Source organism: Bos mutus, chromosome 11 (genome assembly GCF_027580195.1).
Source record: "Bos mutus isolate GX-2022 chromosome 11, NWIPB_WYAK_1.1, whole genome shotgun sequence".
Lineage (NCBI taxonomy): Eukaryota > Metazoa > Chordata > Mammalia > Artiodactyla > Bovidae > Bos > Bos mutus.
Window position 1 is genome coordinate 13,361,376 of NC_091627.1, and position 72,089 is coordinate 13,433,464.

General features: G+C 40.9%; 3 protein-coding genes and 1 pseudogene across 3 annotated transcripts; all 4 read right to left on the minus strand.

Annotated features, from left to right (window-relative positions):
* Positions 1 to 12,637: 12,637 nt before the first annotated feature.
* LOC106701200 (olfactory receptor 1J4) lies at positions 12,638 to 13,579 on the minus strand. Its single transcript, XM_014480571.2, has one exon. The coding sequence runs from the start codon at positions 13,577 to 13,579 to the stop codon at positions 12,638 to 12,640; it is 942 nt and encodes a 313-aa protein (XP_014336057.2).
* A 9,052-nt stretch (positions 13,580 to 22,631) lies between these two features.
* LOC102267892 (olfactory receptor 1J4-like) lies at positions 22,632 to 23,570 on the minus strand. The gene has a single exon (XM_070380112.1). It carries the CDS (start codon positions 23,568 to 23,570, stop codon positions 22,632 to 22,634), a length of 939 nt encoding a protein of 312 aa, XP_070236213.1.
* A 22,782-nt stretch (positions 23,571 to 46,352) lies between these two features.
* Positions 46,353 to 47,291, minus strand: LOC102268173 (olfactory receptor 1J4). Its single transcript, XM_014480572.2, has one exon. The coding sequence runs from the start codon at positions 47,289 to 47,291 to the stop codon at positions 46,353 to 46,355; it is 939 nt and encodes a 312-aa protein (XP_014336058.2).
* Positions 47,292 to 55,651: 8,360 nt separating this feature from the next.
* LOC106701201 (olfactory receptor 1J4-like) lies at positions 55,652 to 56,588 on the minus strand (annotated as a pseudogene).
* Between the last annotated feature and the right edge of the window lie 15,501 nt (positions 56,589 to 72,089).

Consider the following 72,089-nt stretch of genomic DNA (forward strand, 5'->3'; position numbering starts at 1 on the left):
CTGTATTGCTACGAACTTTCCCCTTAGGACTGCTTTTACAGTGTCCCACAGGTTTTTGGGTTGTTGTGTTTTCATTTTCATTCATTTCTATGCAAATTTTGATTTCTTTTTTGATTTCTTCTGTGATTTGTTGGTTATTCTGCAGCGTGTTGTTCAGCCTCCATATGTTGGAATTTTTAATAGTTTTTCTCCTGTAATTGAGATCTAATCTTACTGCCTTGTGGTCAGAAAAGATGCTTGGAATGATTTTTATTTTTTTGAATTTGTGAAGGCTAGATTTATGGCCCAGGATGTGATCTATCCTGGAGAAGGTTCCATGTGCACTTGAGAAAAAGGTGAAATTCATTGTTTTGGGATGAAACGTCCTATAGATATCAATTAGGTCTAACTGGTCTATTGTATCATTTAAAGTTTGTGTTTCCTTGTTAATTTTCTGTTTAGTTGATCTATCCATAGGTGTGAGTGGGGTATTAAAGTCTCCCACTATTATTGTGTTATTGTTAATTTCTCCTTTCATACTTGTTAGCATTTGTCTTACATATTGTGGTGCTCCTATGTTGGGTGCATATATATTTATAATTGTTATATCTTCTTCTTGGATTGATCCTTTGATCATTATGTCGTGTCCTTCTTTGTCTCTTTTCACAGCCTTTGTTTTAAAGTCTATTTTATCTGATATGAGTATTGCTACTCCTGCTTTCTTTTGGTCCCTCTTTGCATGGAAAATCTTTTTCCAGCCCTTCACTTTCAGTCTGTATGTGTCCCCTGTTTTGAGGTGGGTCTCTTGTAGACAACATATGTAGGGGTCTTGTTTTTGTATCCATTCAGCCAGTCTTTGTCTTTTGGTTGGGGCATTCAACCCATTTATGTTTAAGGTAATTATTGATAAGCATGATCCCGTTGCCATTTACTTTATTGTTTTGGGTTCGAATTTATACATCCTTTTTGTGTTTCCTGTCTAGAGAATATCCTTTAGTATTTGTTGGAGAGCTGGTTTGGTGGTGCTGAATTCTCTCAGCTTTTGCTTGTCTGAAAAGCTTTTGATTTGTCCTTCATATTTGAATGAGATCCTTGCTGGGTACAATAATCTGGGCTGTAGGTTATTTTCTTTCATCACTTTAAGTATGTCTTGCCATTCCCTCCTGGCTTGGAGAGTTTTTATTGAAAGATCAGCTGTTATCCTTATGGGAATTCTCTTGTGTGTTATTTGTTGTTTTTCCCTTGCTGCTTTTAATATTTGTTCTTTGTGTTTGATCTTTGTTAATTTGATTAATATGTGTCTTGGGGTGTTTTGCCTTGCGTTTATCCTGTTTGAGACTCTCTGGGTTTCTTGGACTTGAGTGATTATTTCCTTCCCCATTTTAGGGAAGTTTTCAACTATTATTTCCTCAAGTATTTTCTCATGGTCTTTCTTTTTGTCTTCTTCTTCTGGGACCCCTATGATTCGAATGTTGTAGCATTTAATATTGTCCTGGAGGTCTCTGAGATTGTCCTCATTTCTTTTAATTTGTTTTTCTTTTTTCCTCTGCCTCTGTTATTCTACTATTTGTTGCCTCCAGTGTTTTTCATCTCATTTATTGCATTATTCATTATATATTGACTCTTTTTTATTTCTTCTAGGTCCTTGTTAAACCTTTCTTGCATTTTCTCAATCCTTGTCTCCAGGCTATTTATCTGTGGTTCCATTTTGATTTCAAGATTTTGGATCAATTTCACTATCGTTATTTGGAATTCTTTATCAGGTAGATTCCCTGTCTCTTCCTCTTTTGTTTGGTTTGGTGGGCATTTATCCTATTCCTTTATCTGCTGTGTATTCCTCTGTCTCTTCATCTTGTTTATATTGCTGAGTTTGGGGTGTCCTTTCTGTATTCTGGCAGTTTGTGGAGTTCTCTTTATTGTGGTGTTTCCTCACTGTGTGTGGGTTTGTACAGGTGGCTTGTCAAGGTTTCTTGGTTAGGGAAGCTCGTGTTGGTGTTCTGGTGGGTGGAGCTGGATTTCTTCTCTCTGGAGTGCAATGAAGTGTCCAGTAATGAGTTATGAGATGTCTATGGTTTGGGGGTGACTTTGGGCAGCCTGTATATTGGAGCTCAGGGCTGTGTTCCTGTGTTGCTGGAGAATTTGCTTGGTATGTCTTGCCCTGGAACTTGTTGGCCCTTGGGTGGTGCTTGGTTTCAGTGTAGGTATGGAGGCATTTGATGAGCTCCTGTCAATTAATGTTCCCCGGAGTCAGGGTTTGGACTTAAGCCTCCTGTTTCCAGTTACCAGTCTTATTTTTACAGTAGTCTCAAAACTTCTCCTTCTATACAACACCATTGATAAAACATCTAGATTAAAGATGAAAAGTTTCTCCACCGTGAGGGTCACCCAGAGAGGTTCACAGCGTTACATGGAGAAGAGAAGAGGGAGGAGGGAGTTAGAGGTGACCCGAATGAGATGAGGTGGAATCAATAGAGAAGAGAGCGGGCTAACCAGTAATCACTTCCTTATGTGCACTCCACAACTGAACTGCTCAGAGATGTTCACGGAGTTATACAGAGAAGAGAAGAGGGAGGAAGGAGACAGAGGCGACCAGGAGGATAAAAGGAGGGAATGAAAAGGAGAGAGACAAATCCAGCCAATAATCAGTTCCCCAAGTGTTCTCCACCGTCTGGAACACACAGAAATTCACAGAGTTAGGGAGAGTAGAGAAGGGTTAGGGATGAGACACAGGCGACCTGGTGGAAAAAAAGGAGAGTCTGAATGGGGAGAGAGCAGTCAAGCCAGTAATCTCGCTGCCTAGTAAAAAATGGGTACTGAAGATTGGGTTCTTAAAGGTACAAAATTGGTAACAAATACCTAAAAGCAAAAATTAAAAATCTAGAGTAGAGTTTGGAATTTCAAAAATACAATGTTAAAGAAAAGAAGAAGGAAAATAAAGAGAGAAAAAGAAAAAAAAAGTCACAAAAATTATAAAGAAAATATAGGTACAAAGTTGATAACAAATACTAAAAAGCAAAAGTTAAAAAATCTAGAGTAGAGTTTGGAATTTCAAAAATACAATGTTAAAGAAAAGAAGAGAAAAAGAAAGAGAAAAAACAAAAACAAACAAAGTCACAAAATTATAAAGAAGATATAGGTACAAAATAGATAACAAATATCAAAAAGCATAAATTAACAATCTAGAGTAGAGTTTGGAATTTCAGGAATACAATGTTAAATAAAAGATGAAGAGAAAGAAAAAAAAAAAAAAAGTCACAAAAGTTATAAAAAAAATATAGGTACAACATTGATAACAAATACCAAAAAGCTAAAATCAAAAATCTAGAGCAGAGTTTGTAATTTCAAAAATACAACGTTAAAAAAAAAGAAGAAAAAAAAAAAAAAAAAACAAAGTCACAAAAGTTATAAAAAATATATATATGAAGCTTGCTTTTTTTAAAAAAAAGGGTCTTTTTTTTTTTGCAAAGTAATAGTAGGTTATAAAAGTGAAAATTAAAGGAGTAATTGAGGACTTAAAAATTTTTTTAATTTAAAAAAAAAGAAAGAAAGAATGATCATAAAAATATATATAGGACTTTCTCTGATATTGTTGTGGGCATTGTGGGTTCAGTTCATTTTTGGCTAGTTCCTTGTTCCGGCTTATATTTCTCAAGATCTATAGGCCACTTCCTATGTAGTCGGTACTAACCACGGGGTTTTAATTTATTGCCTGTTGCTTCCAAGGCGGTTCCCTCTGTTATAGCTTCTTCTGTTTGCTGGTCTCTTCAGTGTCTGATTTCCGCCCTGATATAAAGGGGGCGGTGGCGGACTTTTTTTTTTTTTTTTTTTTTTTTTAAGGCTCACTTTTTCAGTCGTGCTGTGGGGAGGGAGGGATGCTGCAAATAAATAAGACTGGCGTGTGCTTGCAGTGCCTCAGCCACACTGGGCCTGCCCCCGCTCACAGTGCGTGTAGCCTCCCTGCCCACACTGCTCAGGCTCTAGATTGCTCCACCGGGAACCATCCGTGGCCAGCCCTGGGCTGCTTGCACCTCCCAGGTCTAAGCTGCTCAGGTTCAGACACTCGGGTAGTCCTCAGAGGCACAGACTCGATTGGGCCTGCATTTTGTGCCCTTCCCAGGTCCGAGCAGCTCAGACAAGAAAGACAAGACATATACTTGTCTTTCAGTGATGAGGTGTTTGGCGAGCGCGGTTGCTGCGACTTATCGCCTCCCTGCCACTCAGTTATCTGGGTGTACAACCGGCGCACCTTCTCAGGCGGATGTTGACTGTCCAGACCCCCAAGAAGTTTTAGTTAGCAAAGAAGCCTGCTTACAGTTTTGTAGATAATGTCTCTCTGGGGCTGTGATTGCCCCCTTCCAGCTCTGGCTGCCTGTCACCGGAGGGGGACGGTCTGCAGCCGGCTATCTCTGTACAGTCCTTTGTTCCGTGCGCGGGCCTGGCCGTGTGTTAGGTTAGGGCTGGCTTTTCGCGTGGTAGATATCCCACAGTCTGGTTTGCTAGCCCAAATTATTTCACTCGGGTAGTGCTCGGGGTATTCAGGCCAGGTCCTCACTCTAAGCGATGCAGCCCGCGCTGCCCAGCCCCCGCTTGCTAATGGTGGATGCAGGTGTCTGCGCTGCTTCTCCGCTGGGGGAATTACCATAGGGCTCGTAATCTGTGGGTTTTAATTGTTTATTTATTTTTCCTCCCTGTTATGTTGCCCTCTGTGCTTCCAAGGCTTGGCACAGACTCAGCAGTGAGAATATTTCCTGGTGTTTGGAAACTTCTCTATTTTTAAGACTCCCTTCCCGGAATGGAGCTCTGTCCCTCCCTCTTTTGTCTCTTTTTTGTTTGTTTGTTTTTTATATTTTTTCCTACCTCCTTTCGAAGACAATGGGTTGCTTTTCTGGGTTCCTGATGTCCTCTGCTGGCATTCAGAAGTTGTTTTGTGGAATTTACTTGGAGTTTAAATGTTCTTTTGATGAATTTGTGAGGGAGAAAGTGTTCTCCCCGTCCTATTCCTCTGCCATCTTAGCTCCTCCCTCCCATGAAGGTATTTTTGGATGAGATTAACATTGCAATCCGGAGAAGGCAATGGCACCCCACTCCAGTACTCTTGCCTGGAAAATCCCATGGATGGAGGAGCCTGGTGGGCTACAGTCCATGGGGTCGCTGAGAGTTGGACACGACTGAGCGACTTCACTTTCACTTTTCACTCTTATGCACTGGAGAAGGAAATGGCAACCCACTCCAGTGTTCTTGCCTAGAGAATCCCAGGGACGGGGGAGCCTGGTGGGCTGCCGTCTATGGGGTCGCACAGAGTTGGACACGACTGAAGCGACTTAGCAACAGCAGCAGCAGCAACATTGCAATCTGGACTCTGATTAAAGCAGATTGTCCCCCATAATGTAGGTGGGCCTTATTCAATCAGTTGAAGGAAGTGTTAGTCACTCAGTCGTGTCCGATTCTGTGTGATCCTATGGACTGTAGCCCATCAAGCTCCTCTGCCCATGGAATTCTCTAGGCAAGAATGCTTGAGTGGGTTGCCATTCCCTTCTCCAGGGGATCTTCCCGATCGAGGAATTGAACCCAAATCTCCCACACTGCAGGCAGACTCTTTACTGACTGAGCCACCAGAAGAAGAATGATTCCCCTAAAGAAGGGGCACTTTTGTCCCCATACTACTTTCAGACTCAAACTGCAAATTGTCCATGGGTTCCAGGCTGCCAACCCACGCTGCCAAATTTGGACTTGCTAGTATCTACAATTACACAAGCCAATTCCAGTGAATCTCTCTCTCTCTCTTTCACACACACACACACACACACACACACACACTATTCGTTATATTTCTCTAGAGAACCTTGACTAATACACCTGCTATGACCTTAAGTACCCTACAGATCTGGTTCTCTGATATCTCTAAACTTACCACCTGCCGTCCCTTCCCTACTCGTCCCTGTCCAGCTATAGAGGACCCTCAGTGTCCCTGGAACAGGCCAGGCACCATCTCACCTCAGAGAAGTTCTAGGTACTAATTTCCATGCTTCAAATACTTTTGCCCAAATACCTCCATGGTTCACTTACCTGTCCTCACTAACAACTTTGGATGTTATCTTTTCAATAAACTCTACCTGGACCACGTGGAATCAAATTATGAATCTCACCCCTAGCACTCTTGAATCCCCTTTTTGTGAAAGTTGGGCTTCCCTGGTGGCTTAGATTCTACAACATCTGCCTGCAATGTGGGAGACCTGGGTTTGATCCCTGGGCTGGGGAGATTGTCTGGAGAAGAGATCAGCTACCCACTCTAGTATTCTGGCCTGGAGAATTCCATAGGCAGAGGATCCTGGAAGGCTATGGTCCACGTGGCTGCAAAGAGTCAGACCTCATCCCTGGCACTCTTGATCCCCCTTTTTCAGTTCAGTTCAGTTCAGTCACTCAGTCGTGTCCGACTCTTTGTGACCCCATGAATCGCAGCACGCCAGGCCTCCCTGTCCATCACCAACTCCCGGAGTTCACTCAAACTCACGTCCATCTAGTCAGTGATGCCATCCAGCCATCTCATCCTCTGTCGTCCCTTTCTCCTCCTGCCCCCAATCCCTCCCAGCATCAGAGTCTTTTTCTGAGTCAACTCTTTGCATGAGGTGGCCAAAGTACTGGGGTTTCAGCTTTAGCATCATTCCTTCCAAAGAAATCCCAGGGCTGATCTCCTTCAGAATGGACTGGTTGGATCTCCTTGCAGTCCAAGGGACTCTCAAGAGTCTTCTCCAACACCACAGTTCAAAAGCATCAATTCGTCTGTGCTCAGCTTTCTTCACAGTCCAACTCTCACATCCATACATGACTACAGGAAAAACCATAGCCTTGACTAGACGAACCTTTGTTGGCAAAGTAATGTCTCTGCTTTTGAATATGCTATCTAGGTTGGTCATAACTTTCCTTCCAAGGAGTAAGCGTCTTTTAATTTCATGGCTGCAGTCACCATCCGCAGTGATTTTGGAGCCCCCCAAAATAAAGTCTGACACTGTTTCCACTGTTTCCCCATCTATTTCCCATGAAGTGATGGGACCAGATGCCATGATCTTCATTTTCTGAATGTTGAGCTTTAAGCCAACTTTTTCACTCTCCTCTTTAACTTTCATTAAGAGGCTTCTGAGTTCTTCACTTTCTGCCATAAGGGTGGTGTCATCTGCATATCTGAGGTTATTGATATTTCTCCCAGCAATCTTGATTCCAGCTTGTGCTTCTTCCAGCCCAGCGTTTCTCATGATGTACTCTGCATATAAGTTAAATAAACAGGGTAACAATATGCAGCCTTGACGTATTCCTTTTCCTATTTGGAACCAGTCTGTTGTTCCATGTCCAGTTCTAACTGTTGCTTCCTGACCCGCATATGGGTTTCTCAAAAGGCAGGTCAGGTGGTCTGGTATTCCCATCTCTTTCAGAATTTTCCACGGTTTATTGTGATCCACACAGCCAAAGGCTTTGGCATAGTCATTCATAGAAGTTTTTACCTACCAACAAATCTAGAATGTATCTATATCAGACAAAAACCCATCTTCTGTAGAGCTTACTTTCCAGTAAAGTAACAATGACAAAAAATAAGTAAAAAGCTTATGGTGTGTTGGAAGGTTCAAAACTACTATCGAAAAAAAAGGAGCATAGTGAGCAGGATCAGGCATGCTGGAATGTAAACTCTACAAGGGGATCAAAAAATTTTTTTAACTTGTGTTCCTAGAATGTAGAAAATTGCCTGACACATAGTAGTCACGCAGTAAATACTTTTGTGTGCATTAACTGTAAGTTCATGCATTTAGTTTTTTCCTATTAAAAGTGTGATATCTGGGTAAAAGACAACCCTTATTTTCCCATACTAAAATTAATCAGACAGCAGAAGGCTGTTCTCAACACAAAAATCCAATTTATATGGAAAAATTTTAGTTTTCCTAGAATGGAGAAATTTGGTAATCAGATTGACTACTCTGTGGTCCGCTACTGTCACAGGTACAATCAAATTAGAGTCTATTTCAGTTTTAGCAAACCATCAAAAGTACTTTATTAGCTAGATTCTGCAGTGAGAAGCTAGCATTCTGGACTTCATTAAAAGTAAAAATTAGAAACTTAACTGAATATTTGTGTCTGGAAAACACTAGACAAGAAAGAAGAAATAAAAGACTTATTTCTAAAGGTTTATATCTAGTTTATTTCAGCAGATAGAAACTCTAAGTTATAATGAAAAGTTATATCACCTATTACTAAGGAGAGTTCTTTAACTTAACAAAAGGATATTCCATAAAACTTAATTTGACTCTACTTGAGATTCCAAAATGCTCATTTCATTATAGAAAGTGAAGTGCTGAAACACATTGGAGAATTCTGACCATCTACCACCTGAGTGGTAGATGGTCAGAAACACCTGGAGTAACAGGCAAATTTAGCCTTGGAATACACAGTGAAGCAGGGCAAAGACTAATAGAGTTTTGCCAAGAAAATGCAGTGGTCATAAAAAACACCCTCTTCCAACAACACAAGAGAAGACTCTATACATGGACATCACCAGATGGTCAACACCAAAATCAGATTGATTATGTTCTTTGCAGCCAAAGGTGGAGAAGCTCTATACAGTCAGCAAAAACAAGACCAGGAGCTGACTGTGGCTCAGATCATGAACTCCTTATTGCCAAATTCAGACTTAAATTAAAGAAAGTAGGGAAAACCACTAGACCATTCAGGTATGACCTAAATCAAATCCCTTATGATTATACAGTGGAAGTGAGAAATAGATTTAAGGGAGTAGATCTGATAGAGTGCCTGATAAACTATGGACTAAGGTTTGTGACATTGTACAGGAGACAGGGATCAAGACCATTCCCATGGAAAAGAAATGCAAAAAAGCAAAATGGCTGTCTGGGGAGGCCTTACAAATAGCTGTGAAAAGAAGAGAAGTGAAAAGCAAGGAGAAAAGGAAAGATACAAGCATCTGAATGCAAAGTTCCAAAGAACAGCAAGAAGAGATAAGAAAGTCTTCTTCAGCAATCAATGCAAAGAAATAGAGGAAAACAACAGAATGGGAAAGACTAGAGATCTCTTCAAGAAAATTAGAGATACGAAGGGAGCATTTCATGCAAAGATGGGCTCGATAAAGGACAGAAATGGTATGGACCTAACAGAAACAGAAGATATTAAGAAGAGGTAGCAAGAATACACAGAAGAACTGTACAAAAAAGATCTTCACGACCCAGATAATCATGATGGTGTGATCACTGACCTAGAGCCAGACATCCTGGAATGTGACAGTCAAGTGGGCCTTAGAAAGCATCACTACGAACAAAGCTAGTGGAGGTGATAGAATTCCAGTTGAGCTATTCCAAATCCTGAAAGATGATGCTGTGAAAGTGCTGCACTCAATATGCCAGCAAACTTGGAAAACTCAGCAGTGGCCACAGGACTGGAAAAAGGGCAGTTTTCATTCCAATCCCAAAGAAAAGCAATGCCAAAGAATGCTCAAACTACTGCACAATTGCACTGATCTCACACACTAGTAAAGTAATGCTCAAAAGTCTCCAAGCCAGGCTTCAGCAATATGTGAACTGTGAACTTCCTGATGTTCAAGCTGGTTTTAGAAAAGGCAGAGGAACCAGAGATCAAATTGCCAACATCCACTGGATCGTGGAAAAAGCAAGAGAGTTCCAGAAAAACGTCTATTTCTGCTTTATTGACTATGCCTTTGATTGTGTGGATCACAAGAAACTGTGGAAAATTCTGAAAGAGATGGGAATACCAGACCACCTGATCTGCCTCTTGAGAAATTTGTATGCAGGTCAGCAAGCAACAGTTAGAACTGGACATGGAACAACAGACTGGTTCCAAATAGGAAAAGGAGTACGTCAAGGCTGTATATTGTCACCCTGTTTATTTAACTTGTATGCAGAGTACATCATGAGAAACGCTGGACTGCAAGAAACACAAGCTGGAATCAAGATTGCCGGGAGAAATATCAATAACCTCAGATATGCAGATGACACCACCCTTATGGCAGAAATTGAAGAGGAACTCAAAAGCCTCTTGATGAAAGTGAAAGTGGAGAGTGAAAAAGTTGGCTTAAAGCTCAACATTCAGAAAACGAAGATTATGGCATCTGGTCCCATCACTTCATGGGAAATAGATGGGGAAACAGTGGAAACAGTGTCAGACTTTATTTTTTGGGGCTCCAAAAACACTGCAGATGGTGACTGCAGCCATGAAATTAAAAGATGCTAACTGCTTGGAAGGAAATTATGACCAACCTAGATAGCATATTCAAAAGCAGAGACATTACTTTGCCAACAAAACTTCGTCTAGTCAAGGCTATGCGTTTTCCTGTGGTCATGTATGGATGTGAAAGTTGGACTGTGAAGAAGGATGAGCACCGAAGAGTTGATGCTTTTGAACTGTGGTGTTGGAGAAGACTCTTGAGAGTCCCTTGGACTGCAAGGAGATCCAACCAGTCCATTCTGAAGGAGATCAACCCTGGGATTTCTTTGGAAGGAATGATGCTAAAGCTGAAACTCCAGTTCTTTGGCCACCTCATGCGAAGAGTTGATTCATTGGAAAAGACTCTGATACTGGGAGGGATTGGGGGAAGGAGGAGAAGGGGATGACAGAGGATGAGATGGCTGGATGGCATCAGTGACTCAATGGACGTGATTCTCAGTAAACTCCGGGAGTTGGTGATGGACAGGGAGGCCTGGCGTGCTGTGACACATGGGGTTGCAAAGAGTCGTACACAACTGAGTGACTGATCTGATCTGACCACCTGAGTATCAGAAACCCAGGATATGAGAAGGTACATGCATGCATGCTGCTAAGTGGTTTCAGTCCGACTGTTTGTGACCCCATGGACTGTAGCCTGCCAGGCTCCTCTGTCCATGGAATTCTCCAGGCAAGAATACTGGAGTGGGTTGCCATGTTCTACTCCAGAGTATTTTCCTGACCCAGGGATCTAACCCTTATCTCCTGCATTGGCAGGCAGTTTCTTTACCACGAGGGAAGCCCATGAAGGTACAGCTTGTTCCAACATACAACCATATTTCACACCTCTAATCTTAGCCTAAATTTAAAGCAAGCCTGGCTTCATCATTAAAAGGGAAGCAAAAATGCCACTGTCATGTTTTCCTTTGAAGAGAGGTGGTTGATGTGTGTTTGTGTCTTAGCAAGTCTTTCTCTCTTCAGGAAGTTAAAACAATAGGGCAACATATTCATGAAACCTTCCTGGTGTTCCAGGGGTTAAGAATTTTCCTTGCAAGCAGGGGCCACAGGTTTGACCTCCAGTTGGGAAACTAAGATCCTACATGCCACGGAGCAGCTAAGCCTGCGTGCGGCAATTTCTGAGCCCCTGGTCCACAACCAGAGAGTCCATGTGCTGCAAATAAAGATCCCACATGATGCGACAAAGATCCTGTGTACTGCAGCTAAAACACACTCAAATAAATAAATACTAAAAAAAAAAAATAGCACAATGTATTTAGAATGATCAATCACATATCTCACTAAAATGGAGTTTGGTGCTTTGAAGACCACAAGTTGCATGTGTGTTGTGGGGCAATGGAAGAATGAATGGAAAACAGATATGACTAAAATGAAAGGAATTGGCCCAGTAACATAGTGACCATTTAAGTCTACAAGCAATAAATGCTGGAGAGGGTGTGGAGAAAAGGGAACGCTCTTACACTGTTAGTGGGAATGCAAACTAGTACAGCTACTATGGAGTACAGTGTGGAGATTCCTTAAAAAACTGGAAATAGAACTGTCTTATGACCCAGCAATCCCACTGCTGGGCATACACACTGAGGAAACCAGACTTGAAAGAGACACGTGTACCCCAGTGTTCATCACAGCACTGTTTATAACAGTCAGGACATGGAAGCAACCTAGATGTCCATCAGCAGATGAATGGATAAGATAGCTGTGGTACATATACACAATGGAGTATTACTCAGCCATTAAAAAGAATACATTTGAATCAATTCTAATGAGGTGGATGAAACTGGAGCCTATTATACAGAGTGAAGTAAGCCAGAAAGAAAAACATCAATACAGTATACTAACGCATATATATGGAATTTAGAAAGATGGTAATGATAACCCTGTATGGGAGACAGCAAAAGAGACAAAGATGTATAGAACAGTCTTTTGGACTCTGTGGGAGAGGGAGAGGGTGGGATGAATTTGGGGGAATGGCATTGAAACATGTATAATATCATATAAGAAACGAATCACCAGACCAGGTTTGATACAGGATGCTTGGGGCTGGTGCACTGGGATGACCCAGAGGTATGGCACAGGGAGGGAGGTGGGAGGGGGGTTCAGGATGGGGAACACGTGTACACCCGTGGTGGATTCATGTTGATGTGTGGCAGAACCAATACAATATTATACAGTAATTAGCCTCCAATTAAAATAAATAAATTTAAATAAACAGTTAAAAAATAGTAACCAATAATATATAATTCTCAGTAACAAAATTATTCATCTAATCAAGCTTCATAATGTTCTAAATAAATAAACAAATATAAAGTTAAAAAACTAAAGAATAACTGGGATGATGCTAGAGACATGGATGGTCAACATGCAACTTTTTAAGAGAGCGTTTCTGACAAAGTCAGTGGGTTTAAATAAGAACATAGTTAGGTGATTCTCACTTGACGAGAAGATTATTGCTTTTGAAAAGAAATCCCAGAGCCAATTTCATGTCTCTGTTCCTTAGGCTGTAGATGAAGGGGTTCAGCATGGGGGTCACCAGTGTGTACCTCAGTGAGGCAATCATGTCTTTGTCTTTGGACTTGCCTGATGAGGTGGAAAAGTACAGTGCCATAATGGTTCCATAGAATAAGGACACCACAGAGAGGTGGGAGCCACAGGTGGACAGGGCTTTGCAGATCCCCTTCGTAGAAGGGACCCTCAGGATGGAGGCCCCAATGAGACCATAAGAGACCAGGATGCCACTCAGTGAAAGAATGACAACTGCAGCTCCTGCAGTGAATATGACCAGCTCATTGACAGAGGTGTCTGAGCAGGAGAGCTTGAGCAGGGCAGCAAGGTCACAGAAGAAATGTGGGATGATGTTGTCTGCACAGAAGGACAGCTGAACTAGGAGGATGGTGTGGGACAGGGCAATGACACAAGAGAGGAACCAGGATCCAGCCAGCAGAAACATACACAGCTCCTCCCTCATGATGGTGGTGTAGTGGAGAGGGTGACAGATGGCCATGTACCTGTCATAAGCCATCACTACAAGAAGAAGGTTATCAATGCAGCCAAAAAGTAGGAAAAAATACATCTGTGCTATGCACTCTGCATAGGGGATGGATTGATCCTGGGTTTGCATGTTTATCAGCATCTTAGGGACAGTGACAGATGAGAAGGAGACATCAGTGAGGGCCAAGTGGCTGAGGAAGAAGTACATGGGGGTGTGGAGGCGAGCGCCCAGCCTGATGAGCAGGAGGATGAGCAGGTTGCCCAGCACTGTGGTCAGGTACACGCCCAGGAACAGGGTGAAAAACATGCTCTGCTGCCCTGGCTGGATGGGGAGTCCTAGGAGGAGGAACTCAGACATGTGGCTCTGATTCTCAGGCCTCATGCTCTTCTTATCTCTTCTGGGGATGAACGGAAATGGGAAATGTCAGGAACTTAGACATATTGAACATAGCAATTACCATATGGTTACATACTTTCTCCCAGTGGCTGTGTCATTGTACAGACAAATATCACTGAATTTCACTCACACATTGATGCCTCATCCAGTGTGGTGAGAACAATGAAAATGTGATCTGTCTGAACACTGACACAGTCACTTGGAGACACCAATAACACATTAATGAATGAACATCAGTCAAACTCTTCAATGGAAATCAGGAAGACCTCATTCTTTTTTAAACATAGTGGAGACACTACAATAGAAAAAATCACTGCAGATGGTGATTACAGCCATGAAATTAAAAGATGCTTACTCCTTGGAAGGAAAGTTATGACCAACCTAGATAGCATATTCAAAAGTAGAGACATTACTTTGCCAACAAAGGTCTGTCTAGTCAAGGCTATTGTTTTTCCAGTGGTCATGTATGGATGTGAAAGTTGGACTGTGAAGAAAGCTGAGCATCAAAGAATTGGTGCTTTTGAACTGTGGTGTTGGAGAAGACTCTTGAGAGTCCCTTGGACTGCAAGGAGATCCAACCAGTCCATTCTGAAGGAGATCAGCCCTGGCTGTTCATTGGAAGGACTTATGCTAAAGCTGAAACTCCAATACTTTGGCCACCTCATGCAAAGAGTTGACTCACTGGAAAAGACCCTGATGCTGGGAGGGATTGGGGGCAGGAGAAGGGGACGGCAGAGGATGAGATGGCTGGATGGCATCACCAACTCAACGGACATGAGTTTGAGTGAACTCCGAGAGTTGGTGATGGACAGGGAGGCCTGGCGTGCTGTGATTCATGGGGTCACAAAGAGTTGGACATGACTGAGCAACTGAACTGAACTGAACTGAACTGAATAAATAAGATACAGTCCCTTTCATGGCTTTACAACCAGGCTGCTTATGTGCTTGTGTCTGTCTTGCGCGCTCACAGACACAAACACACACACACAGAGATACCACTTAAGGCGTTATTGTAAAAGTAATACACCATGTACAAAATAAGCACTCAACCCATAAACTCACCTCTTATCATTAGAATGACATAGAAAGGAAAGAATGGAGGGAGGGAGAGAGGAAGGGAGAAAGGAAGTAAGGAAACATTATGTCATTTCCTCAAAAAATTAAGCATAGAATTACCATATGATTCAGAAATTTCAGGACTTCCCTGGTGGCTCAGCGGTTAAGTATCTGCCTGCAATGCAGGACACTCAGGTTCAATCCCTGGGTTGGGAAGATTGCCTGGAGAAGGGAAAGGCAACCCACTCTAGTATTCTTGTCTGTAGAATTCCATGGACAGTGGAGCCTGGTGGGCTATAGTCCATGGAGTCACAAAAGAGTAGGACATAACTAAGTGACTAACACCTCAGAATTTCACTTCTGATAATATATCCCAAAGAACTGAAAGCAAGGGCTTAAAAGATTTGCATAACCATGTTTGAAGTGAAGTGAAGTAAAAGTTGCTCAGTCGTGTCCAACTGTTTGCGACCCCGTGGGCTATACAGTTCATGGAATTCTCTAGACCAGAGTACTAGAGTGGGTAGACTTTCCCTTCTCCAGGGGATCTTCCCAACCCAGGGATTGAACCCAGCTCTCCCACACTGCAGGTGGATTCTTTACACCAGCTGAGCCACAAGAGAATAGCCATGTTTAAAGCAGCATCATTCACGATAGCCAAAAGATGAAAAGAATCTGTATCCATAGACAAATGAATGGATAAACAAAATGTCTCTACATGCAATGGAATATTACTCATCCTTAAAAAGAAAAGAAATCCTGACACATGCTACAACATCGATAAACCTTGAGGGCATTATGTTAAGTAAAATCAGCTAGTCACAAATATGTAAATACTGCATGACTCCACTTACATGAGATTCCTAGAATGGTCAAATTCATAGAGACAAAAAATAGAATGGTGGTTGCTGGGCCTTGCATGGGGGAGGAAATTGAGAAGTTATTATTCAGTGGATGCAGCGTTTCAGTTTGGGAAGATAAAAATGTTCTGGAGTGGATGGTGGTGATGGCTGTACAACAATATGAATGTACTTAATGCCACAGAACTGTACACTTAAATATCATTGAAATGGTAACATTTATGTTATATGTATTTTAGCACAATAAAAATTTGTTAATTTAGAAATATGTCACAAGGGTTAATAAGCATTGACTAAAAAGAAGCAGTCAAAAGGAGAGTGACCCAAAAACTAAATAAATCAATTCATTATTTAGGCAGAGTGAGTGACCAAAATTCCAGATCAGAAACTAAATATAACAAAGATATGAGGTGACCATCAAGCAAGATCAAGAAGCTTCCTGAAAATGTGTGTTGACTTCTGGGGTCTCCCCTCACATCCAGGACCCAGACTATGGTCCCTAAAGATGAGCACATCCATAGCCCTTGACTCACTGAACTTTTAATAAATTTGGAATAAATATTAGTAATTGCCTTCATAAATCTGCCTGACAATATAGGTGATGTAGGAGATGCCAGTTCCATTCCTGGCTCATGAAGATTCCCTGGAGGAGGAAAGGGCAACCCACTCCAGTGGGTTCTTGTCAGGAGAATCCCATGGACATAGGAGCCTGGCGGGCTACAGTCCATAGAGTTATAAAGCTCGGACATGACTGAGTGACTGACCATGACACATGTAATTGCCTTCTTGTATGCCACTGCCTCTCTCTTCCTTTCCATCTCTAGTGTTTTAAAATGGCTGAGTGAGTTCTGAGCATACTCGCAAAATGAGTGACATGAGAATTTACCCAATGATGTGTGTGGTCAGAGAGCCAGGACATTACAGATGCTGTAGGACCAAAAAATTGTATCAGAATTAACAGTCATTGGATTAACTAGACAAGGTTCACCAGAATTGACTCCACCATGTCCCCCAAAGTGTGGAAATAATTAAATGTTGATAAAAAAAAGTCCTAGAGAACTTCAGTAACCTTCAAGCCACCAGAACAAATTGCCACCAACTTGGCATATAGAGGACTTTGTTTAGAGCTTCCTTTTATGTCTAGAGCTGAGACAAGAGAAGAGTCAGGCTGCGAGGCTGTCTCCCCAGGTCAAATGCATACACATGTTTCTAAGTCACTCACTTAGCCCACTCTGCTCTACACCCATTCAAAGAGAGAATTAGATTGTGAGGGTGTTGTACACAAAAACAGACACAGAGAGTAACAAAGTGCTTCTTTTAGCTTTTTATGGATTCAGACCAACTTACACACACCTTTAAAATGAAGTACTTTGTCATTACACAACTTAAAAATCATGCAAACAAAAACCCTTCTATACTGTTGATGTGGATGTAAATGGTGCAGCTGCTGTGAAAAGCAGTATGGAGTTTCCCCAAAACATTCAAAACAGAACTACCATCTGATCTGGCAATCCCATTTCTGGGTATATATCAGAAAGAATAGAAATCAGGATCTCAAAGATATATCTACTCTCACGTGTATTGCAGTACTATTCACAATAGCTAAGTTATGGAAACAACTAAAATGTCCATTGTCAGATGAATGGATAAAGAAAATATGGCATAGATATACAGTGGAATATCATTTTGCCTTTAAAAAAAGGAAATTCTGACATATGTGACATGGGGATGAACCTGGAGGATATTATGCTAAGTGAAATAAACCAGTCTTTTAAGGAAAAATACTTTTTTTATTTCAGTTTTCAGTTTAAGAAATTCATAAAAGCAGAGAATAAATGAAGATTATCAAGGGCTGGAGAGAAGAAGGGGGGAAAATATAGTGTTATTCAATCAATATAAAGTTTCAGTTATGCAAAATGAATGAATTCTAGAGTCCTGCTATACAGCATATTGCCTAGAGTCAAAAATTCTATATTGTGCATTTAAAATCTCCTTAAAAGAGTGAAGTCCTTGTTAAGTTTCCTACCACAATAAAGGGACACAAGGAAATTTTTAGAAGAGATAGGCATGTCGATGACTTGATTGCGGTGATGGCTTCACATGTGTGTGTCCAAACTCCTCAAACTGTATACATTAGATATGTAAAGTCTTTTATAATAATCACACTGCAAAAGCAAATTTAAAAAAATATGCCAACACCACATCCATTCACCAAGACGGTTCACAAATGGTACACACACATAGAGAAACTCCACTACACACACTGAATCACACATAGTCAAACCCAACACATAAATAACTAACATACACTCACATAAGCACACATCCATGCAGTGCATGAGAATTCCAGCCCTCCATGGTCTGTTATCACCCCATTATAGGACTGTCTACAAAGGTGGATATATTCTACATCTGCTTTGTCCAATACAGTAGCACTAACCTCATGTGACTACTAAAGATTTGAAATATAGCTAGTGCAAACAAGAAACCAAATTTTTAACTTTAGTTAATTTTAACTCATTTTAACTTTATGGCCACTTGTGTGGCTGGTAGCACCACTGAGTCAGTGTGTGCACCAGTGAACACATAGTTGTACAAGTAACATAAACACACCTTTTCTCTCTCTTTCTCCTAGTTAGTGCACACATCCAGGAAAAGAGAGGGTCTCCCACCTTGCTCAGATCATTGTTGATTCTTGCTGGTCCAGGCTGCTCCCTAAACACCCATCTCTTGGATCTCTATGACCTAAGAATCTTTAGCACCTTCCATGTCTGACTACAAGAACTAGAACAATGAGCAAAAAGATTCATTTTTACCAATAGGACTAAGGCCCCAGGGAACTCAGCCCCAAGCCCTGATTAGAAAAGAAACCAACTGAGCTAATTGGCCAATTTCTTGCATTCCTCTTGAGATGGATCCTTGCAGAGGCCAAAGGGCTGAACCACAGGAGTCCCGGGAGAAGGTGTCCCTAATGTCACTAACATGTTAGCCACCCCTCTGCCTCCTCATGAGGAGGAGGAGAGGTGAATGCCCTTGATCTTTGAAGAATTCAGCAATGAACTCAGCAATGCTTCCTCATATATTGCAGTAAGGTCCAGACAGGCCAGTATTAACCTTTGAGAGTCCCACACCACTGATCTCAAATTGTATTAGAGCACACATTCCACTGTTACCATTTATTCCATCCATACAGAACCACAAAAGACCCACAAAATCCAGAACAACCTTGATAAAAATGAACTAGGATCAATAAACTAAAGGAATGGTTACCCATAGGAGATAGGTCAGGAGTGGGACAGAAAGAATGTGGGATGGGAACCAATATTCATATGGATTATAAAATTTCAGCCTGTTTAGATGTATTAAAACTCATGAGCTCAAGTTGATGTATATCCAGTTCTAGCTTGACACCAAAGAGTTCTTTCCAGCCTCTCCTTTTCCATGTACATGGCATCTTTTCCCAACTGATGAATTACTCCCTTTTCCAGAATAAGTTTATTTATTTGCTAAAGCTTTGAATATAAGTAATTTCAGAATCTTGAACTCAAACCACTGTTAATGACAAACTAACTTCCCCTCAAACACTTACTTAGTGTTTATATACAAAATTCTGTGTTTGATAATTACTTATTTTATTTTCCAATTTAGTCTGATTATGGTATTAATTTGAAATATAGTTAAGCTCATTTTTTGGTTTATTCTACTTTGCTTTATTCTCCATTATCTTCTATTTATTTTTAAGTTGGTAAAAGATAACATAGTCAAATTATACAAATGAATATACTCATCTCCCCATATTTTTCTATTCCATTCCCACCCACATCCTGTAGGTAAACAGTCTCATTAGTTTCTGATTTATTCTTTGTGTGCTTCTTGCTCAGTGAGAAGTTACATGTATATATTGGGTTGGCCAAGAAATTCATTTGGTTTTTCCATACCATCTAATGGAAAAACACAAACAAATATTTTGGCCAGCCCAATATTAGCTTCCCTTCATTTTCACATGAGAAGTAGCATTCTATAGATGCTCTTTCACATTTCTTTTTTCCATTTAATAGTATAGCTTGGAAATCCCTCCACATTGATTCATAGGTATCTTTGTCATTAAATTTTTATAGCTGCAAAGTATTCAATTGCATTGATGTTCCACAGAGTTTTCTTTTGAAGCCCTAGAATAGGTTAGCAGTGATAAATGTACCAAATACCATCTAACTGCATACTTCAAATGGTTAAAATGGTACATTTCATGTCGTGTTATTATACTACAATGGGATTTCCAGGTGGTTCAGTGGTAAAGAATCCGCCTGCAAATAAATGCAGGACTCAGGGGCAGCAGGTTCAATCTGTGGCTCGCGAAGATCCCCTTGAGAAGGAAATGGCAACCCATTCCAGTATTCTTGCCTAGGAAATCCCGTGGACAGAGGAGTCTGGAAAGCTACAGTCCATAGGGTTGAAAAGAGTTGGATACAACTGAGTGACTGAGCACACACACACAGTATACTACAATGAAAAAAATTTTAAGGGAAAAGTAAGACATAATTTCTATATAATGTAAAGCACAGAAAAAGAATTGTAAAATAATAATAATATATGATTAATTGTTCAATAGAGGAGGGAATGAAATAAAATATATGTTTAATTAATCAAAAGGGAGTAAGAGAAGATACAATAAATAGGAAATCAGATGTCTTAATTAGAAAGCTTGTAGAAATACAGAGACTTCCTTGGCAGTCCAGTGGTTAGGACTCTGCTCCCAATGTGGGGGACATGGGTTTGATCCTTGTTTGGGGAAATAGGATCCTACTTTGCCACATGATGCAGCAAAAAAAAAAAAAAAAAAACACCCAAAACAAACAAAAAAGAAAAAAAAGAAAAACATATAGAAATAACAGACAATATAAATTCAAATACATTCTATCATTTATTATTAGATGTTAAGAGATAAATTTTTTCAGTAGTCATGTATGGATGTGAGAGTCGAACTGTAAAGAAAGCTGAGCACTAAAGAATTGATATTTTGAACTGTGGTGTTGGAGAAGACTCTTGAGAGTCCTTTGGACTGCAAGGAGATCCAACCAGTCCATCTGAAAGGAGATCAATCCTGAGTGTTCATTGGAAGGACTGATGTTGAAGCTGAAACTCCAATACTGTGGCCACCTGATGCGAAGAGCTGACTCATTTGAAAAGACCCTGATGCTGGGAAAGATTGAAGGTGGGAGGAGAAGGGGATGACAGAAGATGAGATGGTTGGATGGCATCACCTACTCAGTAGACATGAGTTTGGGTAGACTCTGGGAGTTGGCGATGGACAGGGAGGCCTGGTGTGCTGCAGTCCATGGGGTCACAAAGAGTCAGACACGACAAGCAACTGAACTGAAGAGATAAATTCTCCAGAAATACAATGATTGTCAATCCACGTAAAAAAAGCAAAACTCAACTTTACACTACTAGCAACTAACACTTTACAGATAAAGACATAAAAAAAGAGGCAAAAGAACTAAACAGACATTTCTCCAAAGAAGACATACAGATGGCTAACAAACACATGAAAAAATGCTCAACATCATTCATTATCAGAGAAATGCAAATCAAAACCACAACAAGGTACCATCTCACGTCGGTCAGAATGGCTGCTATCAAGAAGTCTACAAACAATAAATGCTGAAGAGGGTGCAGAGAAATGAGAACCCTCTTACACTGTTGGTGGGAATGCAAACTAGTACAGCCACTATGGAGAACAGTGTGGAGATTCCTTTAAAAACTGGAAATAGAACTGTCATATGACCCAGCAATCCCACTGCTGGGCATACACACCAAGGAAACCAGAATTGAAAGAGATACGTGTACCCCAATGTTCATTGCAACACTGTTTACGATAGCTAGGACATGGAAGCAAACTAGATGTCCATCGGCAGATGAATGGATAAGAAAGCTGTGGTACCTATACATGGTGGAATATTACTCAGCTATTAAAAAGAATGCATTTGATTCAGTTCTAATGAGGTGGAGGAAACTGGAGCCTATTATACAGAGTGAAGTAAGTCAGAAAGAAAAACACCAATATAGTACAAGATGGTAATGATGACCCTATATGTGAGACAGCAAGAGACACAGATACAAAGAACAGACTTTTGGACTCTGGGAGAAGGTGAGGGTGGGATGATTTGAGAGAATACCATTGAAACATGTATATTACCATATGTGAATTAGATCACCAGTCCAGGTTTGATGCATGAGACAGGGCACTCAGGGCTGGTGCACTGGGATGACCCTGAGGAATGGGATGGAAAGGGAGGTGGGAGGGGGGTTCAGGATGGGGTCACATGTACACTCATGGCTGATTCATGTGAATGTATGGCAAAAACCACTACAATATTGTAAAGTAATTAGCCTCCATTTAAAATAAATAAACTAATTTTTTTTTTTTAAGTTTCAAGCAAAGTGATGGAAAAAAATACCATGTAAACACTAACCAAAAGAAATCTGGGAGTGGTTTAGTCATTAAGTCGTATCTGACTCTTGCAACACCATGAACTGTAGCCAGCCAGGGTCCTCTGTCCATGGGATTCTCTAGGCAAGAGTAGTGGAGTGGGGTAGTTTTTCCAGTAGTCATGTATGGATGTGAGAGTTGGACTGTAAAGAATGAGTGCTGAAGAACTGATATTTTTGAACTGTGGTGTTAAAGAAGACTCTTGAGAGTCCCTTGGACAGCAAGGAGATCAAACCAGTCAATCCTAAAGGAAATCAACCCTAAATATTCACTGGAATCACTGATGCTGAAGCTCCAATAATTTGGCCACCTGATGCAAAGATCCAACTCATTGGAAAAGACTCCGATGCTAGGAAAGATTGAGGAGAAGGGACAACAGAGAATGAGATGGTAGGATGGCATCACTGACTCAATGGACACGAGTTTGAGCAAACTCTGGGAGATAGTGAAGGACAGGGAAGCCTGGCATGCTGGTCTTCATGGGGTTGCAAAGACTGGACACAACTGAATGACTAAACAACATGAAAGCAGAATGCATATTCATTTGAAGTTAAGCAGAGTTGCCAACCATAGAATAATTTTAGAAGATATGTATCACTGTGCTCAAGACTGCAAACAGAGGATTTAGTTATTCTCATCTGAAAAAGTTACCCCTAAAGACAAATATTTCTAGGGCTTGTTTTATATCTCTGTTTCTGAGGCTATAGATAAAGGGATTCAGCATGGGAGTAACCACTGTATACATGACTGAAGCAATTACGTCTTTGTCATTGGAGTCCCATAATGAGGAGAAAAAGTAAGCACCAGCAAGTGTCCCATAGTACAAAGATACCACAAAGAGGTGGGAGCCACAGGTGGAGAAGGCTTTAAAGAGTCTCTTAATGGAGGGGACCCTCAGGATGATGGTCCCTATATGAACATATGAGCCCAAGATGATACTCAGAGGCAAGATGAACAGCATTCCTCCTTCAGTAAAGATGACCAGCTCATTGATGGAAATGTCTGAGCAGCTCATCTTCAGGAGGGAAGGGAGATCACAGAAGAAGTTGGGGATGGTATTTTCAGCACAGAAAGACAGTTGGACCAAGAGGAGGGTGTGCAATAGGGCATGGATACAACAGAAGAACCAGGACACAGCTACCAATGAGATACACAGCTCCTGTCTCATGACAGTGGTGTAGTGAAGTGGCTGACATATGGCCACATACCTGTCATATGCCATCACTGCAAGAAGGAAGTTGTCAAGACAGCCAAAAAGTATGAAAAAATACATCTGGGAAATGCACTCCACATAGGGGATGGATTGTTGCTGAGTATGCATGTTCATCAGCATCTTTGGAACTGTGATAGTGGAAAGGGAAATGTCAGAGAAGGCCAAGTGGCTGAGGAAGAAGTACATGACAGTGTGCAGGTGAGGGCCCAGCCTGATGAGCAGGATGATGAGCAGGTTTCCCAGCACCGTGGTCAGGTACACGCCCAGGAACAAGGCGAAGAACACACCCTGCTGCTCTGGCCTGATGGGGAGCCCCAGAAGGAGGAACTCGGACACGCTGCTCTGGTTCTCCTTCCTCATGCTTCGTTCATGTCTCCTGGGAATGAAGGAGAGGGGGAAATGTCAGAAGCTTTGATATTGTAATTAAGGCTGCCACACTAAGGTCTCTCTGGCTTCCCTGGTGGCTCAGACAATAAAGAGTCTGCCTGCAATGCGAGAGACCTGGGTTCAGTCTCCAGGTTGGAAAGATACCCTAGAAAAGGAAATGGCAATCCACTCCAGTATTCTTGCCTGGGAAATCCCATGGATGGAGGATCCTGGCAGGCTACAGTCATGGCATTGCAAAGAGTCAGACACAACTGAGTGACTAACACACACACACACACACTAAGGTCTCTAACGTACTCATAGAGAAGAAGAATTTTCTCCTAAATTTCTTTTATCACCTAGTACTATTAGAGCAAGTGACAAATCCTCAATGCCCGATAGATTAATTTGGATAGAGACCACAGGACATTCATTCTTTGGTTTTCTTTTTAATTAACCATGTTTCTGGAACTAAGCTTTTGACTAGAAAGTGAAAATTTCTCAGTCGAGTCTGACTTTTTGTGGCCCCATGGACTATACAGTTCATGGAATGCTCCAGGCCAGAATACTGGAGTGGGTAGCTGTTCCCTTCTCCAAGTGATCTTTCCAACCCAGAGATCGAACCCAGGTCTCCCACTTGTCAGGTGGATTCTTTATCAGCTGACTCAAGATATAGGAATAAACAAGGCGCACAGGGCCTCTTCTGTCTGGATACTAACCTTCTAAGGAACGCCTGCCAAAGGACTGACTAACATTATGGATCTGAAGCCAGATTCCTCATGCTGCAATCCTGGCCCCACTGTTTTCTAGCTGTATGACTTGGGATGCTAAATCTCTCTTAGCCTCTTGTTGTGCCTCTGTAATGCTGAGATACCAATATCACACATCACACATTCATAGAGTTAATCAGAGGGTTCTAATTCAATGTGCATTAATTAGTTAATTAATTATCTAAGAGCAGAATCCTGCATAAAACACATACAAAATTTTATTGATACTTTTATGATAGGATAAGTATCCAAAAACCCAGTATCAAATTCAGGGACTTAATAAAACAATATTATGAGATGATCAGCACAAGGACCAAGAAACTGGGCTAAAATTTGCATCTATCTGAGCTCTCACACTTTTAAGGTGAACTTCTGAGTTTGGATCCTATTAGTGGGATAAATTCCCTAGGGGAACATATCTTTGTTGTTGTTCAGTCACTCAGTCATGTCCAACTCTTTGTGGCCCCATGGACTGCAGTACACAAGGCTTCCCTGTCCTTCACTATCTCCCAGAGTTTGCTCAAACTCAGATCCACTGAGTCGGTGATGCCATCCAAATATCTCATCCTCTGTCACCCCCTTCACCTCCTGCCCTCAATCTTTTCCAGCATCAGAGTCTTTTCCAATGAGTTGGATCTTTGCATCAGGTGGCCAAAGTATTGGAGCTTCAACATCAGTCCTTCCAGTGAATATTCAGGGTTGATTTCTTTTAGGATTGACTGGTTTGATCTCCTTGCTGTCCAAGGGACTCTCAAGAGTCTTCTTAGGCACCACAGTTTGAAAGTTCAATTCTTTGGCACTCAGGCTTCTTTACGGGTCAACTCTTACATCCATACAAGACTACTGGAAAAATGATAGCTTTGACTATACATACCTTTGTCAGCAAAGTGATGTCTCTCCTTTTAATACATTGTCTAGGTTTGTCATAGCTTTTCTTCCAAGGAGCAAGTGTCTTTTAATTTCATGGCTTCAGTCACTGTCCACAGTAATTTTGGAGCCCAAGAAAATAAAGTCATTACTGTTTCCATTGTTTCCCCATCTGTTTGCCATGAAGTGATGGGACCAGATGCCATGATCTTTGTTTTTTGAATGTTGAGTTTTAAGCCAGCTTTTTGTCACTCTCCTCTTTCACTTTCATCAAGAGGCTTTTTAGTTCCTTTTTGCTTTCTGCCATTAGGGTGGTGTCATCTGCCTATCTGTGGTTATTGATATTTCTCCTGGCAATCTTGATTCCAGCTTGTGCTTCATCCAGCCTGGCATTTCACATGATGTACCCTGCATAAAAGTTAAATAAGAGTGACAATATACAGCCTTGACATACTCCTTTCCCAATTTGGAACCAGTCTGTTGTTCCATGTCTAGTTCTAACTGTTGCTTCTTGACCTGCATATAGGTTTCTCAGGAGGCAGGTAATATGGTCTGGTATTCCTACCTCTCTTAGAATTTTCCATAGCTTGTTGTGATCCACACAGTCAAAGGCTTTAGTGTAAGCAATGAAGGAGCAGTAGATGTTTTTGTGGAATTCTCTTGATTTTTCTATGATCCAATCGATGTTGGAAATTTGATCTCTGGTTCCTCTGCCTTTTCTAAATCCAAATGAACATCAGTAGGTTCTTGGTTCATGAACTGTTGAAACCTAGCTTGGAGGATTTTGAGCATGACCTTGCAAGCATATGTAATGAGTGCAATTGTGCAGTAGTTTGAATATTACTTGACATTATCCTTCTTTGGTATTGGAATGAAAACTGGCCTTTTCCAGTGCCTTGACCACTGCTGAATTTTGCAAATTTGTTCACATATTGAGTGCAGCATTTTAACAGCATCATCTTTTGGGATTTGAAATGTTTCAGCCAGAATTCTATCACCTCTGCTAGTTTTGTTCAGAGTAATGCTTCCTAAACCCCACTTGACTTCAACTCCAGGATGTCTGGCTCTAGGTGAGTGATCACACCACCATGGTTATCTGAGTTATTAAGACATTTTTTGTACAGTTCTTCTGTGTATTCTTTACATCTCTTCTTAATATCTTCTTCTTCTGTTTGGTTGATACTGTTTCTGTTATTTATTGAGCCCATCTTTGCCTGAAATGTTCCTTTTTTATCATTAATTGTCTTGTTTATCTTCTTGTCAAGAAATAAACCATCCTTCTGTAAATGTATCTCCAGACATTTCTGGTGCTTCATGTTGACTCAGCTCTGGGTGTTCATAGGTAGGAAGACACCTGAGATCTGGGATCTGAGAGCTAGGAGATACTGAAGGATTGGAAGGGTTTATTAGAATTTAGTTGCCTGATTGATCATTCATGATTCCCCAATATTGATCTTCACACTGGATAATTATTGACATTTAATGAACACTATGTCAGACTAATAAATTTTTGGATAATAGCTTCACTAATTTTTTTCAACAGTCCTAAGAGGTAGGTGTTATTAAACTTCACTGTCAACATAGTCAGAAAGAGTAGGAAGCTAGCATGTTCATACAGTAGCTTCTGTAGTCACATTCATCTCTTGTGTTTTTTTTTTAATTTATTGGAACGTCTATTCCTATGACTCTACTATTTCTCTGTCTCTCTTTAGTTAGAGAAAATAGTCAGGATCTTAAGATGTGTTATTTCAAGATCTGATGGAGTCTTCTACTCAGATAACTGTCAACACTCATATTCCTGAAGTCCTTTAGTCTGTAAATGGCTTTTATTTGCCTTCAATTTTGTTCAGTCCATCAGTGTTTATTTATATCTGGAAAGTAGAGAAAACTTTCTTGCCTTGAAAATCCTATGAACAGAGGAGCCTGGTAGGCTACAGTCCATGGGGTTGCAAACAATCGGACATGACTGAGCACAATTGTACACACACACACACATACACACACACTCAAACTATTAATAGGTGAATACAGTCAGGATGTGAGTCAGCAAAACTCACAAACAAAATGCACATGTACAATTCAACTACACACAGAGAACGCTCAAGCATCCTCTACACAGATACTGCAGTCCAAGAGGTTATTCATATTTGAATCATGAGCCATGCAGAAGGTATTACACACAGCGCACAAGCAAAGAATGCAAGTCAAGTGAGCACACACAGATAGGAAATTTCCAGCTTCTCTGGAAATCCAGTTACAAAAACACATATAGTTATACAACACAATGCACACACAAATACATTCAATGTCCCTCATGGTCACAGATGCACATGTTTACACACGACACACATGCATGATTTCTGGGCTCCTCCTGAGCTATAACAGTGATATGAGTTCAGATACCTTCCTCTTCTTTCTGTTACCTGAATCCTCACTTTCTGCCCAAAAGACCCAGCATCCAAAGAAAAAAGGCAAACCTTGGTGGCCTGAGGACCTTTACAGACTCTCATGTCTGTTCAGCAACCTCAAAACAACAGGCAAGAAGGTCTCCTTTGACTCACGAGAAAGAAACCCCAGAGAGAAACAGCCCCCAGTCCCTGACTAGAGAAGCAGTCAACTGGGGCTAATTGCCCAGCTTCCTGCTGACCCCTCAGGAAGGAGTATACTTGGAGTGCAGAGGGGCTGAGCTATACCTGCAGCCACAGGAGAAATTGTCCCTAAAGTCAGTGGTACCTTGGGCTTCTGGTCAAGACTCAGCTGGGAGGCAGAGGTTCCCCCATTCCCTGTGGCCTCTGCATCGTGCGTTCAGCTTCTGTCTACTGATGTATGGTACACACAGTCCTTATGATCTCAGCAAGCTTCTTTCTGCAGGCTTCCTAACATCTACACAGGCTTCTATTAGAACACAAAGTCCCTTAAAATGTACAGGTCTTCTCACTTTTCTGTGAGGTTCTCTAGAGTAAGGTCTGTGCCTTGTTCAGGAGTAGGGGAACTGAATCTATAACTTTGAAAAAGACTCAGGGCTCTCCCCCTAGTAAGAGAGCATGACTGAGCAAGTTATCAGAGAGCTCAGATTCAGTTTCTTCAAAGTAGAAGTAATAATTGTTTCCTTCATGTCAATTTGAAGGATGCATAAATGAGTTTTATGGAAAGCTTGACAAATGTTAAGGTTTATTGTCAATGTCTTTATCACTGAGTTCGTGCATACTAGGTCGTTTTAGTCATGTCCAATTATTTGCAACTCTATGGACCGTAGCCCACCAGTCTCCTCTGTCCATGGTATTCTCAAGGCAAGAATATTGGAACAGATTGCATGCCCTCCTGCAGGGGATCTTCCCCACCGAGGGATCCAACCTACATTTCTTAAGTCTTCTGCATTGGCCGGCAGGTTCTTTATCACTAGTGCTACCTGTGAAATCCCTTTTTGTCACTAGGGATCAGCTATGGCTCACAATAGACACCTGGTCATCACTGAATTGGAGATATGAATGGCAACCCAAACCAGTGTTCTTGCCTGGAGAATCCCATGGACAGAGGAGCCTGGTGGACCACAGTCCATGAGGTAGCAATGAGTCCAGGACAAGACTGAGCGCCTGATACACACACACACACACAATCACTGAATGAATTCATCTTTTCATTCATGTGCTTAAATGATCATTAAGGCTCTCATAAAAGTAAACACTAATGTATGCTCTGGAGACATAACAGTGAATAATATCAACAGATACCCCTTTTGTGAAATACACACCCAAGTAGGAGTGGTGCAGAAAAAAATTAATGCAAAATGAATAGCAGATAAATGGTCAAAAGTGCTGGGGCATGATAAAAATCAGGCACAGAGTTAGGGAGAATGAAGAAGTTCAGAAAAGACCTAGTGTTACAGGTCTTTTCAGTGTTACAGGGTTATTTTTCACAGAAACCCAGATATCCCTTCAATCAAGTGACTCCAGATCTGTAAACTCATTTACACCATTGCACACCTACTAGAATGGCTACAATGGAAATGGCTAAATGGAAAGGACCACTGCTATCAAGTGTCACTGAAGGTATGACAGAATTGTAACTCTCATACACTGCTCGTGGGAGTATGAAACAGTTTGAAATTTTCTTTAAAAGCTAAACATAGAAGGAGGAGCCAAGATGGCGGAGGAGTAGGATGGGGAGAATACTTTCCCCCCTACAAATTCATCAAAAGAACATTTAAACGCTGAGTAAATTCCACAAAACAATTCTGAAGGCTGGCAGAGGACATCAGGCACCCAAAAAAGCAACCCAAGTCTTCGAAAGGAGGTAGGAAAAAATAAAAAAGACAAAAAAAGAGAGACAAAAGAGGGAGGGATGGAGTTCCGTCCCGGGTAGGGAGTCTTAAAAAGAGAGAAGTTTCCAAACACCAGGAAACCTTCTCACTGCCGAATCTGTGCCGAGCTTTGGAAGCACAAAGGGCAGCATAACAGGGAGGAAAAATAAATAAACAATTAAAACCCGCAGATTGCGAGCCCTACGGTAACTCCCCAGGCAGAGAAGGAGCGCAGACGCCTGCACACGCCATTAGCAAGCGGGGGCTGGGCAGGGAGGCGCGGCGCGGGCTGCATCGCTTAGAGTGAGGACCTGGCCTGAATACCCTGAGCACTATCTGAGCAAAATAATTTGGGCTAGCAAACCAGACTGTGGGATATCTACCATGCGAAAAGCCAGCCCTAACCTAAGACACCGCCAGGCCCGTGCACAGAACAAAGGACTGAACAGAGATAGCCGGCTGCAGACCATCCCCCTCTGGTGACAGGCAGCCAGAACCAGAAGGGGGCAATCGCAGCCCCAGAGCAACATTATCTATAAAACTGTAAGCAGGCTTCTTTGCTAACTAAAACTTCTTGGGGGTCTGGACGGTCAACATCTGCCTGAGAAGTTGCGCCGGTTGTACACCTAGATAACCGAACCACGGGGAGGCGATAAGTTGCAGCAATTGTGCTCACCAAACACCTCATCACCTGAGCTGCTCGGACCTGGGAAGGGCACAAAGCGCAGGCCCAACCGAGTCTGTGCCTCTGAGGACTACCCAAGTGCCTGAACCTGAGCGGCTTGGACCTGGGAGGTGCAGGCAGCCCAGGGCCGGCCACGGATGGTTCCCTGCGGAATAACCTAGAGCCTGAGCTGTGTGGGCAGGGAGGCTACAGGCGCCGTGAGCGGGGGCAGACCCAGTGTGGCTGAGGCACTGCGAGCACACGCCAGTCTTATTTATTTGCAGCATCCCTCCCTCCCTCCCCACAGCGCGACTGAACAAGTGAGCCTAAAAAAAAAAAAAAAAAGTGTCCTCCACCGTCCCCTTTGTGTCAGTGCGGAAACCAGACACTGAAGAGACCAGCAAACAGAAGAAGTTATAACAGAGGGAACCACCTTGGAAGCTATAGGCAATAGATTAAAACCCTGTGGTTACTACTGACTACATAGGAAGGGGCCTATAGATCTTGAGAAATATAAGTCGGACCAAGGAACTAGCCCAAAATGAACTGAATCCACCATACTCACAACTAAACCAGAGAAAGTCCTAGATATATTTTTACTATTTTTACGATCATTCTTCCTTTTTTTAAATTAAAAAAAAATTCTAAGTCCTCTATTATTCCTTTAATTTTCATTTTTATAACCTATTACTTTGCAAAAAAAAAAAAAAAAAGACCTTTTTACAGCAAACTTCATATATATATTTTATAATGTTTTGACCTTTTTTTTTTTTTTTTCTTTAACATTGTATTTTTGAAATTCCAAACTCTATTCTAGATTTTTAATTTTAGCTTTTTGGTATTTGTTATCAATTTTGTACCTGTATTTTCTTTATATTTTTTGCGACTTTGTTTGTTTTGGTTTTTTTTCTCTCTTTCTTTTTCTTCTTCTTTTTTTTAACATTGTATTTTTGAAATTCCAAACTCTAGATTCTTAACTTTTGCTTTTTGGTATTAGTTATCAATTTTGTACCTATATTTTCTTTATAATTTTCACGACCTTGTTTGTTTTTGTTTGTTCATTTTTTCTCTCTTTCTTTTCCTTCTTCTTTTCTTTAACATCATATTTTTGAAATTCCAAAATCTACTTTAGACTTTTAATTTTTGCTTTTATGTATTTGTTACCAATTTTGTACCTTCAAGAATCCAATCTTCAGTACCCATTTTTCACTACGGAGTGAGATTACCGGCTTGACTGCTCTCTCTCCCTTTAGACCCTCCTTTTTCTCCACCAGGTCGCCTGTGTCTCCTCCCTAACCCCTCTCTACTCTACCCAACTCTGTGAATTTCTGTGTGTTCCAGACGGTAGAGAACACTTAGGGAACTGATTACTGGCTGGATCTGTCTCCCTCCTTTTCATTCCCCCCTTTTATCTTCCTGGCCACCTCTGTCTCCTTCCTCCTTCTTCTCTTCTCTGCATAACTCCGTGAACATCTCTGAGTGGTCCAGTTGTGGTGTGCACATGAGGAAGTGATTACTGGCTAGCCCACTCTCTCCTCTATTGATTCCACCTCATCTCATTTGGGTCACCTCTAACTCCCTCCTCCCTCTTCTCTTCTCCATGTAATGCTGTGAACCTCTCTGGGTGACCCTCACGGTAGAGAAACTTTTCATCTTTAATGTAGATGTTTTATCAATGGTGCTGTATAGAAGGAGAAGTTTTGAAACTACTGTAAAAATAAGACCAATAACTGGAAGCAGGAGGCTTAAGTCCAAACCCTGTCTCCAGGGAACTCCTGACTCCAAGGAACATTAATTGACAGGAGCTCATCAAACGCCTCCATACCTACACTGAAACCAAGCACCACACAAGGGCCAACAAGTTCCAGGGCAAGACATACCAAGCAAATTCTCCAGCAACAAAGGAACACAGCCCTGAGCTCCAAGATACAGGCTGCACAAAGTCACCCCAAAACTATAGACATCTCATAACTCATTACTGGACACTTCATTGCACTCCAGAGAGAAGAAATTCAGCTCCATCCACCAGAACACCAACACAAGCTTCCCTAACCAGGAAACCTTGACAAGCCACCTGTACAAACCCACACACAGAGAGGAAACGCCACAATAAAAAGAACTCCACAAACTGCCAGAATACAGAAAGGACACCCCAAAATCAGCAATTTAAACAAGATGAAGAGACAGAGGAATACCCAGCAGATAAAGGAACTGGAAAATGCCCACCACACCAAACAAAAGAGGAAGAGATAGGGAATCTACCTGATAAAGAATTCCGAATAATGATAGTGAAATTGATCCAAAATCTTGAAATCAAAATGGAATCACAGATAAATAGCCTGGAGACAAGGATTGACAAGATGCAAGGAAGGTTTAACAAGGACCTAGAAGAAATAAAAAAGAGTCAATATATAATGAATAATGCAATAAATGAAATTAAAAACACTCTGGAGGCAACAAATAGTAGAATAACAGAGGCAGAACATAGGATTAGTGAATTAGAAATAGAAAGGTAGAAATAAATGAATCAGAGAGAATAAAAGAAAAACGAATTAAAAGAAATGAGGACAATCTCAGAGACCTCCAGGACAATATTAAACGCTACAACATTCGAATCATAGGGGTCCCAGAAGAAGAAGACCAAAAGAAAGACCATGAGAAAATACTTGAGGAGATAATAGTTGAAAACTTCCCTAAAATGGGGAAGGAAATAATCACTCAAGTCCAAGAAACCCAGAGAGTCTCAAACAGGATAAACCCAAGGTGAAACACCCCAAGACACATATTAATCAAATTAACAAAGATCAAACACAAAGAACAAATATTAAAAGCAGCAAGGGAAAAACAACAAATAACACACAAGGGAATTCCCATAAGGATAACAGCTGATCTTTCAAAACAAAACTCTTCAAGCCAGGAGGGAATGGCAAAACACACTTAAAATGATGAAAGAAAATAACCTACAGCCCAGATTATTGTACCCAGCAAGGATCTCATTCAAATATGAAGGACAAATCAAAAGCTTTTCAGACAAGCAAAAGCTGAGAGAATTCTGCACCGCCAAACCAGCTCTCCAACAAATATTAAAAGATATTCTCTAGACAGGAAACACAAAAACAGTGTGTAAATTCAAACCTAAAACAATAAAGTAAATGGTAATGGGATCATACTCATCAGTAATTACCTTAAATGTAAATGGGTTGAATGCCCCAACCAAAAGACAAAGACTGGCTGAATGGATACAAAAACAAGACCCCTACATATGTTGTCTACAAGAGACCCACCTCAAAACAGGGGACACATACAGACTGAAAGTGAAGGGCTGGAAAAAGATTTTCCATGTAAATAGGGACCAAAAGAAAGCAGGAGTAGCAATACTCATATCAGATAAAATAGACTTTAAAACAAAGGCTGTGAAAAGAGACAAAGAAGGACATGACATAATGATCAAAGGATCAATCCAAGAAGAAGATATAACAATTATAAATATATATGCACCCAACATAGGAGCACCGCAATATGTAAGACAAATGCTAACAAGTATGAAAGGAGAAATTAACAATAACACAATAATAGTGGGAGACTTTAATACCCCACTCACACCTATGGATAGATCAACTAAACAGAAAATTAACAAGGAAACACAAACTTTAAATGATACAATAGACCAGTTAGACCTAATTGATATCTATAGGACATTTCATCCCAAAACAATGAATTTCACCTTTTTCTCAAGCGCACACGGAACCTTCTCCAGGATAGATCACATCCTGGGCCATAAACCTAGCCTTCATAAATTCAAAAAAATAGAAATCATTCCAAGCATCTTTTCTGACCACAAGGCAGTAAGATTAGATCTCAATTACAGGAGAAAAACTATTAAAAATTCCAACATATGGAGGCTGAACAACACGCTGCTGGATAACCAACAAATCACAGAAGAAATCAAAAAAGAAATCAAAATTTGCATAGAAATGAATGAAAATGAAAACATAACAACCCAAAAACCTGTGGGACACTGTAAAAGCCGTGCTAAGGGGAAAGTTCATAGCAATACAGGCATACCTCAAGAAACAAGAAAAAAAGTCAAATCAATAACCTAACTCTACACCTAAAGCAACTAGAAAAGGAAGAAATGAAGAACCCCAGGGTTAGTAGAAGGAAAGAAATCTTAAAAATTAGAGCAGAAATAAATGCAAAAGAAACAAAAGAGAACATAGCAAAAATCAACAAAACCAAAAGCTGGTTCTTGGAAAGGATAAATAAAATTGACAAACCATTAGCCTGACTCATCAAGAAACAAAGGGAGAAAAATCAAATCAATAAAATTAGAAATGAAAATGGGGAGATCACAACACACAACACAGAAATACAAAGGATCATAAGAGACTACTATCAACAATTATATGCCAATAAAATGGACAACGTGGAAGAAATGGACAAATTCTTAGAAAAGTACAACTTTCCAAAACTGGACAAGGAAGAAATAGAAAATCTTAACAGACCCATCACAAGCACAGAAATTGAAACTGTAATCAGAAATCTTCCAGCAAACAAAAGCCCAGGTCCAGACGACTTCACAGCTAAATTCTACCAAAAATGTAGAGAAGAGCTAACACCTATCCTGCTCAAACTCTTCCAGAAAATTTCAGAGGAAGGTAAACTTCCAAACTCTTTCTATGAGGCCACCATCACCCTAATACCAAAACCTGACAAAGAGCCCACAAAAAAAAGAAAACTACAGGCCAATATCACTGATGAACATGGATGCAAAAATCCTTAACAAAATTCTAGCAATCGGAATCCAACAACACATTAAAAAGATCATACACCATGACCAAGTGGGCTTTATCCCAGGGATGCAAGGATTCTTCAATATCCACAAACAAAACAATGTAATACACCACATTAACAAATTGAAAAATAAAAACCATATGATTATCTAAATAGATGCAGAGAAAGCCTTTGACAAAATTCAACATCCATTTATGATAAAAACTCTCCAGAAAGCAGGAATAGAAGGAACATATCTCAACGTAATAAGAGCTATATATGACAAACCCACAGCAAACATTATCCTCAATGGTGAAAAATTGAAAGCGTTTCCTCTAAAGTCAGGAACAAGACAAGGGTACCCAGTTTCACCACTACTATTCAACATAGTTTTGGAAGTTTTGGCCACAGCAATCAGAGCAGAAAAAGAAATAAAAGGAATCCAAATTGGAAAAGAAGAAGTAAAACTCTCACTATTTGCAGATGACATGATCCTCTACATAGAAAACCCTAAAGACTCCACCAGAAAATTACTAGAACTAATCAATGATTATAGTAAAGTTGCAGGGTATAAAATCAACACACAGAAATCGCTTGCATTCCTATACACTAATAATGAGAAAACAGAAAGAGAAATTAAGGAAACAATTCCATTCACCATTGCAACGGAAAGAATAAAATACTTAGGAATATATCTACCTAAAGAAACTAAAGACCTATATATAGAAAACTGTAAAACACTTGTGAAAGAAATCAAAGAGGACACTAATAGATGGAGAAATATACCATGTTCATGGATTGGAAGAATCAATATACTGACAATGAGTATACTACCCAAAGCAATCTATAGATTCAACACAATCCCTATCAAGCTACCAACGGTATTCTTCACAGAGCTAGAACAAATAATTTCACAATTTGTATGGAAATACAAAAAACCTCGAATAGCCAAAGCTATCTTGAGAAAGAGGAATGGGACTGGAGGAATCAACCTGCCTGACTTCAGGCTCTACTGCAAAGCCACAGTTATCAAGACAGTATGGTACTGGCACAAAGACAGAAATATAGATCAATGGAACAAAATAGAAAGCCCATAGATAAATCCACACACATATGGACACCTTGTCTTTGACAAAGGAGGCAAGAATATACAATGGATTAAAGACAATCTCTTTAACAAGTGGTGCTGGGAAAACTGGTCAACCACTTGTAAAAGAATGAAACTAGAACACTTTCTAACACCATACACAAAAATAAACTCAAAATGGATTAAAGATCTAAACATAAGACCAGAAACTATAAAACTCCTAGAGGAGAATATAGGCAAAACACTCTCTGACATACATCACAGCAGGATCCTCTATAACCCACCTCCCAGAATATTGGAAATAAAAGCAAAAATAAACAAATGTGGACCTAATTAAACTTAAAATCTTCTGCACAACAAAGGAAACTATAAGCAAGGTGAAAAGGTAGCCTTCAGAATGGGAGAAAATAATAGCAAATGAAGCAACTGACAAACAACTAATCTCAAAAATATACAAGCAACTCCTACAGCTCAACTCCAGAAAAATAAATGACCCAATCAAAAAATGGGCCAAAGAACTAAATAGACATTTCTCCAAAGAAGACATACAGATGGCTAACAAACACATGAAAAGATGCTCAACATCACTCATTATCAGAGAAATGCAAATCAAAACCACTATGAAGTACCATTTCACGCCAGTCAGAATGGCTGCGATCCAAAAGTCTACAAGCAATAAATGCTGGAGAGGGTGTGGAGAAAAGGGAACCCTCTTACAATGTTGGTGGGAATGCAAACTAGTACAGCCACTATGGAGAAGAGTCTGGAGATTCCTTTAAAAACTGGAAATAGAACTGTCTTATGACCCAGCAATCCCACTTCTGGGCATACACACTCAGGAAACCAGAATTGAAAGAGACACGTGTACCCCAATGTTCATCACAGCCCTGTTTATAATATCCAGGACATGGAAGCAACCTAGATGTCCATCAGCAGATGAATGGATAAGAAAGCGGTGGTACATATACACAATGGAGTATTACTCAGCCATTAAAAAGAATACATTTGAATCAGTTCTAATGAGGTGGTTGAAACTGGAGCCTATTATACAGAGTGAAGTAAGCCAGAAAGAAAACCACCAATACAGTATACTAATGCATATATATGGAATTTAGAAAGATGGTAACAATAACCCTGTGTACAAGACAGCAAAAGAGACACTGATGTATAGAGCAGTCTTATGGAGTCTGTGGGAGAGGGAGAGGATGGGAAGATTTGGGAGAATGGCATTGAAACATGTATAATATCATGTATGAAACGAGTTGCCAGTCCAGGTTCGATGCACGATACTGGATGCTTGAGGCTGGTGCACTGGGACAACCCAGAGGGATGGTATGGGGAGGGAGGAGGGAAGAGGGTTCAGGATGGGGAACACATGTATACCTGTGGTGGATTCACTTTGATATTTGGCAAAACTAATACAATATTGTAAAGTTTAAAAATAAAATCAAATTAAAAAAAAAAAAGCTAAACATATACCAAAATAGATAACTAATAAGGACCTACTGCATAGCACAGAGAACTCTACTCAATACTCTGTGATGGCCTATATGGGAAAAGAATCTAAAGCAATGGATATACGTATAACTGACTCACTTTGTTATACAGCAGGAACTAATATAGCATTGTTAATCAACTATACTCCAATAAAAATTAAAAAAATAAAAGTAGTGAAGTGGGGAAAAAAGTTAAAATATACAGTAAGTTCCTTACATATGAACAAGTTCTGTTCTGAGAGTGCCTTTGTTAGTTCAATTTGCTCACGAGTCCAACAGAGTTAGCTTAGGTACCCAACTAACACAATCAGCTGTAGAGTACAATACTATAATAGGTTTATAATACTTTTCACACAAATAATACATAAAAGACAAACACAAAAAAGCAAAGAAAACATTTTTGATCTTCTAGAACAGTACCTTGAAAAGGACAATACTGCAAATAACAACTTGCACAAAGGGACACATTTGCATCTTTGGAAGTTTGCAATTGAGGTTATTGTACCCAGCATGGGACTAGGTATTTGTCCAGAGAAAAAGAATGTATACATCTATACATAGATTTATACAAGAATGGTCACAACAACTTTATTTAATAGCCAAAACTGGAAATAGCCCATATATCCATCAAAAAAAGCTGTGGTATATCCATGCAATGGAAACTATTTACCAATTTTTATAAATGAACTGTTGATAAACAGTACCACATGAATGAATCTCAAAATACACTGAGGGAAAGAAGGCAACAAGAAATAAATACAAGCTGTATGATTCCACTTAAATTAATTTCTTTTTTTTCTTTCTTTTTTCTTTAAGTCATTCAATGATGTCCTACTCTTTGTGACCCCATGGACTATACTGTCCATGGAATTCTCCAGGCCAGAATACTGGAGTGGATAGCCCTTCCCTTCTCTAAGGGATCTTCCCAAGCCAGGGATCGAATCCAGGTCTCCTGCATTGCAGGCTTATTCTTTACCAGGTTAGCCACAAGGGAAGCCCAAGAATACTGGAATGGGTAGTCTATCCCTTCTTCAGCAGATCTTCCCAACCCAGGAATTGAACCGGGGTCTCCTGCATTGCAGGCAGATTCTCTATCAACCTAGCTATCAGGGAAGCTCAGAAGATGCAAACTAAACCATGTGACAGAAAAAGATCAGTGTTTCCCCTGAGGACAGATGAGATGAGCAGAGAGAAAAGTAGGGTAGGTGCCAGGAGAATTCATGATCTTCATGGTCTGCAGTGATAGTTTTAAAACTAGTCAAATAGTGTACATTAGATATACAAAGTTTATTGTTTATCACTTACTGCTGCTGCTGCTAAGTCGCTTCAGCTGTGTCCGACTCTGTGTGACCCCAGAGATGGCAGCCCACCCGTCCCTGTGATTCTCCAGGCAAGAACACCCACTCCTCAAATCTGGGTGTTTTTAAAGAAACAATTTAAAAAAAGTGTGGCCCTATTATTTCTCTATTGAATCCCTTTTTATAAGCGTTCTCAAATCCTCAGACTGAAAACCAGAAAGTCTACTATAATGGTTAATTTTATATGTCAACTTGGCTAGGCTGCAGGGCTCAGATATTTGGTCAAATACAACTTTAGATGTGTCCATGAAGCTATTTTTTGGATGAGGTTAACATTTCAATGCTCAGATACTGATAAAGCAGATTGTCCTCCATAATGTAGGTGGGTCTCACCCAATCAGCTGATGGCCTTAAGAGAAAAACTGACCCCCCCCCCAAAAAAAAGAGGCAAGTCTATTCTCAGACTACTTTCAGACTCAAACTGAAACTTTTCCATGGGTTTCCAGACTGCCAACTGACACTGCAAACTTTGGACTTGCTAGTGTCTACAATTACATGAAAGTGAAAGTGAAGTTGCTCAGTCATGTCCAACTCTACGACCCCATGGACTGTAGCCTACCAGGCTCCTCCCTCCATGGGATTCTCCAGGCAAGAATACTGGAGGGGGTTGCCATTTACTTCTCCAGGGGATCTTCCCGACCCAGGGATCGAACCCGGGTCTCCCACATTCCAGGCAGACGCTTTAACCTCTGAGCCAATTCCATGAACCAATTCCAATAACACTGTTTCTACACACACACACACACACACACACACCATTTGTTCTATTTCCCTAGTGAACCTTGACTAATACACTCGCTATAACCTTAAGTGCCCTACAAATCTGACCCTCTGATATCTCTAAGCTTATTGTCTACCATCTCTACCCAACTCAGCCTGTCCAGCTGCACAGGTCCCGTAATGTCCCTGGAACAGGCCAGGCACCCTCTCACCTCAGAGTATTTCTAGGTGCTGATGTCCATGCTTGGAATACATTTAACCAGATAACCCCACGGCTGGCTTACCTGTCCTCACTAATGTCTTGTTTGCTTGTTATCTTTCCAAGAAGCTCTACCTCCTGGACCATACAATGTTAAATTAGGAACCCCATCCCCAGCATGCTTGCCCTCCCTTTTTATGCCTCCATTATTCACAGAAGTTTTTGCCTACAAGCAAAACTTAGGATTTATTTCAGATGCAAAAACCACCTTCCATAGAGCTCACATTCCAGTAAAAAGCAACAACAGTTAAAAAATAAGTAAAGCTTATGGTGTGTTAATTCAAAACTGCTGTGGAAAAAAAAAGGAGTATGATGAGCAGAATCAGGAGTGCTAGAATAAAAAGTCTAAAAGGGGATCAATTTTTTAAAATCTGTATTCCCAGAAAGTAGAAAATCGCCTGGTATATAGTACCATGCAGTAAATATTTTTGTGTGCAAAAATTGTAAATTTATGCATTTAATTTTTTCCTATTAGAAGTGAGACCTCTGTTTGGGAAAAAGACAACACTCATTTTCCCAGTCTAAACTTAATCAGACAGCTGAAGGCTGTTCTCAACACAAAAATCCAATTTAGAGGGAAAAATTATAGTCTTCCTAGAATGGGGAAATTTGGTATTTTGATGGACTACTCTGTGGTTCCCTATTGTCAGAAGCAGAGTAAAATTAAAGTTTACTTCAGTTTTAGCAAACCATCAAAAGTGCTTTATAACCAGATACTGCATTGAGAAGGTAAGCATTCTGGACTTTACTAAAACTGAACGTGAGAAACGTTATATTTGTAGCTCCGGAAAACACTAGAAAAGAAAGAAGAAATATGAAGGTGGTTTGTATCTCATTTATTTCAACAGATAGAAACTGCAGATTATAAAGAAAAGTTACATCACCTATTACTAAGGAAGGTTCTTTAACCTGGCAAAGGAATATTACACAAACATTAAACTGGTTCTACTTGAGATTCCAAATGTTCACCATAGAAAAGTAAAGTGCCCGAGGCCAGGGGCGGCGGCCAGGAGGAGCAACCCCACGTCCAAGGAGCCGTGGCTGCGCGGGTGCAGGAGGGCCTAGAGAGCTATCCCACGTTGAAGGTCAGGAAGGGCGGCAGTGAGGAGACACACCTCGTCCAAGGTAAGGAGCAATGGCTGTGCTTTGCTGGAGCAGCTGTGAAGAGACACCCCAAGCCCAGGGTAAGAGAAACCCAAGTAAGATGGTAAGTGTTGCAAGAGGGCATCAGAGGGCAGACACACTGAAACCATACTCACAGAAAACTAGTCAATCAAATCACACTAGGACCACAGCCTTGTCTAACTCAATGAAGCTAAGCCATGCCCGTGGGGCAACCCAAGATGGGCGGGTCATGGTGGAGAGATCTGACAGAATGTGGTCCACTGGAGAAGGGACTGGCAAACCACTTCAGTATTCTTGCCTTGAGAACCCCATGAACAGTATGAAAACCCAAAATGATAGGATACTGAAAGACAAACTCCCCAGGTCAGTAGGGGCCCAATATGCTATTGGAGATCAATGGAGAAATAACTCCAGAAAGAATGAAGGGATGGAGCCAAAGCAAAAAGAATACCCAGCTGTGGATGTGACTGGTGATAGAAGCAAGGTCCAATGCTGTAAGGAGCAATATTGCATAGGAACCTGAAATGTCAGGTTCATGAATCAAGGCAAATTGGAAGTGGTCAAACAAGAGATGGCAAGAGTGAATGTTGACATTCTAGGAATCAGAGAACTGAAATGGACTGGAATGGGTGAATTTAACTCAGATGACCATTATATCTACTACGGCGGGCAGGAATCCCTCAGAAGAAATGGAGTAGCCATCATGGCCAACAAAAGAGTCTGAAATGCAGTACTTGGATGCAATCTCAAAAACGACAGAATGATCTCTGTTCGTTTCCAAGGCAAACCATTCAATATTACAGTAATCCAAGTCTGTGCCCCAACCAGTAACGCTGAAGAAGCTGAAGTTGAACGGTTCTATGAAGACCTACAAGACCTTTTAGAACTAACACCCAAAACAGATGTCCTTTTCATTATAGGGGACTGGAATGCAAAAGTATGAAGTCAAGAAACACCTGGAGTAACAGGCAAATTTGGCCTTGGAATACAGAATGAAGCAGGGCAAAGACTAAAAGAGTTTTGCCAAGAAAATGCACTGGTCATAGCAAACACCCTCTTCCAACAACACAAGAGAAGACTCTACACATGGACATCACCAGATGGTCAACACCGAAATCAGATTGATTCTATTCTTTGCAGCCAAAGATGGAGAAGCTCTATACAGTCAGCAAAAACAAGACCAGGAGCTGACTGTGGCTCAGATCATGAACTCCTTATTGCCAAATTCAGACTGAAATTGAAGAAAGTAGGGGAAACCACTAGACCATTCAGGTATGACCTAAATCAAATCCCTTATGATTATACAGTGGAAGTGAGAAATAGATTTAAGGGCCTAGATCTGATAGATAGAGTGCCTGGTGAACTATGGACTGAGGTTCGTGACATTGTACAGGAGACAGGGATCAAGACCATCCCCATGGAAAAGAAATGCAAAAAAAGCAAAATGGCTGTCTGAGGAGGCCTTACAAATAGCTGTGAAAAGAAGAGAAGCGAAAAGCAAAGGAGAAAATGAAAGATATAAGCGTCTGAATGCAGGGTTCCAAAGAATAGCAAGAAGAGATAAGAAAGCCTTTTTCAGGGATCAATGCAAAGGAATAGAGGAAAACAACAGAATGGGAAAGACTAGAGGTCTTTTCAAGAAAATCAGAGATACCAAAGGAACATTTCATGCAAAGATGAGCTCGATAAAGGACAGAAATGGTATGGACCTAACAGAAGCAGAAGATATTAAGAAGAGATGGCAAGAATACACAGAACTGTACAAAAAAGATCTTCACGACCCAGATAATCACAATGGTGTGATCGCTGACCTAGAGCCAGACATCCTGGAATGTGAAGTCAAGTGGGCCACTACAAACAAAGCGAGTGGAGGTGATGGAATTCCAGTTGAGCTATTTCAAATCCTGAAAGATGATGCTGTGAAAGTGCTGCACTCAATATGCCAGCAAATTTGGAAAACTCAGCAGTGGCCACAGGACTGGAAAAGGTCAGTTTTCATTCCAATCCCAAAGAAAGGCAATGCCAAAGAATGCTCAAACTACCGCACAATTGCACTCATCTCACAGGCTAGTAAAATAATGCTCAATATTCTCCAAGCCAGGCTTCAGCAATATGTGAACTGTGAACTTCCTAATGTTCAAGCTGGTTTTAGAAAAGGCAGAGGAACCAGAGATCAAATTGCCAACATCCGCTGGATCATGGAAAAAGCAAGAGAGTTCCAGAAAAACATCTGTTTCTGCTTTATTGACTATGCCAAAGCCTTTGACTTTGTGGATCACAAGAAACTGTGGGAAATTCTGAAAGAGATGGGAATACCAGACCACCTGACCTGCCTCTTGAGAAACCTATATGCAGGTCAGAAGCAACAATTAGAACTGGACATGGAACAACAGACTGCTTCTAAATAGGAAAAGGAGTACATCAAGACTATATATTGTCACCCTGTTTATTTAACTTATATGCAGAGTACATCATGAGAAACGCTGGACTGGAAGAAACACAAGCTGGAATCAAGATTGCTGGGAGAAATATCAATAACCTCAGATACGCAGATGACACCACCCTTATGGCAGAAAGTGAAGAAGAACTAAAAAGCCTCTTGATGAAAGTGAAAGAGGAGAGTGAAAAAGTTGGCTTAAAGCTCAACATTCAGAAAACGAAGATCATGGCATCTGGTCCCATCACTTCATGGGAAGTAGATGAGGAGACAGTGGAAACAGTGTCAGACTTTATTTTTCTGGGCTCCAAAATCACTGTAGATGGTGACTACAGCCATGAAATTAAAAGACGCTTACTCCTTGGAAGGAAAGTTATGACCAACCTAGATAGCATATTCAAAAGCAGAGACATTACTTTGCCAACAAATGTCCGTCTAGTCAAGGCTATGGTTTTTCCTGTGGTCATGTATGGATGTGAGAGTTGGACTGTTAAGAAGGCTGAGCGCCAAAGAATTGATGCTTTTGACCTGTGGTGTTGGAGAAGACTCTTGAGAGTCCCTTGGATTGCAAGGAGATCCAGCCAGTCCATTCTGAAGGAGATCAGCCCTGGGATTTCTTTGGAAGGATTGATGCTAAAGCTGAAACTCCAGTACTTTGGCCACCTCATGCAAAGAGTTGACTCATTGGAAAAGACTCTGATGCTGGGAGGGATTAGGGGCAGGAGGAGAAGGGGACAACAGAGGATGAGATGGCTGGATGGCATCACTGACTCGATGGACGTGAGTCTGAGTGAACTCCGGGAGTTGGTGATGGACAGGGAGGCCTGGCGTGCTGCAATTCATGGGGTCGCAAAGAGTCGGACATGACTGAGAGACTAATCTGATCTGATCTAATAACATATTTGAGAATCCTGACCATCTACCACCTCCGGGTCAGAAACTCAGGACATGAAAACGTATACTACTACTAAGTCGCTTCAGTCGTGTCCAACTCTGTGCAACCCCACAGACGGCAGCCCACCAGGCTCCCCGGTCTGTGGGATTCTCCAGGCAAGAACAGTGGAGTGGGTTACCATTTCCTTCTCCAATGCATGAAAGTGAAAAGTGGAACGTGAAAGTGAAGTCACTCAGTTGTGCCCGACTCTTAGCAATCCCATGGACTGCAGCCCACCAGGCTCCTCCATCCATGGGATTTTCCAGGCAAGAGTACTGGAGTGGGGTGCCTTCGCCTTCTTCTTGAAAATGTATAGCTTGGTCCAAAATAGAATTGTGTTTCATGCCTTTTTTAGTTTAGTTTAGTTCAGTCACTCAGTCGTGTCCGACTCTTTGCGACCCCGTGAACTGTAACACAACAGGCCTCCCTGTCCATCACCAACTCCCAGAGTTCACTCAGACTCACGTCCATAGAGTTGGTGATGCCATCCAGCCATCTCATCCTCTGTCGTCTCCTTCTCCTCCTGCCCCCAATCCTTCCCAGCATCAGAATCTTTGCCAATGAGTCAACTCTTTGCATGAGGTGGCCAAAGTACTGGAGTTTCAGCTTTAGCATCATTCCTTCCAAAGAAATCCCAGGACTAATCTCCTTTAGAATTGATTGATTGGATCTCCTTGCAGTCCAAGGGACTCTCAAGAGTCTTCTCCAACACCACAGTTCAAAAGCATCAATTCTTCAGTGCTCAGCCTTCTTCACAGTCCAACTCTCACATCCATACATGAACACAGAAAAAACCATAGCCTTGACTAGACGGACATTTGTTGGCAAAGTAATGTCTCTGCTTTTGAATATGCTATCTAGGTTGGTCATAACTTTCCTTCCAAGGAGTAAGCGTCTTTTAATTTCATGGCTGCAGTCACCATCTGCAGTGATTTTGGAGCCCAGAAAAATAAAGTCTGACACTGTTTCCACTGTTTCCCCATCTACTTCCCATGAAGTGATGGGACCAGATGCCATGATCTTCGTTTTCTGAATGTTGAGCTTTAAGCCAACTTTTTCACTCTCCTCTTTCACTTTCATCAAGAGGCTTTTTAGTTCTTCTTCACTTTCTGCCATAAGGGTGGTGTCATCTGCATATCTGAGGTTATTGATATTTCTCCCAGCAATCTTGATTCCAGCTTGTGCTTCTTCCAGCCCTGAGTTTTTCATGATGTACTCTGCATAGAAGTTAAATAAGCAGGGTGACAATATACAGCCTTGACATACTCCTTTTCCTATTTAGAAGCAGTCTGTTGTTCCATGTCCAGTTCTAATTGTTGCTTCTTGACCTGCATATAGGTTTCTCAAGAGGCAGGTCAGGTGGTCTGGTATTCCCATCTCTTTCAGAATTTCCCACAGTTTCTTGTGATCCACAAAGTCAAAGGCTTTGGCATAGTCAATAAAGCAGAAACAGATGTTTTTCTGGAACTCTCTTCCTTTTCCAATGATCCAGCGGATGTTGGCAATTTGATTACTGGTTCCTCTGCCTTTCCTAAAACCTTCTCGAACATCTGGAAGTTCACGGTTCGTGTATCATGCCTCTAATCCTAGCCTAAAACAAACCTGGTTTCATCGTTAAAACAGAAGTATAAAATATCAGCATCATGTTTTCCTTTTGAGAGTGATGGTTGAATTGTGTTGTTATCTTCAGTCTTTTTTCAGGAAGATAAAACAACAGTGCAGCATATTCAGAACAATAACTCACATATGTAACTAATAAGGAGTTGGGGACTTTGAAGACCACAAGTTGCATGTGTGCTGTAGGCAATGCCACGAATAAATGTGCAATAGATATGACTAAAGTGAAAAGAATTCATCCAATAACATTGTGACCACTTAGAGGACAGTTGGGAAGATGCTAGAGACATGTGTGGTCAACATGCAACTTTTCAAGAGGGTATATCTGACAAGGTCAGTGGGTGAAATAAGAACATGTTTAGGTGATTCTCACTGGATGAGAAAGTTATTTCTTCTGAAAAGAAATCCCAGAGCCAATTTCATGTCTCTGTTCCTTAGGCTGTAGATGAAGGGGTTCAGCATGGGGGTCACCAGTGTGTACATCAGTGAGGCAATCATGTCTTTGTCTTTGGACTTGCCTGATGAGGTGGAAAAGTACAGTGCCATAATGGTTCCATAGAATAGAGACACCACAGAGAGGTGGGAGCCACAGGTGGACAGGGCTTTGCAGATCCCCTTCGTAGAAGGGACCCTCAGGATGGAGGCCCCAATGAGACCATAAGAGACCAGGATGCCACTCAGTGGAAGAATGACAACTGCAGTCCCTGCAGTGAATATGACCAGCTCATTGACAGAGGTGTCTGAGCAGGAGAGCTTGAGCAGGGCAGCAAGGTCACAGAAGAAATGTGGGATGATGTTGTCTTCACAGAAGGACAGCTGCGCCAGGAGGATGGCTTGGGACAGGGCAATGACACAAGAGAGGAGCCATGATCCAGCCAGCAGAAACATACACAGCTCCTCCCTCATGATGGTGGTGTAGTGGAGAGGGTGACAGATGGCCACGTACCTGTCATAAGCCATCACTACAAGAAGGTTCTCAATGCAGCCAAAAAGTAGGAAAAAATGCATCTGTGCTATGCACTCTGCATAGAGGATGGATTGGTCCTGGGTTTGCATGTTTATCAGCATCTTAGGGATGGTGACAGATGAGAAGGAGATGTCAGTGAAGGCCAAGTGGCTGAGGAAGAAGTACATGGGTGTGTGGAGGCGAGGGTCCAGCCTAATGAGCAGGAGGATGAGCAGGTTGCCCAGCACCATGGTCAGGTACACGCCCAGGAACAGGGCAAAGAACACACCCTGCTGCTTTGGCCGGATGGGGAGCCCCAGGAGGAGGAACTCGGACACATGGCTCTGATTCTCAAGCCTCATGCTCTTCTTATCTCTGCTGGGAATGAATGAAAGTAGGAAATGTCAGGAACTTAGATATACTGAGCATAGCAATTACCATACATTACCAATTTCTCCTAGTGGCTGTGTCAATATACAGACAAATCTCACTGTATTTTGCTCACACATTGAGGCTCATCCAGTGTGGTGAGAACAATGAAAATGTGATCTATCTGAACACTGACACATTCACTTCGAGACATCAATCAAACATCAATAAAGCAAACATCAATCAAACTCTTCAATGGAAATCAGGAGAGTTTATTTTTTTAACATAGTGGAGACACAGTGAGAAACATTAGGAGAATAATAAATAAGACACAGTCTCTTCTATAACTTTATAGCTAGACTGCTGCTTATGTGTTTGTGTCTGTCTTGCACACAAATGCATACCACACAGACATACATATTATAGCAGTTCCTCAGAAACTTAAAACATAGAATATGATCCAGAAACTTCACTTCTAATAATATATCCAAAAGAATTGAAAGCAGAGGCCAAAGAGATATTAGTACACATATGCATAAAACAGCATTATTCGCAGTAGCTGAAAGATGGAAACAATCTGTGTTCATTGACAAATAAATGGATAAACAAAATGTGGCCTTTACATACAATGGAATATTATTCAGCCTTAAAAAGGAAAGAAATCCTAACACATGCTACAACAAGACGTTGACGACGTTATGCTAAGTAAAATCAGCCAGTCACAAAAGTGTAAATACTATATGATTCTACTTATATGAGACCTTAGAATAGTCATATTCATAGAGACAAAAAGTAGAGTGGTGGTTGGTGGTTGCCAGGGACTTGTGTGGGAGAGAAAAGTGAGGAATTATTATACAGTGGAAACAGAGATTCAGTTTAGAAAGTTAAAAAAGGTCTAGATTTGCATTTCTCTGATAATAAGTGATGTTGAGCATCTTTTCATGTGTTTGTTAGCCTTCTGTATGTCTTCTTTGGAGAAATGTCTATTTAGTTCTTTGGCCCATTTATTGATTGGGTCATTTATTTTTCTGGAATTGAGCTGTAGGAGTTGCTTGTATATTTTTGAGATTAGTTGTTTGTCAGTTGCTTCATTTGCTATTATTTTCTCCCATTCTGAAGGCTGTCTTTCCACCTTGCTTATAGTTTCCTTTGTTGTGCAGAAGCTTTTAAGGTTAATTAGGTCCCATTTGTTTATTTTTGCTTTTATTTCCAATATTCTGGGAGGTGGGTCATAGAGGATCCTGCTGTGATGTATGTCGGAGAGTGTTTTGCCTATGCTCTCTTCTAGGAGTTTTATAGTTTCTGGTCTTATGTTTAGATCTTTAATCCATTTTGAGTTAACATCACTCATTATCAGAGAAATGCAAATGAGGTACTATTTCACACCAGTCAGAATGGCTGCGATCCAAAAGTCTACAAGCAATAAATGCTGGAGAGGGTGTGGAGAAAAGGGAACCCTCTTACACTGTTGGTGGGAATGCAAACTAGTACAGCCACTATGGAGAAGAGTCTGGAGATTCCTTTAAAAACTGGAAATAGAACTGCCTTATGATCCAGCAATCCCACTGCTGGGCATACACACTGAGGAAACCAGAATTGAAAGAGACACGTGTACCCCAATGTTCATTGCATCACTGTTTATAATAGCCAGGACACGGAAGCAACCTAGATGTCCATCAACAGATGAATGGATAAGAAAGCTGTGGTACATATGCACAGTGGAGTATTACTCAGCCATTAAAAAGAATACATTTGAATTGGTTCTAATGAGGTGGATGAAACTGGAGCCTATTATACAGAGTGAAGTAAGCCAGAAAGAAAGACACCAATACAGTATACAAACGCATATATATGGAATTTAGAAAGATGCTAACAATAACCCTGTATATGAGACAGCAAAAGAGACACTGATGTATAGAACAGTCTTTTGGACTCTGTGGGAAAGGGAGAGGGTGGGATGATTTGGGAGAATGGCATTGAAATATGTATAATATCATATATGGAATGAGTCACCAGTCCAGGTTCGATGCACGATACTGGATGCTTGGGGCTGGTGCACTGGGATGACCCAGAGGGATGGTATGGGGAGGGAGGAGGGAGGAGGGTTCAGGATGGGGAACACATGTATACCTGTGGCGGATTCACTTTGATATTTGGCAAAACCAATACAATATTGTTAAGTTTAAAAATAAAATAAATTTTTTTTTAAAAAAGTTCTAGAGGTGGATGGTGGTGATGATTGTACAACAAGGTGAATGTACTTAATGTCACTGAACTGTACACTTAAAAACCATTGAAATGGCAATTTTTATGTTATATATATGTTTACCACAATAAAAAATGTCTACGTTCAAAAATATGCCACAAGGGATAGTAAAGCATTGACTAAAGAGAAGCAGTCAAAGGAGTGTGACCCCAAAACTAAATAAATCAATTATTTAGACAGGATGAATGACCAAGATCCCAGGTCAGGAACTAATGATAACAAAGATATGAGGAGGCCATCAAGAAAGAACCATGGTCTCTGAAGATGAACACATCCACAGCACTTGACTCACTGCAATTTTAATAAATTTGCCAATATATGCTAATAACTGCCATCATAAATCTACCTGCCAATGCAGGAGACAGAGGAGATGCCAGTTCAATTCCTGGGTCAGGAAGATCCCCTGGAGGAGGAAAAGGCAACCCACTCCAGTATTCTTGCCTGGAGAATCCCATGGACAGAGGAGTCTGGGGGGCTACAGTCCATGGGGTCACAAAGAGTTGGACATGACTGAGCAAATGAGTGCACTCACACACAATTGCCTTCATATGTACCACTGTCTCTCTCTTCCCTTCCATCTCCAGTGTTTTTAAATGCTTGAGTGAGCTCTGCACATACAACCAAAGTGAGTGACATGAGAATTTGCTCAATGTGTGGCCAGAAAGCCATGACATTACAGATGTTGTAGGACCTAGAAGTTGTATCAGAATTCACAGTCATCGGGTTAACTAGACAAGATTCCAGAATTGACTCCACCATGTCCCCCAAAGTGGAAATATGGAAATAATTAAATGTCGATGAAGAAAACTTGGGGCCCTGGAGAAGTTTGATATCTTTAAGCCACCAGGACGAACTGCCACAAACTTAGCATAAAGAGGACTTTATTTAGAGCTGCCTGTTTACATCCTGAAGCAAGAGAAGAGTCAGGCTGCAAGACTATCTTCCCAGGTCAAATGCAAACACGTTTCTAAGTCACTCACTTAGCCCACTCTGCTCTACACCCATTCAAGGAGAGAATTAGATTGTGAGGGTGCTGTACACAAAAACAGACACACAGAGTAACAAAGTGCTTTTTTTTTTTTTACCATCTCTGACTTATCTTAGACAAAAGTGTAGAGCTTTTTATGGATTCAGACCAACTTACACACAACTTTAAAATGAAATACTTTGTCATTACACAACTTGAAAATCATGAAAACAAAACCGTTCTACACTGTTGGTGTGGATGTAAGTGGTATGGCTGCTATGGAAAACAGTATGGAGTGTCCCCAAAAACATTAAAAACAGAACTACCATATGATCCAGCTATCCCACCTCTGAGTATATATAAGAAAGAATAGAAATCAGTGTCTCAAAGATATTTCTACATTCCTATGTGTATTGCAGTACTATTCACGACAGTTAAGTTATGGAAACAACCTGAATGTCCATTGACAGGTGAATGGATAAAGAAAATATGGCATAGACATACCATGTAATATTATTTTGCCCTTAAAAAAGGAAATTCTGAGATTTTTTACAATGGGGATGAACCTGTAAAACATGCTAAGTGAAATAAGCCAGTCTTACAAGGAAAAGTACTGCATGATTTCAGTTTAAGAAATTCATTGAAGCAGAGAATAAATGGAGATTATCAAGCGCTGGAGAGGAAAGGAGCGGAAAATGTAGTGTTGTTATTCAATTGATATCAAGTCTCGTTTATGCAAAATGAATTAGTTCTAGAGTCCTGCTATACAGCACATTGCTAGAGTCAAAAATTCTGTATTGTGCACTTAAAAACTCATTAAAGAGTTTTCATTACCACTTTGTGGCTACAAAGTGGTAATGAAAACTGTGTTAAGTTTTCTACCACAAAAAAGGGACATGAGGAAATTTTTAGAGGAGATAGACATGTCAATTACTTGATTGTGGTGATGACTTCACATATGTGTGTGTATATGTCCAAACTCCTCAGATTGTATACATTCAATACGTACAGTATTGTATAACCATCACACCAAAAAATCTGTTTTAAACAAACATGCTAAGACTACATCCAGGCAGCTCACAAATCAAACACACACATAGAGAAACTCCACTACACACACTGAATCACATATAGTCAAACCCAACACACAAATAGGAGAAGGCAATGGCAATCCACTCCAGTGTTCTTGCCTGGAGAATCCCAGGGACGGGGGAGCCTGGAAGGCTGCCGTCTATGGGGTCTCACAGAGTCAGACACGACTGGAGCGACTTAGCAGCAGCAGCAACACACAGATAACTTACACACACCCACACAAGCACATACCCATGCAGTGCAAGAGAATCCCAGCCCTTCATGGTCTGTTATCAGCCCGTTATAGGACTTTCTGTTGTGTATATGTACCACAGCTTTCTTATCCATTCATCTGCTGATGGACATCTAGGTTGCTTCCATGTCCTGGCTATTATAAACAGTGCTGCGATGAACATTGGGGTACACATGTCTCTTTCCCTTCTGGTTTCCTCAGTGTGTATGCCCAGCAGTGGGATTGCTGGATCATGAGGCAGTTCTATTTCCAGTTTTTTAAGGAATCTCCACACTGTTCCCCATAGTGGCTGTACTAGTTTGCATTCCCACCAACAGTGTAAGAGGGTTCCCTTTTCTCCACACCCTCTCCAGCATTTATTGCTTGTAGACTTTTGGATCGCAGCCATTCTGACTGGCGTGAAATGGTACTTCATAGTGGTTTTGATTTGCATTTCTCTGATAATGAGTGTTGTTGAGCATCTTTTCATGTGTTTGTTGGCCATCTGTATGTCTTCTTTGGAGAAATGTCTATTTAGTTCTTTGGCCCATTTTTTGATTGGGTCATTTATTTTTCTGGAATTGAGCTGTAGGAGTTGCTTGTATATTTTTGAGATTAGTTGTTTGTCAGTTGCTTCATTTGCTATTATTTTTTCCCATTCTGAAGGCTGCCTTTTCACCTTGCTAATAGTTTCCTTTGATGTGCAGAAGCTTTTAAGGTTAATTAGGTCCCATTTGTTTATTTTTGCTTTTATTTCCAATATTCTGGGAGGTGGATCATAGAGGATCCTGCTGTGATGTATGTCAGAGGGTGTTTTGCCTATATTCTCCTCTAGGAGTTTTATAGTTTCTGGTCTTACGTTTAGATCTTTAATCCATTTTGAGTTTATTTTTGTGTATGGTGTTAGATGGTGGAAATATTAAAACATCTGCTTTGTCCAATACAGTAGCACTAACCTCATGTGACTACCAAAGACTTGAAATAAGGCTAGTACAAGTAAAGAACCAAGTTTTTAATTTTAGGTAATTTTAATTTATTTTAATTTTATAGCCATCCGTGGCTGGTAGCACCATTTAGTCAGTGTGTGAACCAGTGAACACATGGTTGTACCAGCAATGTAAACATACCTTGTCTCTCTCTTTCTCCTAGTCTTCACATCAATGCACATATCTAGGGAAAGAGATGCTTCCCCACTTTGCTCAGACTGATGTTGATGCTTGCTGGTTCAGGCTGCTACCTAAATACCCATCTCTTGTACCTCCATGACCTAAGGATCTTTAGCACCTTCCATGCCTGACTATAAGAACTAGAACAATGAGCAGGAAGATTCATTTTTATCAATAAGAGTAAGGCCCCAGGGACTCAGCCCCAAGCTTCTTGTTAGAAAAGAATCCAACTGAGCTAATTGGCAAATTTCTTGCCTTTTTCTTAAGATGGATCCTTGCAGAGACCAAAGGGTTGAGCCACAGGAGTCCTGGGAGAAGGTGTCCCTAATGTCACTGACATGTTAGCGACCTCTCTGCCTGCTCATGAGGATAAGGAGAGGAGAATGCCCTTGACCTTTGAAGAACTCAGCAATGGACTCTGCCTCCCCATATATCACAGTAAGGTCCAGAGAGAGCAGTATTAGCCCTTGAGATCCCCACACCACTGATTGTGTGGAATGGGAACTGATAAATTTCAGTCTGTTTAGACATATTAAAGCCCACAAGCTCAAGTTGATTTATGTCCAGTTCTAGCTTGACACCATAGACTTCTTTCCAGCCTCTCCTTTTCCATATACATGGCATCTTTCCCCAACTGATGAATTACTTCCTTTTCCAGAATCAGTTCAGTTCAGTTCAGTCGCTCAGTCATGTCCAACTCTTTGCGACCCCATGAATCGCCGCACGCCAGGCCTCCCTGTCCATCACCAACTCCTGGAGTTCACTCAGACTCAATAGGTTTATTTATTTGCTAAATCTTTGAATACAGGTAATGTCACTTGCACTTAAACCACTGTTAATGACAGACTAACTTCAGCTCAAACCTTGCTTAATTTTTTCTTCACTGTGAGAGTAGTTTATAGACAAAATTCTGTGTTTAATTATTATTTGATTATTTTATCCCCCCCCCTTAGTCCGATTATGGTATTAATTTGAAAAATAGTTAGGCGCATTTTTTGTTTTCTACTTTGCTTTATTCTCCATCATCTTCTATTTATTTATAGTAGGTAAATGGTAACATCATCAAACTACACAAATAAATATACTATCACTCCATCTTTTCCTATCCCATACCCACCCAACTCTTGTAGGTAAACAATTTCATTAGCTTCTGACTTATTCTTTGTGTGCTTTTTCTTGCTTAGTGGGAAGTTACATGTATATGTTATTTTCCCTTTACTTTTACACAAGAAGTAGCATGCTATAGATGCTGTCTTATGTATTTCTTTTGTCATTAAATAATATAGCTTGGAAATCCTTCTACACTGATTCCTAGATATCTTTATCATTTTTTCATAGCTTTGAAGGGCTCAATTGCATGATGTTCCACAAAGTTTCCTTTTGAAGCCCTAGAATAAGACAGCAGTGATAAATATACCAAATGCCATCTAACTGTATACCTCAAATGATTAAAATGGTAAATTTCGGGTTTTATGCATTATACTACAATAAAAGATTTTTTTAAAGAAAAAGCAAGACACAGTCTCTACATAAAGTACAGAAAAGAATTATAAATTAATAATGATATATGATTAATAGGTTAGCAGAGGGGAAATGGAATAATAAAATATATATTTAATTAATCAAAAGGGAGTAGGAAAGACAATAAATATGAAATCAGATATCTCAACTAGAAGACATGTAGAAATGCAGGGATTTCCTTGGTCTGTTGGTTAGGATTCTATGCCACCAATGTGGGGAGCATAGATTCGATGATCTCTGGTTAGGGAACTAGAATCCTGCATGCCACACAGTGCAGCCAAAAACAAACAAACAAACAAACACATAAAAGAAAACATATAGAAATATGAAAAATATAACTTCAAGTACATTCTGATTAGATTAGATTAGATGTTAAGAGAGAAATTCTCCAGAAATGATTGCCAATCTACATAAAAGAGCAAACCCCAACTTCACACTGTTAACCACTGACACTTTACAGATAGAAGAACATAACAAAGTTTAAAGTGGTGGAAAAAGTACCATGTAAACACTAACAAAAAGAAAGCTAGTATATCTATACTAACATCAGAAGAAGTAAATGAGACGTTAAGTTGGGAGCCATTGCTAAAGAGAAATGTCTCTTAACTATAAATGTAGTGGTATACTGTTAAATGAATGAAAACTGCTCTCTATTGTAGGGAAGACTTGCTTTGTACCATTTGCCGATTTCCATAGTGTAATTATCCCCATTATGGCTGATTTCAATCCACCAGCATGTTGCCATTGAATATGGAGTTGAAAAGAGACGTTCACAATCAGCTTGAAGCCAATGCATCCAATTTCAGCACACCTTACAGGGAAGAATTAGCCCACCAGGAGTAGATCATGATGCTAAATCTGTGTGTCCTCAACAACACAATATAAAAATGTTTTGCATAACATTTTCCCACATATTTTATGAGAGATGAGGAACAAACAGAAAAAATTGAAGATAAAGAATATTTAAGAGTCCAAGTAACAAACTGGACTTTGTTGGCATATTAACAGCACTACAACATGACAGCAGAATGTATATTCATTTGAAGTTACACAAAGTTGCCAACCATACAATAATTTTAGGAGATATATCTCACTGTGCTCATGGCTGCAATAAGAGGATTTAGCGACTGTCATTTCAAGAAGTTAGCCCTATTGAGAAATATTTCTAGGGCTTGTTTTATGTCTCTGTTTCTGAGGCTATAGATAAAGGGGTTCAGCATGGGAGTAACTACTGCATATATGACTGAAGCAACTATATATTTGTCATTGGAGTCCCATAATGAGGAGAAAAAGTAAGCACCAGCAAGTGTCCCATAGTATAAGATACTACAAAGAGGTGGGAGCCACAAGTGGAGAAGGCTTTAAAGAGTCTCTTAGTGGAGGGGACCCTCAGGATGATGGTCCCTATATGAACATATGAGCCCAAGATGATACTCAGAGGCAAGATGAAGAGCATTCCTCCTTCAGTAAAGATGACCAGCTCATTGATGGAAATGTCTGAGCAGCTCATCTTCAGGAGGGAAGGGAGATCACAGAAGAAGTTGGGGATAGTATTTTCAGCACAGAAAGACAGTTGGACCAAGAGGAGGGTGTGCAACAGGGCATGGATACAACAGAAGAACCAGGACACAGCTACCAATGAGATACACAGCTCCTGCCTCATGACAGTGGTGTAGTGAAGTGGCTGGCATATGGCCACGTACCTGTCATATGCCATCACTGCAAGAAGGAAGTTGTCAAAACAGCCAAAAAGTATGAAAAAATACATCTGGGAAATGCACTCCACGTAGAGGATGGATTGTTGCTGAGTATGCATGTTCATCAGCATCTTAGGGATGGTAACAGAGGAAAAGGAGACATCAGTGAAGGCCAAGTGGCTGAGGAAGAAGTACATGGGGTGTGGAGGCGAGCATCCAGCCTGATGAGCAGGATGATGAGCAGGTTGCCCAGCACCGTGGTCAGGTACATGCCCAGGAACAGGGCGAAGAACACGCCCTGCTGCTCTGGCTGGATGGGGAGCCCCAGGAGGAGGAACTTGGATGTGCTGCTCTGGTTCTCCCTCTTCATTCTCTTCTTAATTTCTGCTGAAAAGTGGAGAATGTGGGAAATGTCAGTGAACATTCCATAATATCATAATGTCCTTTTTAGTATGAAAATTCTTACTTTTTGCTACCTTTCTCTTTATTTCTCCTAATTGTTGGTGAATGAATCAGTCTGTCCCATTCTGGCTTTCTTAATGCATCACACCCTCACATTAAGCAAGTCTCTTTCCAAAAAAAAAAAAAAAAACAAAGGATATTATTCTTTATTCAATAAATATTTATCAGAAAACAGCTTCATCCCATATTAAGCACATAATAATGAACAAGACATGAGAAGTCTCCAGAGTTTAGGGAGTTTGCACCTTTATATTAAGCGGGGTTCAAACCTCTGTAGTTTACTAGGATCAAAAACGTGAATGGAAAGACTGCTTTACACAGATGTATAGAACAGTCTTTTGGACTTTGTAGGAGAGGGCGAGGGTGGGATGATTTGGGAGAATGGCATTGAAACATGTATAATATCATATGTGAAACGAATTGCTAGTCTAGATTCGATGCATGATACAGGCTGCTCAGGGCTGGTGCACTGGGATGACCCAGATGGATGGTATGGGGAGGGAGGTGGGAGGGGGGTTCAGTATGGGGAACACATGTACATCCGTGGCGGATTCATGTTGATGTACGGCAAAACCAATGCAATATTGTAAAGTAATTAGCCTCCAATTAAAATAAATAAATTTATATTAAAAAAAGTGAATGGAAATAAAAACAAAAGTAAACAAGTGGGACCTAATTAAACTTTAAAGGTTTTGCACAGCAAAGGAAACTATAAACAAGGTGAAAAGACAACCCTCAGAATGGGAGAAAATAATAGCAAATGAAACAACTGACAAAGGATTAATTTCAAAATTATAGAAGCAGCTCATACAAATCCATACCAGAAAAACAACCCAATCAAAAAATGGACAAAAGACCTAAACAGACATTTCTCCAAAGAAGACATACAGATGGCTAATAAACACATGAAAAGATGCTCAACATTGCTCACTATTAGAAAAATGCAAATCAAAACTATAATGAAATATTACCTCACACTGGTCAGAATGGCCATCATCGAAAAAAATCTATAAACAATAAATGCTGGAGAGGGTGTGGAGAAAAGGGAACCCTCTCACACTGTTGGTGCGAATGCAAATTGATACAGCCACTATGGAGAACAGCATGGGGATTCCTTAAAAAACTAGAAATAAGACCACCATAAGACATATACCCTGAGCAAACCAAAATTGAAAAAGACACATGTAACCCAATGTTCATTGCAGCTGTATTTACAATAGCTAGGACATGGAAGCAACCTGGATGTCCATCAACAGATGAATGGATAAAGAAGCTATGGTACATATATACAAAGGAATATCACTCAGCCTTAAAAAGGAATGCATTTGAGTCAGCCCTGATGAGGTGGATAAACCTAGAGCCTATTATACAGAGTGAAGTAAGTCAGAAAGAAAAACAATCATCATATACTAATGCATATATGTGGAATCTAGAAAGATGGTACTGATGAGCCTATTTTCAGAGCAGCAGGAGAAGGGCATGGCAACCCACTCCAGTATTCTTGCCTGGAGAATCCCATGGACAGAGGAGCCTGATGGGCTATAGTCCATGGGGTCACAAAGAGTCGGACATGACTGAGCAACTATACACAGCACAGCACAGTGGAAATACAGATGTTGAGAACAGAATTATGGACATGGCTGGGGGTGGGGAGAAGGAGAAGGTGGGAGGTAGGATGAGAGTAACATGGAAACACACATTCAGTTCAGTTCAGTTCAGTCACTCAGTCGTGTCCAACTCTTTGCGACCCCATGAATTGCAGCACGCCAGGCCTCCCTGTCCATCACCAACTCCCGGAGTTCACTCAAACTCATGTCCATCAAGTCAATGATGCCATCCAGCCATCTTATCCTGTCGTCCCCTTCTCCTCCTGCCCCCAATCCCTCCCAGCATCAGGGTCTTTTCCAATGAGTCAACACTTCACATGAGGTGGCCAAAGTATTGGAGTTTCAGCTTCAACATCAGTCCTTCCAATGACACCCAGGACTGATCTCCTTTAGGATGGACTGGTTGGATCTCCTTGCAGTCCAAGGGACTCTCAAGAGTCTTCTCCAACACCACAGTTCAAAAGCATCAATTCTTCGGACTCAGCTTTCTTCACAGTGCAACTCTCACATCCATACATGACCACTGGAAAAACCATAGCCTTAACTAGACAGACCTTTTGTTGGCAAGGTAATATCTCTGCTTTTCAATATGCTATCTAGGTTAGTCATGACTTTCCTTCCAAGGAGTAAGCGTCTTAATTTCATGGCTGCAATCACCATCTGCAGTGATTTTGGAGCCCCCAAAAAATAAAGTCTGACACTGTTTCATATGTAAAATAGATAGCCAATGGAAATTTGCTGTATGACTCAGGGAACTCAAACCAAGCCTTGGTCACAACCTAGAAGGGTGGGAGGGGACATGGATATACCCATGGCTGATTCATCTTGATATTTGGTAGGAACAATGCAATACTGTAAAACAATTATTCTTCAATTAAAAATAAATAAATATGTTAAAAAATGTGAAAAGGGCACCAGGTCAGAGGTATCAGTCATTTCCTCATCAAAAGGATGTGCGAGTCCCTAAACTGAAAGAGAATTGCTAAAGCTTTGTCATGGGCTTTCAGTATAATTGGCTGCCTTCTTCTTGCTTTGAGTCACCTAAAATTCCCTGTTATCAAAAAGTGTCCAGGGACTTCCCTAGTGGTCCAGTGGCCAAGACTCCACTCTACCAATGCAGGAGGCCTGGGTCCAATCCCTGGTCAGGGAACTTGATCCCACATGCCTCATCAAAGAGTTCACATGCCACAACTAAAGAAAAAATCCCACATGCCACAACTAAAAGGTCCTGCATGCTGCAACCAAGACCCAGCACAGCTATGTAAATTACAAACAAAAAACGTGGTCTCCAAACCAACAACAACAGTACCAAGCACTGTTCCAAGTGTTTTACATGTACTTTCAAATGAAATCTTCATGATAACTCTAACAAATGAGTATTATTAAACACATTTTAATCATAAGAAAGCAGAAGTATGTAACATTTACTTTGCTTTTTATTTTTTGGCTGCTCTGGGTCTTTGTTGCAGTTGGCGTGCAGACTTGGTTTCCTGGCAGCATATGGGATCTTAGTTCCCTGATCTGGGATCGAACCTGCATCTCCTGCACTAGAAGGCAGATTCTTAACCACTGGATCACTGAGGAGGTCTCAAGTGTGCAGTACTTGAATGTGCAAAGATACACACCATTAAGTGCAACAGATGGAATCACAGCATTTATCTCTCTGTCCAGAATCCATCTCTTAACTACCCTGCATAGAAAGTATATCCTCATTAATTAGAATTTTCAGAGAAGCTATGTTATGTTAGCTACCTTTCTCTAATATGTTCCTAACTCAAAGAAAAATTTACCACTCATATTTACATATTATACAGTTTACAAAGGACTTTTACATGGATTTTAACCTCTCAAAGCAATAATTATATATTTAGGGACTGCTTAACATTTACACAAGGCAAATGTTATGTCCTCATCTTATAGATGTGAAAACTGAAGCTAAAGAGATAAATGACTTACCTAAGGTGATTCAGCTCTTTCATGGTGGATTCCAGGTTTAATGTTTCTTTGCAAGTTAGGTTACATGTAAGGATTACTAACCAGATGGACCTAAAGAGGGAATCAAGACTGACATTCTCCCTGAAGTAGGGGAGCAGGACAATGAGTCCTCATTAGAGACTAAGAGGAAAGAACAAATTTGACTCCATATTGGATGTATTTAATTTACTTTAACATTTGTATTCTATTGTTTTTGCTACAAGCTAAGAATGTTGCCCAGGAACTTCCCTGGTGGTCCAGTGGCTGAGACTCCAGGTTCCCAATGGAGAAGGCCTGGATTCAATCCCTGGTCAGGAACTAGATCCCACGAAGATTGAAAATCTCGTGTGCCATAATGAAGACCCAGCATAGTTAAATAAACAATTAAAAAAAACAAACAAACAAAAGAAAGTTGCTTATAGCCTTAAATATATAAAGGCTAGCCCATTCTCAAGGCTCTGTTCTTTAAAGGTATAATACTTTTCTATTCATATAGGGATTAAAAAGTTGCAGAACAGAGAATAGCATTTGTCTTATTGGAGGTTTACAGGAACATCTTGACCTGACCTAAGGACAACTGCAAAAACACAGGATTCAGACATGAAGAAGTTTGCAACAACCAACCACATCCCCTTCCCTTTCAGTATAAAAGGAGCCTGAATTCTAACTAGGGGAAGATGTTTCCTTGGAACACCATCTTTTCAGCCTGCTGGCTTTCCAAATAAAGTCATTATTTCTTGCCCTAAAAATTTGTCTCTCAATTTATTGACCTGTCATGTGGCAAGCAGATTTATTGAGACTGGACTCAATAACAGGTCCATGAACTCTATCAGGGGCACTGAATTTTTTTTAGTTCACGGCCACCAAAGAAGACAGTGACTTGATCCTTATGGGGAAGCATGGCTGCTCACCAACACACATTGGGTCAGTCCTTGTCGAGAAACCAGAAGAAAGCAAGATGACAGGAACCAAACAGCAAACTTGATTCAAGTAGGATCTTGTGAAAGAGGCAGCGGGCCACCAGCCCTGGAAAGGTCAGACCCTGATCTTGAAGTATGACATGGGGCCTTTGGATGAGCCTGTTGTCTTCTTTTACCAGACAATGGTGAAAGAGGAAGCTCCGTGACACATCCATTGGGTTTGGAGTAACATAATAAAAATATCTCCTTGTTAATGAGTACCAATTATGTTCCAGGCTTGGTGCTGAATAATTTGTATGTATTGTCTCATTTAATCCTCAAAATATCACTGTGAAGTAGGAACAGTTATTTCTTCTTTACCAGGGAGGATTCTAAACCTCAGAGAATTGCAATCACTTCCTAAGACCATAAAAACATTTAAGGGCCAGACTGAGGATTAGGCTCTGATCTGACACAGTGCAGCCCCTGAACTCATATCCGTTAGTATGTGGCAGCTACCCACGGGTTTTGGAAATGCACGTGAACCTTCCCCACTCATTGCAGTGTTGCGGCCACTGTTGAAGGACAGTTAAGGGAATATTTGGGCTCATGGGGTGAATCAGAAGCCCCTAAAACTTGCACGTGAAACACACATTCATGTGCACACTTAAAACACTGAATTGCAATTTCTTACCACCTGTGACTTATAGGGCAGTAACTATGGCTTATAGATCAGTTACCCAAAGATTAATAAAAATAAATTCACAAAGAATACATGAGATGATGCTTGGGGCTGGTGCACTGGGATGACCCAGAGGGATGATATGGGGAGGGAGGTGGGAGGCAGGTTCAGGATGGGGAACACATGTACACCCGTGATGGTTGCATGTTGATATATGGCAAAACCAATACAATATTGTAAAGTAAAATAATAATAATAATCCATATAACTACACACAAACACTTGTATAATCTCAACACAAACATAAAACAACCAGTAACTCATAAAAATCACATATCAGATGTAAATACTAACTCTGAATAGAGACTCATACATGCAAACACATATATTAAATAACAAAAAAACACAAGGTCACACATATCACACAGAAATCATCCAAGAAGCACACCATGGCACAGACATGCCTCTTCACAGTCAGGCAACCAACAACATGTATGGTCACACACCATCATTGAAAAATGAAATGCTCCAGGGCTTCCCTGGTGTCTCAGATAATAAGAATCTGCCAAGCAGGAGATACAGATTTGATCCCTGGGTGGGGAAGATCCCCTGGAGAAGGAAACAGCAACCCACTCCAGTATTCTTGCTTGTAGATTTCCATGAACAGAGGAGCCTGGTGGGCTACAGTTCATGGGGTTGCAAAGAGTCGGACGCGATTGAGCAATTTTCACTTTCAGCCCCCACTGATCTATACCCGATCAGGTGAAGGCAGTCAATGAGTGAGACACTCAGGCTCCATTCACTAAGAAGAACTACCCAATAGATAATGTGCTGTGCTGTACTTAGTCGCTCAATCATGTCTGACTCTTTGAGACCCCATGGACTGCAGCCCACCAGGCTCCTCTGTCCTTGGGGGTTCTCCAGGCAAGAATACTGGAGTCCATTGCCATGCCCTCCTTTAGAGGATCTTCCCAACCCAGGAATCAAACCCAGGTCTCCCACATTGCAGGCAAATTCTTTATCAACTGAGCCACCAGGGAAGCCCCCAATGAACACTACCTGTAGATAAAATGTAGAGTAAATACACACACACACACACACACACACAACTCATGAAGAAAACATACATATATCCACATTAAGGAGCAAAGAAACACCACACAGACCCATGTGGGATGGTACGCAGAATTCCAGACACAGACCTTGCCCACTAGAATTCCCAGCTCCCTCTGTCCTGTGCCACTCCTTAGTGAGTTCAGGCACTGTCTAATCCAAGCAATTTCCCAAGTCTTGAGCTTCTGATGAGAACACCAGGAACAAAAAAGTAAGAAGGAAGCCTCTGTGAGCCCATAACCTCTTGAGCTTCCTGTGTCTGTCCTTGAACTCCACAACTACAGGCAGGAGGAGACTATTTTACAAGCCTCAGAGAGGATTCCAAGAAGTCCCTCAGCTCCCAGTTGAGGAAAAATTCAAAGTTGACTAATTGCCTCCAATCCCTACCAGACCTTGTGGGAGGAGCCTGTGCAGGGGCTGAAGGGGCTGAGCTTCTAAAGCCACTTGAGAGGGTTCCCCAGACCTCAGGGATGCCCTGGGCTCCTCTATGCCTGCTCCAAGTTCCAGCTGGGAAGTAGGAATGGCTTAGTCATCCTCCACGACTAATGCTGCCAATGCACTGGGTCAGTTTCTCCCAAAAGCATAGAAAGTCTGGCTTTTGCAAACCCCCACACCACTTACACTTGCTACCACATGAGCACAAATCTAGCTTTGACTTCACATCCTGCAGGAACCTTCTCTCCCTTGGGAAAGACTCCAGAGCATGGAGGGGAGCCTTTCTAAGAGAGTGTAGAGGGAGAAGATTGAGTCCTTGGGCTCATCAATCAGAAGAACTGGGTCTGGGCTATGCCAAGTAACTGTTGGCCCTAAGCAAATTAACTGCAGCCCTGCTTCATCAGCTGTAAAGTGCAGATAATAACTGCATTGTCATCCTGAAGTTATTATTGAGATTAAGTGGGATGATTCATGCTAAAGCACACTGTAAGTGCAACATAAACATCAGCTCTTGACATTATTACCTCTGTATCTTACAAAAATATATAACTACATCTAGGATCATTGACACTGATATAGGACTCATATTGAATGATGACTGAATTAACTGATCAATGAATTCTGATTTAATCTATGAATCCGAAACTTCTTAGTAAAACCTTGCCCAAGATCCGTGACATGACTCATATGATCATTTATAATGTATTCTTAACTTCTTAGATCTTTGCATACGAATCAAATATTTTTCTACCATAGGCATCAGTTCAGTTCAGTTCAGTCGCTCAGTCGTGTCCGACTCTTTGCGACCCCATGAATCGCAGCACGCCAGGCCTCCCTGTCCATCACCAACCCCCAGAGTTCACTCAGACTCACGTCCATCGAGTCAGTGATGCCATCCAGCCATCTCATCCTCTGTCGTCCCCTTCTCCTCCTGCCCCCAATCCCTCCCAGCATCAGAGTCTTTTCCAATGAGTCAACTCTTTGCATGAGGTGGCCAAAGTACTGGAGTTTCAGCTTTAGCATCATTCCTTCCAAAGAAATCCCAGGGCTGATCTTCAGAATGGACTGGTTGGATCTCCTTGCAGTCCAAGGGACTCTCAAGAGTCTTCTCCAACACCACAGTTCAAAAGCATCAATTCTTCGGCGTTCAGCCTTCTTCACAGTCCAATTCTCACATCCATACATGACCACAGGAAAAACCATAGCCTTGACTAGACAAACCTTTGCTGGCAAAGTAGTGTCTCTGCTTTTGAATATGCTATCTAGGTTGGTCATAACTTTCCTTCCAAGGAGCAAGCATCTTTTAATTTCATGGCTGCAGTCACCATCTGCAGTGATTTTGGAGCCCCCCAAAATAAAGTCTGACACTGTTTCCACTGTTTCCCCATCTATTTCCCATGAAGTGATGGGATCGGACGCCATGATCTTCATTTTCTGAATGTTGAGCTTTAAGCCAACTTTTTCACTCTCCTCTTTCACTTTCATCAAGAGGCTTTTGAGTTCCTCTTCACTTTCTGCCATAAGGGTGGTGTCATCTGCATATCTGAGGTTATTGATATTTCTCCCGGCAATCTTGATTCCAGCTTGTATTTCTTCCAGCCCAGCGTTTCTCATGATGTACTTTGCATATAAGTTAAATAAGCAGGGTGACAATATACAGCCTTGACATACTCCTTTTCCTGTTTGGAACCAGTCTGTTGTTCCATGTCCAGTTCTAACTGTTGCTTCCTGACCTGCATACAAATTTCTCAAGAGGCAGATCAGGTGGTCTGGTATTCCCATCTCTTTCAGAATTTTCCACAGTTTACTGTGATCCACATAGTCAAAGGCTTTGGCATAGTCAATAAAGGAGAAATAGATGTTTTTCTGGAACTCTCTTGCTTTTTCCATGATCCAGCAGATGTTGGCAATTTGATCTCTGGTTCCTCTGCCTTTTCTGAAACCAGCTTGAACATCAGGAAGTTCACGGTTCACATATTGCTGAAGCCTGGCTTGGAGAATTTTGAGCATTACTTTACTAGCGTGTGAGATCAGTGCAATTGTGTGGTAGTTTGAGCATTCTTTGGCATTGCCTTTCTTTGGGATTGGAATGAAAACTGCCCTTTTCCAGTCTTGTGGCCACTGCTGAGTTTTCCAAATTTGCTGGCATATTGAGTGCAGCACTTTCACAGCATCATCTTTCAGGATTTGGAATAGCTCAACTGGAATTCCATCTCCTCCACTAGCTTTGTTTGTAGTGAAGCTTTCTAAGGCCCACTTGACTTCACATTCCAGGATGTCTGGCTCTAGGTCAGTGATCACACCATCGTGATTATCTGGGTCGTGAAGATCTTTTTTGTACAGTTCTTCTGTGTATTCTTGCCATCTCTTCTTAATGTCTTCTGCTTCTGTTATGTCCATACCATTTCTGTCCTTTATCGAGCCCATCTTTGCATGAAATGTTCCCTTGGTATCTCTAATTTTCTTGAAGAGATCTCTAGTCTTTCCCATTCTGTTGTTTACCTCTATTTCTTTGCATTGATTGCTAAAGAAGGCTTTCTTATTTCTTCTTGCTGTTCTTTGGAAATCTGCATTCAGATACTTATATCTTTCCTTTTCTCCTTTGCTTTTCACTTCTCTTCTTTTCACAGCTATTTGTAAGGCCTCCCCAGACAGCCATTTTGCTTTTTTGCATTTCTTTTCCATGGGGATGGTCTTGATCCCTGTCTCCTGTACAGTGTCACGAACCTCAGTCCATAGTTCATCAGGCACTCTATCAGATCTAGGCCCTTAAATTTATTTTTCACTTCCACTGTATAATCATAAGGGATTTGATTTAGGTCATACCTGAATGGTCTAGTGGTTTTCCCTACTTTCTTCAATTTCAGTCTGAATTTGGCAATAAGGACTTCATGATCTGAGCCACAGTCAGCTCCTGGTCTTGTTTTTGTTGACTGTATAGAGCTTCTCCATCTTTGGCTGCAAAGAATATAATCAATCTGATTTCAGTGTTGACCATTTGGTGATGTCTATGTATAGAGTCTTCTCTTGTGTTGTTGAAGGTGGAAGAAACACCTTGGTGGAAGAGGGTATTTGTTATGACCAGTGCATTGATCCTATGCTAGTTTTGTAAATCAATCCAGTTGTTGGGTTTGTGACCAATTACCTGTGTCTAGCACTTCTGGGTTATCTTGGTGAATATCTCCACTCCAAGGCTCTAACTTGTTGGCCCTGAGGAAATTTACTTCAAAAGAAAAATTACAGTCATGTTCAGGTCACTGTTGATATCACTAAATGGACTACCTTCATGTGGCCAATTAATAATGCCTGCTCTGACCCTGGCCATAAAAATATTTTCTTCTATTACTCAAGCTCAATCAGAGCAACAAGCAAAGTTTCAGCCAAGGAATAAAATCTCCCACAATTATGGGATGGATTTATGTAAACACCAGGCTATGGTAATTTAAGCTTAAAGCCTCTTCCATGCAGTGAACAATTAAATCATACTAAGGATAATCAGTCTAGTAATACCAGGAAACTGGCCTGTGTACCTTATGGACAATGCCAATATATAATTTCCCTGAAAGATAAGGATTGGTACAGAGTAGACTAAGTCAGATGCCCTGGGATATACTGGGCTGCACTTAATGGAAGCTCTTGGCTGAATTCTTACTTATGACTGCTAGCTATATTATTTGTATGGAACCTGTTTTACAAAATGTCTGTTTCTTACATTAAAAAAAAAAAGACCTTTAAGAGTGAGAATAAAGTGTTTGTATGTTTATGCCTCCTGTCAGTGGCCACCAGGGTGATGGTAGACAGCCCAAACCTACTTCCACACCTTGGTCCCTAAACATATATATTCTGCACACAACACCATACAATGGCCAGAACTAGTATCTTAGTGCCCTCATGGTCAGTTACCACACAGGGCTATTAATAAAATATGAGGAACTGAGAATTTATTTTGAATACTTGAGAAGAAAGGCATGAATATCCCTAAAGGTAAATTCTTTTTTTTAATACAGTAATGACAATAAGGTCATTTGATAACATAGAAATAATTCTTGGGCTATACATTGAGGAGACACAAATGTCTTGCTATGGTAACTTGTAGGTATGAACTGACTCTTTATGATTCTGAAGGAAAAGCATCTTGGATGTACTTAATCAAATCAAGAAACAAGTTCTGTAAGGCTCTATAGGGAAATATTGTCTAAAATTTTCTCACGTCCTTTTCTTGAAATCCTTTCTGTCTTTGGGGGAGTCTGGGACCTCTTAGTGACAGTAGCTAATTTTTGCTACCTTGTGTGTGTGTGTGTTCTCAGTGGCTCAGTCATGTCCCACTCTTTGTGACCCTAGAGACTGCAGGTGACCAGACTCCTCTGTCCATGGGATTTTCCAGGCAAGAATACTGGAGCAGGTTGCCATTTCCTATTCCAGGGGATCTTCCCAATCCAGGGATCGAACCCATGTCTTCTGGGTCTCCAGCATTGACAAGCAGTTGCTTTACCACTGTACCACCTGGGAAGGCCCTTTGCTACCTTGCTGCTGTTAAGTCGCTTCAGTCGTGTCCGACTCTGTGCGACCCCATAGATGGCAGCCCACCAGGCTCCCTGGTCCCTGGGATTCTCCAGGCAAGAACACTGGAGTGGGTTGCCATGTCCTTCTCTTTGCTACCTCAGGGCCCAGCTAAATCATATGGATAGATATGGGCTAAAAATATTTCTATATTTTTAAAAATCTATAAAACTTAAAAAAAAATTTAGAATATAAAACAAAGTGCAACTATTAGTTTTAGGATTACAATTAGTATCATTGGGGCCTATAGATATGGCTATAAGATCAGATGTTTTTCTCTTCCATCAAATGGTAGCAAAAATAATTCAGATACACTTGGTTTAGTTTGAAAGCCTGCTAAAAAATACAAGAAATAACAAATAATAGTCAGCTATCATTGAAATGGCAAAAACAGGATGCATACCCATAGAGAGGAAAGAAAAAATAAGAATGTCTGGCCAACTGGGTCATTAGGGAAAATTATGGAGTATCTGAAAACCTTCAAATATTTATCTGTGGAGAGTGTCTCTGTGTAATGTTTGCCAGTGTTTTTTCATCTTCACTTCCAGTTTAGATTAGCCATGGTGGCAGCATTTCTGTCTTTAAAATTGCTCAGTAAGAGTAACAGTCGAACCCCCTCACCTCTTAAGGTAGTTTACAAGAGTAAATGAGTTGAAGCACATGATGTGCTTAGAACATTGTCTGTGTTAGTCACTTAGTCATGTCCGACTTTTTGTGACCCCATGGACTGTAGCCCACCAGGCTCCTCTGTCCACAGGATTCTCCAGTCAAGAATACAGGAGTGGTTTGCCATTTCCTTCTCCAGGGAATCTTCCCAAGCCAGGGATTGAACCTATGTTTCCTGCATTGCAGGCAGATGCTTTACCATCTGCGCTACTAACATTGTCTGGCATTTTGTTTATTATCTTTTTATTGTTTAGAGACATCACTTTCAGCTTCTCACACATGCATACAAAATTTGTTTCATTACCACTGTTGTCATTATCGTGTTCATGCTCAGTCATATCCAACTGCTTGTGACCCCATGGACTGTAGCCTGCTGAGCTCCTCTGTCCATGGGATTTTTCAGGCAAGAATCCTGGAGTGGGTTGCCATTTCCTCCTCCAGGGATCTTCTCCACCCAAGGATTAAACCCATGTCTCCTGTGTCTCCTACATTGCAGGCAGATTCTTTACCTGCTGAACCATTGGGAAGCTCACAGTTACAATTACCATTGTAGGTAATGACAATTCCATGTTGTTAAATCCAAATGTAGGCATCTTTGACTCTATCTTTCATGCTCCTCTCATTTCCAATTAGTCAACAACTCGTGTTGATCCTAACTTACAGCTAATCACAGTCTACTGAATTTTTACTACTTTTCCCACTGTTATCCTAACCTCAGTTCAATTCAGTCACTCAGTCATGTCTAACTCTGTGACCCCATGGACTGAAGCATGCCAGGCTTCCCTGTCCATCACCAGCTCCTGGAGTTTACTCAAACTCATGTCCATTAAGTCGGTGATACAATCCTACCATCACATCGTCTGTCATCCCCTTCTCCTCTTGCCCCCAATCTTTCCTAGCATCAGGACCTTTTCCAATGAGTCAGTTCTCCTCATCAGGTGGCCAAAATATTGGAGTTTCAGCTTTAGCATCAGTCCTTCCAATGAACATTCAGGACTGATTTCGTTTAGGATGGACTGGTTGGATCTCCTTGCAACCCAAGAGTCTCTCAAGAGTCTTCTCCAACACCACAGTTCAAAAGCATCAATTCTTTGGTGCTAAGCTTTCTTTACAGTCCAACTCTCACATCCATACATGACTACTGGAAAAAACATGGCCTTGACTAGAAGGACCTTTGTTGGCAAAGTAATGTCTCTCCTTTTGAATATGCTGTCTAAGTTGGTCATAGCTTTTCTTCCAAGGAGTAAGCGTCTTTTAATTTCATGGCTGCAGTCCCATCTGCAGTGATATTGGAGCCCCCCAAAATAAAGTCTCTCACTGTTTCCATTGTTTCCCCATCTATTTGTCATGAAGTGATGGGACGAGATGACATGATCTTAGTTTTCTGAATACTGAGTTTTAAGTCACCCTTTTCACTCTCCTCTTTCACTTTCACCAAGGGGCTCTTTAGTTCTTCTTCATTTTCTCCCATAAGAGTGGTGTTATCTTCATATCTGAGGTTATTGATATTTCTCCTGGCAATCTTGATTCCAGCTTGTGTTTCATCCAGTCCAGCATTTCTCACTATGTACTCTGCATATAAGTTAAATAAGCAGGGTGACAATATACAGCCTTGATGTACTCCTTTTCCTATTTGGAACCAGTCTGTTGTTCCATGTCCAGTTCTAACTATTGTTTCCTGACTTGCATACAGATTTCTCAAGAGGTAGGTCAGGTGGTCTGGTATTGCAATCTCTTTAATAATTACCACATGAGAATTATTACACACTGCCGCTGCTAACTGCTGCTAAGTTGCTTCAGTCGTGTCCGACTCTGTGCGACCCCATAGACGTCAGTCCACCAGGCTCCGCCGTCCCTGGGATTCTCCAGGCAAGAACACTGGAGTGGGTTGCCATTTCCTTCTCCAGTGCATGAAAGTGAAAAGTGAAAGTGAAGTCACTCAGTCGTGTCCGACTCTTAGCAACCCCATGGACTGCAGCCTACCAGGCTCCTCCATCTATGGGATTTTCCAGCCAAGAGTAGTGGAGTGGGGTGCCATTGCCTTCTCCATATTACACACTATGAATTATTAAATTTCATCTTAGCTATTTTTATGACTTTATTTATCTAAAACAATATACCACACACCTTGATTCAAACTTAAATGTAAGGAATTTTATTCTAAAGAAAGTAGCATATCACATTTGAAAATTCTTTTCTTTTTTTTTTCAGCTGTGCCCCACAGATTGTGGGATCTTAGTCCCCAGCCAGAGATTGAACCTATGCTTTTCGCAGCGAAAGCATAGAATCCTAACCACAACTCAGTGTCAGTAAACTAAGAAGAAAGAGGAGAGTGAGAAAGTTGGCTTAAAACTCAACATTCAGAAAACTAAGGTCGTGGTATCTGGTCCCTTCACTTCAAGGCAAATAGATAGAGAAAAAATGGTAACAGTGAGAGCCTTTATTTTTGGGTCCTCCAAAATCACTGCAGATGGTGACTGCAGCCATAAATTAAAAGATGCTTGTTCCTTGGAAGAAAATCTATGACCAACCCAGACATCATATTAAAAAGCAAGACCTTATATTGCCAACAAAGGTCCATCTAGTCAAAGCTATGGTTTTTCCAGTAGTCATGTATGGATGTGAGAGTTGGACTGTGAAGAAAGCTGAGCACTGAAGAATTGATGCTTTTGAACTGTGGTGTTGGAGAAGACTCTTGAGAGTCCCTTGGACTGCAAAGAGATCCAATCAGTTCATCCTAAAGGAAATCAGTCCTGAATATTTATTGGAAGGATTGATGCTGAAGCTGAAACTCCAATATTTTGGCCACCTAATGTGAAGAACTGACTCATTGGAAAAGACCCTGATGCTGGGAAAGATTGAAGGCGGGAAAGATTGAAGGCAGGGAAGAAGGGGATGACAGATGATGAGATGGTAGGATGGCATCACTGACTCAATGGACATGAATTTAAATAAGCTCCAGGAGCTGGTGATGGACAGGGAAGCCTGGTGTACTGCAGTACATAGGGTCACAAAGAGTCAAACATGACTGAGCGACTGAACTGAACTGAAAGTAGGTGTAACACACAAAAATGCAATATTTTTCCGATCTCTAATCATAGCCCAAAATCGCTTCCCTTCTTAGAGAGGAAACATATAATATGTACTATTTTCCTCAGAAAAAGGAAGTCCATGTATGTCGATACTACAGTAAGTCATTCAAATAGATAAGGCAGCAATTTAAGATGTTGACTTAACAAAATTAAAGTTGCTGGTAATGCCAGATTCCAAAGGTTATTAAAAATAGTGAAGACAAGAGACATACCTAAAGCTAAGGCCATGAGTTACAATATCCATGAGGTTGTAAAGTCAGCGAGTTCTAGAAAAATAGGCAGGGAACACAATCCAAGTAGAGGAAACCAAAAAGGGGGAAGGACCATTGAAATCAAGGAAAGTTTGATGGGTACCAGAGACAAGGGCAGTATCAGTATCAG

Coding starts and splice junctions, on each gene's coding strand:
- LOC106701200 (XM_014480571.2), bottom strand. CDS start 13,579: ATGAGGCCTGAGAATCAGAGCCACATGTCTGAGTTCCTCCTCCTAGGA.
- LOC102267892 (XM_070380112.1), bottom strand. CDS start 23,570: ATGAGGAAGGAGAACCAGAGCAGCGTGTCCGAGTTCCTCCTTCTGGGG.
- LOC102268173 (XM_014480572.2), bottom strand. CDS start 47,291: ATGAGGCTTGAGAATCAGAGCCATGTGTCCGAGTTCCTCCTCCTGGGG.